Source organism: Pleurodeles waltl, chromosome 10, assembly GCF_031143425.1.
Source record: "Pleurodeles waltl isolate 20211129_DDA chromosome 10, aPleWal1.hap1.20221129, whole genome shotgun sequence".
Lineage (NCBI taxonomy): Eukaryota > Metazoa > Chordata > Amphibia > Caudata > Salamandridae > Pleurodeles > Pleurodeles waltl.
In genome coordinates this window covers 944956811-945028899 of record NC_090449.1, presented here as the reverse complement: position 1 = coordinate 945028899, position 72089 = coordinate 944956811, and positions in this window count along the sequence as shown.

The window sequence follows — 72089 nt, the reverse complement described above, 5'->3', positions numbered from 1 at the left end:
TCCTGGATCTCAGGGATCGTTTGCGGGGTGGTTCTCCATCTGCAGGGGGTGGGGTGCTGGTGTAGTGGTCCTGTGGCGGGGCGTCTTGTCCACTAGCGCCGGCGGAGGTGGTGGGCAGTTCATCGTCCATGCTAGTGTCAGGGGCCCCTTGGTGTGCCACATTGTCCCTCCTGGTGTTTAGTATCTCCTTCAGCACCCCTACGATGGTGCCCAGGGCAGAGCTGATGGTTCTGTGTTCCTCCCTGAACCCCAAATACTGTTCCTCCTGCAGCCGCTGGGTCTCCTGAAACTTGGCCAGTACCGTTGCCATTGTCTCCTGGGAGTGGTGGTATGCTCCCATGATGGAGGAGAGGGCCTCGTGGAGAGTGGGTTCCCTAGGCCTGTCCGCCCCATGTCGCACAGCAGCCCTCCCAGTTCCCCTGTGTTCCTGTGCCTCCGTCCCCTGGACCGTGTGCCCACTACCACTGCCCCCAGGTCCCTGTTGTTGTTGGGGTGGTGGGTTATCCTGGGTTCCCTGTAGTGGTGGACCCACAGCTGATTGACGTGTCCTGGGAACGGAGGTATGGGCCCGCTGGGTGGGTGCTGTGCTGGTATTACCAGAGGGTGGAAGGTCTGTGGTGGCCTGTGCCTGGGTGTGGGGAACCGACTTTCCCGAGGCCCACGATGGTCCGGGCTGGTCATCTGGATCCAGTTGGACAGAGCTGCTGTCATCACTGTGGGCCTCTTCTGTGGGTGGGGTGGAGATGTCTGGACCCTCCTGTCTGGTGACGTTGGGTAGTCGTCCTGCAGGGGTATAAAAGCATGATTATTGCATCTGTGTGTGTCATGGTGTGCAATGGGTGGGTGAGCGTGTACCCCAGTGCTAGCATTCCTGTGTGGGGGCTTGTGTGATGATGGTTGAGGGGGGTGTTATGGGTATGTGCAGTGGGCATGCTTTAGTGATGGTTGTCCATGCTTTGTTGTGTCATGCAGGGCTTGGTGTTGGGATGTGTGGTTTGTGTTATTAGTGCATTTGTGAGGAGTTAGAGTAATAGGGGGGGGTGAGGGTGGGGGTCTGTGATAGCATGCAGGTAGGGTGGGGGATATGATAGTTAAGATTTGACTTACCAGAGTCCATTCCTCCACCGACTCCTGCGAGGCCGTCAGGATGCAGAATAGTCAAGACCTGCTCCTCCCATGTTGTTAGTTGTGTGGGAGGAGGGGGGGGTCCGCCGCCAGTCCGCTGTACCGCGATGTTGTGTCTTGAGACCACGGAACGCACCTTCCCCCGTAGGTCGTTCCACCTCTTCCTGATGTCGTCCCGATTTCTTGGGTGCTGTCCCACTGCGTTGACCCTGTCGAAAATTCTTCACCATAGCTCCATCTTCCTAGCTATGAAGGTGTGCTGCACCTGTGCTCCAAATAGCTGTGGCTCTACCCGTACGATTTCCTCCACCATGACCCTGAGCTCCTCCTCAGAGAACCTGGGGTGTCTTTACCGTGCCATGGGGTGGTGTAGGTGATGTGTGGGGTGGTGTATGTGGTGATAAGTGTGGTGATATGTAGTGGTGTGTGGTTTTTTGTGCGTGGAAGTAGTGTGGGTGATGGTGTTGTGTGCCTGTGGCTGCTAGTTTGTGGATGGTGGTGTCTCTCTCTGGCTTTCTTTCTGAATTTTTTGTCGTAGGGGTTTGTGGGTGATGTGGGTGCGTGTTTTATATTGTATTGGGTGTGTGGGAGTGCTGTGTGTATGTGTATCAGGTGTGTGTATTTTGAATTGTCCAATGTGGTAGTGTTTTGTAAATGTGTGTATTTTGAGCGCGGCGGTGTGTAGCGCCAATGGAATACCGTGGTTGAAAGACCGCCGTGTGGATTCGTGGGTTGTGATAGCATTGGCGTATTTCTGTTGGCGTGTCGGTGTCGGTTTTGTTTTCGCCAGTTTATCACTGACCTTTGGTGTGGCGGACTTGTGTGGGTATCTGAATTTTGTTGGATTTCGGGATGTGGGTCGTAATAGCTGTGGTGGAATTTCACGGCCGCGGCGGTGTGTTGGCGGTCTTCTGCACGGTGGTAAGCAGCTTTTACCACCAATGTTTAATGACCCCCATTATGTGGCCATCAGCAAATTGTTATGTAGTGTGTGTGGCAACCTGAAGGGCAGAGTGAGTCAGGTTATGCCTTCCAGACAACAGTTTGTCAATGCCAGATGTGGGGTGAAAGATATGTGGTACTATACGCATTGCCTACAAGATCCGCAAATTACTCATACAAAATTCTTTCACAGCTCATGCTGTCTTCCACATAGATGTTGTCTAACATTTACAAACATCGTAAAGAAAAAGTTGTCATTGGACGGCAATAAATTCTCCTTACCTAGTTATGTGCATTCAACACAAGGAGGATCTAGGATCCCAAAAACCTCACACAACACAATGTGACTGAACTTAACACATAGTAGTGGCCACCAATACCTGCACCATGTATATCCCATTGATGCCACACAGACTGCAACAACAGGCACACAAGAAGTCTAACTGGCAGACAGGGGCACAGTGTAGCCAGTGAGGAGGGAAAGGATGGTGTCGAACAGTATCAATTGTGCCTATGAGATTCTTACCTGCTCCTCTGGTGAACCATAAACCTGTTCATACAGGGGTAGGACCTCATGAACAAGCCACTGCAGCTCCACTGGAGAGAAGGCAGGGGCCCTATCACCGGCTAGATGTGGCATGATTGCTCCCAGACACGGCACGCAGCAGCTCAGTTCGTGGAGGTGTTGCTGACAACAGTGTCAGGAGTCAAGTGAGTGAATGTGTAGAAAATGGTGATCATGTCCGCCACGTATGCGGTCGGCACCGCTGGTTGACACAGCTATTGGGCCATGTTCACCACAGGCAACAACTTTAGCCAGTGGCTGTGTCTGCCACAGTTATAACCGCCTACTACCATGACGGCTTCTGTCAGTGGTTGCAGGTGGTTCCTAATGTCCAGTGGAGTAGGTCAGTCATCCACCATTTTAGGGGCCTGAAATGCTGTATTAGGCTTCATAAACTGTGTCACACCTACAATTTATATATTGGTGCATCACAAACATCCTTATTACCTCATGTAGGTCCTCCTGCTCAACCACCATTGTAGCTTGTTGCAGGGCACATATGGCATTTAACAGCGGTGCACGGGCCACCATCGCTGATGGTCTTTTTGGCTTTCGTAGTATACAGTCACATTTTGAGGGGCAATTGTGTGGCACATCTTTGCGTTTTGTCCAAATACACAGGTTGAAAACCATGGATCTAACCCTTATGTAGTTGCCAGCTGTGATGTGTACTATGTGTAATGTCTAACCAGTCAGAAATGTTTGGTCATGTGATATTGTTGGTATGCATCATGTGTGTTGCTGTGGATACACTGACTAATGTTACAAATCATGTTTTATCACACATAGGTACCCCGAGGGAGGGAGGATGCGACAACCTCCTGTCTACCATCCACTGCCAGACTTCAGACCATGGAAGAACACCACATCATACAGCTCTAACGTCTGAATAGACAAACAATAGGGACATTTGCTGTCAGTTGGATCCAGATCTTATGCCAGCTATTAGTTATCGAACCAGCATACCACCCATTGTAGCAGTCATGTCAGTATTCCACTTCTTAGCCACAGGGTCCTCCCAACATAGAGTGGCCCTATCTGCTGGTATGTCCCAACCTATGTCCAGTCAGGTGTTGAGGGATGTTCTCTCAGCAATATTGAAACACACTGACAACTATATCAGGTTCCCATGAAGTGCAGATTTAGCAAATGTGAAAGCTGCCTTTTATGGTTTTGGTCACTTCCCACATGTGGTGGGGCCATTTATGGCACACATGTGATTTGGTACCACTGCAGACCACTGAACAAGTCTATTACAACAAAAAGAACTTCCATTCCATCAATGTGCAAGTTGTCTGTTTGGCTGATCTCTACATCTCACAGGTCTGTGCAAATTATCTGGGGTCAGCCCATGATTCCTTGATAATGTGGAATGGCATCATACCCCAGCTGATGTCACAACAGCACCCAGAGAGGGCCTGGCTGGTTCGCAAGTCATGTCTGTCCTGATTGTGCGTGTGCAATGTCAGGTGCTACTATTATGAAGTGAGGGACTCACTGTTGCACTTATGTTCCATTCCTTGACAGGAGACTCAGCATATCTAAACCATCCTTGGTTGTTGACGCTACTGAGCAATTCAACTACGTCAGGGGACGTCTGCTTCAATAATGCCAATGGAAGAACATGGAGGCCGGTGGAGGGGGCTTTTGGGCTGCTGAAGGACAGATTTCGCTTTCTTGACCGGACTGGTGGAACCCTCCTCTACTCACCCAGGAAAGTGTGTCAGATCACTGTGTGTCATGCTCCACAACATCACCCTGCAGAGGAATATACCGTACATCCCACAGGTGGGGCCCAGCCTGCAGTTCCACCAGGTGAGACTTCTGAAATGCCAAGTGAGGATGACAGTGGTGAAGAGAAAGGAGCTGACTTGCGGGATGATCTCATCAGCATCTACTTTTCATGAGTGTGAGTATCCCATGTGATGTCATGAATGTGGCTTTATGATGAACTGTAGTTGTGAGAATGTGTGGAGTTTCAAGCCTATACTCCTTGTTTTGTTCTTTGTACAGGTACCTTCACCATGGCATTATCATGTGGGCATTTCAGAGTTGTGGCATTGGCAGGCATCTCATGCTGTTCTGACATACACATTGGGCATGGACTGTTTCAGGTAATGTAGGTTGCAGAGTTTGGATGCATGAGATCTGTACAATGACAGTTTGCACAGTGTTTGGTACAGAAGTGGCCATTGCATTTGTTTGGTGTGTTATGGTATAACTGATGCAACATGTGTGTCATCATGTGGTCATGAAAAATATAGTCCTAGCTTTTGACAAAGTCACTTTTCCTTCACACTGGGTAAACACTCTTTTTGTATGACCTATATAAAGCTGAAGGTTTTTTTCATCATTGCAGGCCACAGTGCCTATGCCACAACACTATGTATGTGTCATATCACCAGATGCATGGGCACTGGATTATGTTGGGCCTGTGATCTGGGACTGTTGTACTGCCATCTGTCTGTATCTTGGATTATGTGATGTTGAATTACTTTGGTGTGGTATGTGATAATGCTCACACTGCTGACATCAACCACTATGACATTCGTCTATTCTACAGGACAATGTCTGACAAATCCCTTGCTTCTGGTCTTGGGTTCTGTACTTTTAAATATGTACTTTGACTTAGTATGAGTCTCACATTCTTGTTTCTAAAAGCCTAGACATATTGACAACTTATGTGCTGTATGGTTTGACCAGACACATGTACTAATGTGTTGGTGTGTAATAGTTGTAAGCCTGAGCTGGACACTGTGTACCTGTAACACGGTAATTCCCAACATGTGGGCTGGGGACCCCTGGGTGTCCACAAAGCTTCCTCAGGGGGTCCGCGACTGCTCAGAAAAATAAATAGTATTATCAGATTAGGTCCCCACCTTCCAGTAATGACTCAGTAGGGGGCCCTGGATTCCAAACATGATTCAGTGGGGGGTCCCCAGGTTCCAGTAATGATAAAGTTGAGGTCCACAGAAGTCAAACGGTTGGGAACCACTGCTGTAACATATCCCTGCTTGCACAAGTAGCTTGTGTCTTCATCGTATGGTTCACATGGTCTTACATCTCTACATAGTAAAATGTGAAAATAAGCAACAAGTTTGTGATGGGTGAATTGAATACAGTGTTAATGCGGAAAATACATTTTGGGCAGTAAGAAACAAAAGTGAAGGGGTCAGTCATGGTGAATAAAATCTTTGGATTAGATGCCACACTATTGACAGTTCAAGACCAGAGTACTCCTCCCATTGAAACTGGTAGGTGTTTGAGGTTCAGTCAACAGAGTGAATGTGTGGCACACAAAGGAGGTCCTTTAGGAAGAGGTCACTTGCTGGCAGTGGTGGGTGTATTGCCAGCTGCACATCTTAGATTATTTGCTGGACAGCCCCGCTTGTGGGGGAGCAGCTGCTAAAGAGGCAGGGGTATCTGGGGCTGGCTCTTCCTCTGGCAGGACCTCCCTTTCAGTGGCTGGCACTGATGTTGATGTGGCTGGTGTTGATGAGCCAAAGGAAGGAGTAGACAGTTATTCAAAAGCCCTGCTCAGAGTTGTGTGAATGTCCCCCAGTACCCCTGTTAGGGAAACCATGTTGGTATTGTGGCCCTCCATCTGTTCCCTCATGTCTCTGTGCATGTCCCTCAGTAGCTGCTTGATTTCCCGGAGTTCAGTGAACACTTTGCCCATCGTGCCTTGGGACTCCTGATAGACCCCTAAGACATGGCTAATGGTGCCCTGGCTGACAGCAGGCCAAGTGGCCTCATCCCACCTGGCCCACATCATCCCTCCCAGCATGCTATCCCTATGGGCCAGTCCTCTTGCCACAGGATACCCTCTCAAACTTGTTTCTTGACCCTCATTGTCCAAAGTGTTGCAAGGAACCGGGAGCCAGCTGACGTTGGGAGTTGTTTGTTCAACCAAGAAGCAAAAAGGTCGACATTGCAGGGGCCCCATTTGCGCATGAGGGATCTGAAGATCCTAGGGTGGAGTCTCCAATCGCTGGCATCCCTCAAATGATGAGAATGCCAATCTGCTACCACATTCCGTGACCCGGAAGGTATTCCGCTGCTACTAAAATGTGGTTCTGGAGGCAAAAAAGCCAGAAATCCTTGGCAATTTCTGTCAGTAATTTGAATCGGGTCCCTCCTAGCTTGTTCACATAGCGAACTGCCGAAATATTGTCCACACTGAGGAGGATGCAGCATTTCACCATGCCTTCTGCAAAATTGCGAATTGCAAAAGAACCCTCTAAGAGTTCCAGGCAATTGATATGAAGAGACAACTGCCTCCGGGACCAGCGACCCCCCAGTAGAAATCCAACCGCAATGGGCTCCCCAGCCCCAAAGGCTGGCAACTGCCTCTATAGTCATCTCCGGTGTTGAGGGAAAAATGTCCCTGCCGTTCCATGCCTCCATATGTGCTAGCCACCAGGAGATCGCTGTTCTCGCGTCTTCTGACAGGGGAATTTGCTGATTTGAAAGAAAGGCCCCTGTTCAGATGCATGATCTTCAAATGTTGGAGGGCTCTGTAATGCAGGGGGCCTGGGAGAATCGCTTAGATGGAGGAGCCCAGAAGTCCCACGAGTCGGGCTAGGGATCTCATTGATGTAGTCCTCTTGGATAAGGCTAACCTCAACTCTCTCTTGATGTTCTTTACCTTCGAGGAAGGGAGAACTAATTGGGCCGACTGGGATTTCACTAGGAACCCCAGGAATTCTAAAGATTGTGTGGGAATCAGAATGGTTTTTGGAACGTTGATAACAAATCCCAAATCCTGAAGAAGAGAAATCAACCATTCTAAGTGAAGAGCTGTTGTCTGAGGGGATTGGGACAAAATGATTATGTCGTCTAGGTATATAATAAGATGAACACCCCTGGACCTTAGTGATTCCACAATCAGCTTCATTAACTTTGTGAAGCACCACGAAGCTGAAGCTAGGCTGAAGAGAAGAACTTTAAACTCGTAAAACTTCCCGCTCCATAGAAACTGAAGAAAGCCTCTGTGCGGTGGGAATATCGGGATGGAAAGGTAGGCGTCCTTCAAATCTAAACACACCGTCCAATCTCCTGCTTGGAGAATGTCCCGTAACAAATGGATCCCCTCATATTGAAATTATATTAAAGGGTCCATTGGTTGAATTCTTTCAGGTTGAGGACTAATAGGAAGCTGCCTTCCTTCTTGTCAACCAGAAAAGTGGAACTTACGAACCCTCTGGATGAACATCTGATTCTTCTATTACATTATTTGAAAGAAGAGTTTGGATTTTGGCCTGAATGAAATCCCGACTAGTTGGGAAAAATGCACTGTGAGGGGAGGAGTCAACTGTAAGGGAGTCTGGAAAAACTCTATCTTAAAACCCCAACCAATTCAAGAGCCCAAGGATTGTTGGAAATCTTTTGCCAATTGTGAGAAAATAGTTGGGTACATTCCCCCAAAGAAACTTCTGCCCAAGGAATAATTCTCACTTGAGGGGTTAGAGTCCTGGATGGCAGCAGCAGCACCTCTATATCTTCCTTTACAGAAGTGCCTCCTGAAGGAAAATCTTGAGGGGTAAAAAGTGGATCCTATCTTAGTAACCACCTTTACCTCTGTGGCTTTGGAAGCTGTCCCCTGCCAAGCCTTGGTAACCGCGGCCGAACGCTTGCCCTCTGTAGCGTCCCGCCCTTCCAAAAAGTGGACACAGAGCTCTTTTATTAGAACCCTGGGACTTGTCCAGGTTGGAGTAGGTAGCAACGAATTTAGATAGTTCTTTAAGGAAAAGGGCCCCTAACAATAAGCCTTGCACCACTGGGTCAGCCTCAGAAAGAGCAAGATTTGTCAGTTTAGGATCTAGCTTGATAAAAATAGAGCGGTGTCTCTCATTGGAAATTGCACAGTTAGTATTGCCTAACTGGCAAATTGCTCATTGGGACCATCCCACTAGTATCTCGGTATCAACCGGAACATTAGATTCTTTAGCCCGATAAATTCGAGAATTTTAGTCAAGTGACCTGACATGTCCAGTAGCTTATCCCGGCAAGCTTTTCAAGCTCTATCAAGCCCTTTTTTCTGGTCTTTAGTATACTTCCTGAGATAAGCCACCATGGAGGGGTCTACCTCAGGAGTTTCTGCATTTTCCTTGACGTTCAGGTCTGGGGCACTCAGAGTGCAGGCAAGCTTGTACGTCTTTATCAAAGTGTTGCCTGATGTGGATTTTGATGTAGTCAACCACTTCTTGAGGGGGCGCCCATGCTGTTGACCTGGGATGGATGAGGCCCCCTGTTTCAAAAGTCAAGAGTTTGGGCTGCTTGAGGAGGTATAATGGGTTTTGGCCTTGCGCTTGCATGGACGCTGCATGTCCTCCAGCAAAGAGCTCTGCAAGGAAGTTGTGTCAGATTCCTCTGCAATTGCGTCAGTTCGGGGTGCTGACAGAATACTGTAGGGGTGTTCAGTATATAGAGAGGCTGCTAGTTACTCGAATGCCTAGTAAGAGGTTTTTTATTTTGCATGGTTGTAGGTTTGACTTTGGCCCTTTCTATCATGCCGGCGTAATAGCTTTGGCTAAGGCTTCATTAACGGTCTGGCGCACTCCTGCGTCCAGAGCCTGCACCAAATTTTGCTCAAATGAGCTTGTTTGCCCATCATCATAGTAATAACTCTCCTCACCTTCCTGATATTCGTCATACATGATCACACCTTCAAATTTATACATTTTGCAATGTAATGTGAGGATGTAAGGTACCAGAAGGGCTTCAACCAGGGTCAGGGAGCCCCACAGGGGAATGAAGGAGGAGCAAAGCAGGCCACACAAGATAAAAACCCAGTTCAGGTCAAGATGGAACAATGCACACATGGAGGGAAGACCTGAAACACAGCTCTGGGCAAGGCCTCTGATAATTTTACAATCCTGGCTGAACTCAGTCAACCAGGGCGTTCTCTGAAGCAGCAGAGCCTCGAGAGAGCCTCAGGCAGCACATGCAACTCAACGAGTGAGGGAAAAAAGCATACATCACTTGTCGGGTCGCGCGTGCGTGGGAACACGTTGGGAGGCCTAAAAATAGAAAGAGGACTGCGCGGCAAAAAGCCACGCGGTCCTTGTTTCCATATTTCCACTCCACAAACATGGGGCTGCATGCCGCTCCAAGCGCTGAAATATTCAACACAAGCAATGTCGAACAATGGCGCAAACGCGCTCGCATAGCGGCTCACAAATCAAACAGTAACAAGTAAGTCAATAATAATGAGGGAGGAGACTTAACTGGCTGCAGAGCAGCAAAGAAAGAAGTGTATTGTTATCCTCGGGCTTTATAGGGCATGGCTCCATGGTTAGTCACGTGATATTCATGGGTTGATGGGATATGTAGTATTTATGAAAGTCCTTTCTAATTGGCTGCTGTAAAAAAATAAAACAAAGAAAGAAAAGCATAATCGAAGCCTCCTATTCTGACATAGAATTATAGGTACTGCACTTAAAATTTCAGTGCTCCTATTACTGATATAAAAGTGTGGTTCTCTAGTCCCCCACAGCTCTTCTGAGTTAGCCACAATTCTGAGGTCACACGCATACAAACACTTTAAGCAAATAAGTGCGTTAGCACGCAAAGCTATCTCAGTGCCATTGCACTGGCAGTAATGTATTGGTAAATCTCTGTTTCACATCCCCTGAATCGCAATGACTAAGCTACGACTGATTGGAATATGGTATAAGTGCCATCTCCGAAGCCGTGGACTTTTTGTTAGCCATTTTATGGGGACATTGTACAGTGAAATATGCCACTCAGTTTGTTCTTTTCTCTGTGGTGATCCCCAATGCGAGGAGAAGCTGGGCTTGCCTTCTGCATCTCTGTCCATGTACTTATGCCAAGCCTCTTTTTGGAAAGTCGCCAGTGTCCCCGACTCTGTGACAGGCTCAACAGATAGTAAATTCAAAGCGAATCAAATATAAATTGGTTTCATTAAATTGTTGCAGCTAGTCTAAGCCGCTCACACTCACTTTCTCTTAATCTTTCTTGAAGCGTTTAGCAAACGTGACTATAGCTATGAAAAATACTGTTAGGCGCTTTACTCGCATCAGAATTACAATAGACAACCATTACAGCAATGGACTAAATATTAGAACTATTATTAGGTTTAGTCCTCATTTCAAGAGTTTCTTATATCAAAACTTTTGCTTGTCGGTTTCGAAGCATAATTACATCTGCATGAAAGACAACTGAAAAACAAAAATAGAGACCTGAAGCTGTTTGCTGCCATCGGCTGGGCACTTTGAAAAATACACTGTATTTCCTCAATAGTACTTTCTTTCAATACGGTACGAAGTAATGTATTTCGAAAGAAAGAAAACAACTTTTTTTAATGGGGTTGCTAAATATATATCAGTGTATGTTATACATGACAGTGGCTTCTTTGTTCTATTAATTACACAGGCATCTTAAAGCATTGAAGTAAAATAATAAAACTCAATTATTCCGAAAAAGGGAGAAGTTGCTCCTGGAAATTTGAAAGAAAAGAATGGAAGTTTGAAGTGAAATTAAAGTTAGATGAAAATGACGGTTTAAACATAAGGTTTTATACTATAAATACCTAAAAATACTGCAATTCACTGGTTATAATTATTTCAAGTAACTTTGACTCTGTTCCCTAAAGAAACTATGACGGTCATTACAACATTGGCGGTAAAAGACGCTCACCGCCGTGCAGAAGACCGCCAACACACCGCCGCGGCCGCGGAATTCCGACACAGCTATTATGACCCACATCTCGGAATCCGACAAAATTCAGACACCCACACAAGTCAGCCACACCAAAGGTCAGTGTTAAACTGGCGGAAACAAATCCTCCACCGTCACGGCAACAGAAATATGCCCACACTATCACAACACACAAATCCACGCGGCGATCTTTCAACCGTGGTATTCCATTGGCGGTACACACCGCCGCGCTCAAAATACACACACATCTGCAAAACACCACCACATTGGACAATTCGAAATACACACACCTGATACACATACACACACCACTCCCACACACCCCATACAATATAAAACACACACCCACATCACCCACAAACCCCTACGACCACAATTACAGAGAGAAGGCCAGAGAGAGACACCACCATCAACAAACTAGCATCCACAGGCACACAACACCATCACCCACACAACTTCCACGCACAAAACACCACACCCCACCCCACTACATATCACCACACACCACCCCACACATCACCTACACCACCCCATGGCACGGCAAAGACACCCCAGGTTCTCAGAGGAGGAGCTCAGGGTCATGGTGGAGGAAATCGTCTGGGTAGAGCCACAGCTATTTGGATCACAGGTGCAGAACACCTCAATTGCAAGGAAGATGGAGCTATGGCGAAGAATAGTAGACAGGGTCAACGCAGTGGGACAACACCCAAGAAATCAGGAGGACATCAGGAAGAGGTGGAATGACTTACGGGGGAAGGTGCGTTCCGTGGTCTCAAGACACCACCAGGCGGTTCAGCGGACTGGCGGCGGATCCCCACCTCCTCCCCCACAACTAACAACATGGGAGGTACAGGTCTTGGCGATTCTGCATCCTGAGGGCCTTGCAGGAGTCGGCGGAGGAATGGACTCTGGTAAGTCAAATCTTAACTATTACATCCCCCACCCTACCTGCATGCTATCACATACCCCCACCCTCGCCCCCACCCCTATCACTCCAACTCCTCACAAATGGACCAATATCACAAACCACACATCCCAACACCAAGCCCTGCATGCAGCAACAACGCATGGACACCCATCATTAAAGCATGCCCACTGCACATACCCATACACCCCCCTAAACCATCATCACACAAGCCCACACACAAGAATGCCAGCACTGGGGTACACGGTCACCCACCCATTGCACACATTGACACACACAGATGCAATAATCATGCCTTTCCACCCCTGCAGAACCATTACCAAACGTTACCAGACAGGAGGGTCCAGACATGTCCACTCCACCCACGGAAGAGGCCCACAGTGATGACAGCACCTCTGTCCACCTGGATCTAGATGACCAGCCCGGACCATCAGGGGCCTCAGGACAGTTGGTTCCCCTCACAGAGGCACAGGCCACCACAGACCTTCCCCCCTCAGGAAACACCAGCACAGCACCCACCCAGTGGGCCCATATCTCCGTCCCCAGGACACGTCAATCAGCTGTGTGTCCACCACTACAGGGAACCCAGGATAACCCACCACCCCAACAACAACAGGGACCTGGGGGCAGTGGCAGTGGGCACACGGTCCAGGGGACGGAGGCCCAGGAACACAGGGGAATTGGGAGGGCTGCTGTGCGACAGGGGGCGGACAGGCCAAGGGAACCCACTCTCCACGAGGCCCTCTCCTCCATCATGGGAGCATACCACCACTCCCAGGAGACGATGGCAACGGTACTGGCCAAGTTTCAGGGGACCCAGAGCATGCAGGAGGAACTCAGGGAGGAACTCCGAACCATCAGCTCCGCCCTGGGCACCATCGTAAGGGTGCTGAAGGAAGTATTCAACACCATGAGGGACACTGTGGCACTACAAGGGGCCCCTGACACTAGCATGGACGATGAACTGCCCGCCACCTCCGCCGGTGCTAGTGGACAGGAGGCACCGCCACAGGACCACCACACCAGCACCTCACCCCCTGCAGACGGAGAACCACCCCGCAAACGGTCCCTGAGATCCAGGAACAAGACAGAGCACGATGCCAAGACCCCCGCCAAGAAATGAGACCACCCTGATTGTCATCCCACTGTCCCACTTTGTCACCCTGTCCATATTGAAACTGCCCCAGCTCCACTTCCTATGCCCATATGGGCAATGCACCTGTGAGACTAATAGACTGGACTCTGCCATGGACACTCCTCCGCCATCACCCCTCACCATTTAACTTCCCCCTCCAATATTTTGTATTTAAATAAACACACCTAAAGCACCAAAAGATCTCGAGTCTGTCTGTGATTTTGAAATAGTGTATTTGCAATCACAGTGACAAAATGATCTTGAAATAGTAATGTCAACATACCTATGTCACACAGCTCTAGTCCATGAGGAATCTAAGCAGATGACACACGTTGGGACCCACACCTGTGAAACCGTAAGGGAAAGTGACAACTCAGTGACCATACACTGGGTGAAAACGACAGACAGGATAGAGGTAGAAGTGTAAAAGTACAAGTAGTAGTCAGGAATGTATTCTCACCTGTGTTTCACTGGAAATATTGCTGGATCACTGAGTCCCTGTTCTGTATGTCTTCTTCCTCTGCTTCCTCCTCATCACTGTCCACAGGCTCCACAGCTGCCACAACACCGCCATGTGGACCATCCTCCTGCAGAAAAGGCACCTGTCATCGCAAAGCCAAGTTGTGAAGCATACAGCAGGCCATGATGATCTGGCCCACCTTCTTTGGTGAGTAGAATAGGGATCCACCTGTCATATGCAGACACCTGAACCTGGCCTTCAGGAGGCCGAAGGTTCGCTCGATCACCCTCCTAGTTCGCCCATGGGCCTCATTGTAGCGTTCCTCTGCCCTTGTCCTGGGATTCCTCACTGGGGTCAGTAGCCATGACAGGTTGGGGTAACCAGAGTCACCTAATAGCCACACACGGTGCCTCTGGAGTAGACCCATCACATAAGGGATGCTGCTATTCCGCAGGATGTGGGCGTCATGCACTGAGCCAGGGAACATGGCATTCACATGGGAGATGTACTGGTCTGCCAAACATTCCATCTGTACATTCATGGAATGATAACTCTTCCGGTTCCTGTACACCTGTTCACTCCTGTGGGGGGGACCAAAGCCACATGGGTCCCATCAATGGCACCTATGATGTTGGGGATATGTCCAAGGGCATAGAAGTCACCTTTCACTGTAGGCAAATCCTCCACCTGAGGGAAAACGATGTAGCTAAGCATGTGTTTCAGCAGGGCAGACAACACTCTGGACAATACGTTGGAAAACATAGGCTGGGACATCCCTGATGCCATGGCCACAGTTGTTTGGAAAGACCCACTTGCAAGGAAATGGTGCACTGATAGCACCTGCACTTGAGGGGGGATTCCTGTGGGATGGCGGATTGCTGACATCAGGTCAGGCTCCAACTGGGTACACAGTTCCTGGATTGTGGCACGGTCAAACCTGTAGGTGACAATCAAATTTCTTTCCTCCATTGTCGACAGGTCCACCAGCGGTCGGTACACCGGAGGATTCTGCCATCTCCTCACATGTCCCAGCGGACGGTGCCTATGAAGGACAATAGCGAGCACAGAGTCAAACAACTCAGAAGTATGTACCCACAGTCTGCACAGAGCACCATTCACACACAAAATGTGGCCTGTATGTGTGTTGAGACTAGGCCTAGGTATGTGTGACGCAGTTGGTAATTAGGCCATGTGGGCCCCTGAAATGGCGGCTGCCTGACCTGTAAAGTGGGACAATGGGATGTGAGGTAACTGCGCTGGCATTGTTCACCGTTGCGGTAGGCGGTCGAAGACCGCGGCACAATGCTGCATTGGTTAACATTGGAATCTATGGGTCCCAGGAGCCAATGACGATGTACGCCGGCGGTGATGGTACGCACCGCCGCGGATGTGACCGCCGCGGACGTGACCGACACTTTCTATCTGTTGAATCACTCGATACCTGATCTTCGACAGGAGAGGACCTACACTGCAAGTGCTGCTGTGACCTCGGTCTGGAAGAGACAATGGCTCGTGCGTCTGGGGAAAGGGCCCCTGCCTTCACATTGGAGGAGTTGGAGAAGCTCGTCGATGGGGTCCTCCCCCAGTACACGCTACTCTACGGTCCTCCAGACCAAAAGGTAACTACACAGAGAGCATGTTGTATGGGCTATGCCTGTGTGGAGAGGGCTGGTTGAAAGAAGGAAGGGGGCAGAGTTCTGCGTGCATGAAAGATGGTGGGTGCATGTGCCACATGGCAAGGGTAGGGACGGGGCCACTCACTTTGACGGCGCAGTTGGTAATGACTTCTCTTCTTCCCCTGTACATTTCATGTAGGTCAGCGCCCACCAGAAGAAGGATATTTGGTGTGCCATCGACAAGGACGTCCGGACCCTGGGGGTCCATCACAGATGGAGCACCCACTGCCGGAAAAGATGGGAGGACATTCGCCGCTGGAGCAAGAAGACGGCGGTGGCTCAGCTGGGGATGGCCTCCCAACGTGGGAGGGGTGCCCGTCGAACCATGATACCCCTGATGTTCAGGATCCTGGGGGTGGCCTACCCTGAGATGGATGGGCGCTTGAGGGCATCACAGCAGACACAAGGGGGTGAGTACACTGTCATTCAGCTGACTTTGCGCGCAGTGGAGGTGTCTGGGTGGGGGAGGAGGGCTGTGGGTTTCCCTAGGCCAGGGTGAGTTCCGTAGGCTAGGCCCCTCCGTAAGGCAATGCCCTGTGGCCCCCCACCCCACCTCTTTAGAGTGCCAAGTACAACTATTCATGCACCTGTGTCATCTATGTGTGCAGATGTCGTCCATAGCCTTCTAGGCAATTTCCCAGGAATTGCACTGTAGAGCCCAACAGCGTGACGTAGTGCAGGGGGCTTCTGTGTCTGTCTTGTCCGCCAACGGTAGCGGTAACCCATGCACTCAACATGTCTTTCTTCTGTTCCCCCCTTTTTTTGTGGTTTCCCTGTTCTTGTGTCCATTAGCATCATCAGGCAGAGGAGCAGTGGCACAAGAGCACGAGGGAGCTGCATCCCACATGGCCATGGAGGGCCATACTACGGACTCAGAATACACCAGTGGGACGGAGGGCGAGGGGAGCACCATGGCAGGGACAGGAGCTGAAACCAGTGACACGGACTCGTCCTCCAATGGGAGCTCCCTTGTGGTGGCGGCAACATCAGTGCCCCCCGCATCTACAGGTACAGCTGCCACCCCCCTACCAGCACTGCCCTCCCAGCAGCCCCTCAGCCTTCGCCCCGTGCCCGCTCACCCAGGAGGGTGGCATCACCTTCCCCTCAGGCACCTCAGGCCCTGCCCCAGTCACCCCTGCTGCCCTCAGTGAAGAGGCCATTTACCTCCAACTTCCTCCACCCAGACCCAATCCCCTGTAACTCTGCCTATCCCAAGCACACCATCAGACCAGCCTGCACACACCTCACCACACAAGGGAAGCTCAGGCAAACATAAGCACTACACATCCCACAGGCACTCACGCAAGCATCACACACATGCAGACACACCAACATCCACTGCCTGCACTGTGTCCCCCTCCTCCTCATCTCCCTCCTCCCTCCCAGTCTCGTCTACACTCACACCTGCATGTACTACCTCTACAGCCACTACGTCCCTCACCAGCACACCCACCAGCACACCCCGCTTACGTGCAGTCACCACCCCACTACCATACACATGTCCCCTGTGTCCTCTCCCAGTGTGTCTGTGATGCCCTCTCCCAAGCTACACAAACGCAGGCACACACCCACCCAACAGCCATCCACCTCACGACAGCCTCCAGCGCATGGACCTGCACCCAAAGCCACTAAACGTACACCTCCTACAACCACCACCTCTTCCTCCATTCCCAAACCCCCTCCAGCTACCCATCCCAGTGTGTCCAAAAAACTTTTCCTGTCCAGCCTTGACCTATTTCCCACCACCTCGTCCAACTCATAGGTCCCGAAGTAGCCACAACATCTCCGGGACCAGTGGTTCCTGTTGTCACAGGTATGTGTAGTGCACCGGCCACCAGGACAGCCAGTGTGGCACGGAGCCACAGCACAGCCAGTCCCCCCCCCTGTGAAGCACCAGAAGTTGGCCAGTGCCTGGCGGGAGAGGGGGAAGACTCCAGCCACCCAAGCCGCTCCCAGGGGACCCGGTGGGAGTGTGGACTCAGCTGTGACTCCTCCCAAGGTGGGGAAGGGGCACAAGAAACCCAGCAAGTCTGGGAGGAGCAGCACGGTGGAGAAGCCCGCCATCATCCCCGCTGCCCAGGAGGGCCCCACCAGCCCCATCCTCGCTGTCCAGGAAGGCCCCGCCAGCCCCATCCTCGCTGCCCAGGAGGCCACCACCAGCCCCATCCTTGCTGCCCAGGAGGGCCCCGCCAGCCCCATCCTCGCTGCCCACTGCCTAGGAGTCCACCACCAGCCCCATCCTTGCTGCCCTGGAGGCCACTTCCAGCCCCTTCCTCGCTGCCCAGGAGGGCCCCGCCAGCCACAGCCCAGCTGCCCAGGAGAGCCCCGCCAACCACAGCCCAGATGCCCAGGAGAGCCCCGCCAGGCACAGACCAGCTGCCCAATGAAGGACCGCCAGCCCAAGCCCAGCTGGGCAATGAAGGACCGCCAAATCAAGCACTGCTGAACAGGGCCCCGCCAACTCAAGCACCACTGAACAGGGCACCACCAACTCAAGCACGGCTGAACAGGGCACCGCCAACTCAAGCACCGCTGAACAGGGCACCGCCAAATCAAGCACCGCTAGCCTATGAGCGGCAGGGGCACTGACGCAACTGGGACCGTCACGGGGTGAGTGATGCACTCTGGGCACCAGTCCCCCTCTAGAACCAGTGGAGACATGCATCCACTCCGTCTGTCCTTCACAGGGTGAAGCACTCTGGGCACCAGTCCCCCTCCAGAACCAGTGGAGACATGCATCCACTACCTCTGTGCTTCACAGGATGAAGCACTCTGGGCACAATGCCCCCTCCAGAACCAGTGGAGACTGTCATCCACTTGTGAGACTGTGGCTTTGCACTCCCCAGGATTGAACAGTGGGCAAACCACCCACTGTAGAGACTTGAGAGACTGTGGGTTTGCACTCCCCATGATTGAACAGTGGGCAAACCACCCACTGTAGAGACTTGAGAGACTGTGGCTCTGCACTCCCCAGGATTGAACAGTGAGCAAACCACCCACTGTAGAGACTTGAGAGACTGTGGCTTTGCACTCCCCAGGATTGCACAGTAGGCAACCCACCCACTGTAGAGACTTGAGAGACTGTGGCTTTGCACTCCCCAGGATTGAACAGTGGGCAAACCACCCACTGTAGAGACTTGAGAGACTGCAGCTTTGCACTCCCCAGGATTGAACAGTGGGCAAACCACCTACTGTAGAGACTTGAGAGACTGTGGCTTTGCACTCCCCAGGATACATCAATGGGCATGGAGCCCCCTCGTTGATCTGGCGTCGTGCACTCATCCGGCTGAGGTGCCCCCCCTTCCCTGCTCCCTGAGGTGCCTGTTGTATTTCTATCTGATGCCCCTGCAGTGTTCTCTCTGTTTTGATCTGGTATTGTGTGTGGGCCTCACCCATGCATTTTGGGCCTAGTGGTCCACGGACTATGAGTGGTGCAATACCTGGACTACTATTCTTGGTGTATATTTTGTTGATAGTGTATATATGTATGTTTTTGCGTACTGCATTTTGATATATTACAATGGTTACACTCATTTCCTTTTGTCTTTGCATTCTTCTGGGGGGGTTGGGGGGTGTAACTATAATGTATAGATATGTATTAGTGTGTGTGTTGTAGCGAATGGAGCCGGCGGTGTTGCAGGTGTGCGACGGGTGCAGTTGCACCCGTCACGCTTTTCACTGTCTGCTACGCAGACAGTGAAAAGCAGGCTGGGGCCCTGTTAGGGGGCCCCTGCACTGCCCATGCCAGTGGCATGGGCAGTGCAGGGGCCCCCAGGGGCACCAGGACACCCGTTCCCGCCAGCCTGTTCCTGGCGGTGAAAACCGCCAGAAACAGGCTGGCGGGAAGGGGGTCAGAATCCCAAGCAGCGCCGCCATGGAGGATTCGCCCAGCCGGGGGAAATCCGGCGGGAAACCGCCGGACCCGGTTTTCTGACCGCTGCTTTACCGCCGCGGTCGGAATGGGCTTTGAAGCACCGCCAGCCTGTTGGCGGTGCTTCAGTCATTCTGCGCCCTGGCGGTCAGAGACCGCCAGGGTCAGAATGACCCCCTTAATCTCTACAAGAAGGACTCCTTGTGTGGCAAAAATCGACACACAGCCTGCCAGAAACAACGCACAGCCTGCATCGCTGTGAAAAGTTCACCGCACGCTGAACCGGAATGACGCAGACTGACTTTGCCACAAGAAGATCGACGGAGCACCAGCATAGCGACCGGAAATGCAACGCATGGCCCAATGCATCAACACACAGCCGAGCCGGAACGAATCAGCCTGACTCCAGAGAATGATCGATGCAGCGCCTGCCGTGCAATAGAAATTTCCACGCAATGCCCACAGGATCGACACAGCCCCTGTGACTTCGTCCTGTCAGCACCGGAAATACACGCATCGTCCCTGGGGCACCCGAAAACCCCACAACCCAAAGAGGATCTTTGTGGAAATTTTGAACGCAAACCAGGTACTTTGTGCTTGAAAGAGACATTTATTGCTTTTAAAAGACTAAAGACACTTTATACCACTTTTACAGTGATATCTCAACATATACTTATTGCATTTTAATTGTTTTGACCTGCATCTTATCAGATAAATATTATATATTTTTCTAAACACTGTGTGGTGTATTTTTGCAGTGCTATACTGTGTTATTGTATGATTTATTGTACAAATACTTTACACATTGCCTTCTAAGTTAAGCCTGACTGCTCAGTGCCAAGCTACCAGTGGGTGGGTACAGGATAATTTGGATTGTGTGTGACTTACCCTGACTAGAGTGAGGGTCCTTGCTTGGACAGGGGGTAACCTGACTGCCAACCAAAAATCCCATTTCTAACATTAGATAATATGGGTAACAGGGAAATGGGCCTTAGATTTCATAAAGTGGAGAGATCTACTAGAGATTTTTTTCTAAAGGTTTTACAGCTGCCTAGTTTCCAGGCTGGGGAGGCTTCTGCTGTGGCTAATGAAGTACCCAACCTGCAGGAGAGAACAGTTTGATGTGTTTGTGTTAAAGAGATATCTTCAAATGCGGTCAAACTCACGTTGGTAGTATTGTGGGGGTTGCTTGCGGGGGAGAGCATAAAGAGTTGCACACAGGGGATGAGCTGAATCGCTGTTGTATGGCCTGGATGGATCTTTTCCTCCAAAAAGGCTGCGATCTGGTCACAGAGTACCTGTGATGGAATAATATCTCTTGAAAGGGTTTTAGGCTGACGGAAGATTTTAGAGATTTTGAAGGTATCTTCTGGGTCGTAATGTGCCTCTTCAGTTTTTGTGGTGAAATATGATTTTGTGGTTTTCTTGATCAATTTATGATTAGTTTTCTGGGCCATTCTAAAGAGGGACAGGCCATTAGCATTGTAGGCCTGGCACCTCTTGCATTCACACTGTTTACAATAGCGCTTTTGTTCTACGGGGGGGAAGAACCAAGGTAAGGATTGCTATGGCCGACATTCATTGGGGCAAATAGGATGTGCTAGTTCAATGGCTGTGTTGGTAATCCACGTATTAAAAGAATGAATGTCTTTGACCAACTTGTTGTTGAGAGTTGAGACAGTGGTGGACAGTCAGGTACTTAGAAATGGATTTCATTCCTCCCCATTTGCGCAGAGTGGGGGAAGAAGGATTTTTTGTGCAGGAAGTGAGGTTATGGGTCCTAATTAAGATTTTGAAGAGAACTAATCAGTGATCCGACCAGGGTTAAATAATAGGGGATCCAGGTAATGGGCCAAGATGGTTCATACAAATGCCATAAAGGGTGTGTCCCAATGAGTGGGTGGGAATATTTATCAATTGGGGGAGACCTATTATTTTTAAAGTGTCTTGAAGAATGGTAGCTTCAGAGTTGTCTGGGTTATCAAAATAAAAGTTGAAGTCACCCAAGCTGGTGTAATTGGCATAGCTAAGTAGTGAGGGGATGAGTACCTCCCTGACAGTGGTTAGGAAGCTAGATCCAGGACTCAGCGGTTGATAGAGTAGGCAATCAGTGAAGGATTGCGAGGCACTGATCTTAAGGCAGAAGCCAAGGCTTTCTGCACTTTGTAGGACATCAATATCAAAGAAGCCACATTGAAAACTGTCACTAAAGATAATGGCTACCCCACCACCTCGACCTTCTACTCTGTCCTGTACCACAACTGCAGATACAGGGGATATGACCGTGGCTATGTTGGTGTTACAAGTGTGGTTTATGGTTGGCCCTGCGCCCATACCCTGCAGGCACCCAACTCCTCCACTGCGCACAGCCAGACCCTGCCCCCAAACCCCAACAGGTGCCCTACCCCCACAGCACACTGCACCACACATGGAATAGGGTTGAGTGCAGGGCCTGACCTGTGTATATATATACATCCCCTGACCCCAATGCTCATTTGCTCCAGACTGCTCTTGAGGAAATGTTTTAAATTCAGCAGTCCTATTCAAACAAAGTTTTGTTGAGGAGTGCCTGTTTTTTGCCTTCAATACAAAATGTTAGCATTCTAGTTGCTCATTAGAACTGGATGACTAAAGCGTTAACTGACAAACTGATGTGGTGTTGGAAGTACATGGTTGACTCTGTATCCCACAATGTTTTACTGAAATGGTTGAGGAAAATATGTGAGAACTCGCAGACATTATTACCTCATTTTAGCTTTCTAGAACACTAACCATAATGTCTAAACAAAGAAGCCCCCATTTTCTCATTTACTACAGTATTTTCCATGGGAAACGATTTCAGTTTTACAACTTTCATTCCAACAAAAGGGCATTGAGGTGTCAGTAGGATATTGGTTAAATATGCGTCCTTATTTGAGCTTTCTGAAGCCCTAACCATGAATTGTCTGACAAATGAGTAATAAAATATTGTGTTAATTTCTAAAAGAAATGAATTCGTTTTACAGCTTTAATACCATCGAGATGGCTTTAGCTATGTCACACTTTTGTCAAAAATACTGAATGTTTGCGCTATAATTATTTATTAGACCACTGTGGGAAACTACAGTTGATTATTAGGGAGTTAATTGGCAAACTTCTACTGGTGTTGGAAGTGCGTTTCATTCAGAATATCTGACTTTGTTCTCACACGGCTGAGGAAACTAGTGTGAACTCATAGAGAATATGCTCTCATTTTAGCTTCTGCAGCCCCGCCCATAAACTCAATGAAAAAATCATTAGACAAAAAGGTTTTATTTAAAACCTGGTCCATCAAATCCCACCAGCGAGTCAGTGTGATTCACTGAAAATCACCTTAGACCTTAAATTGGTATGCACCATGAACAAAATATTTATATTGTGACTAAAATCTGTTATAAACCTTTACATGTGCACCTTTTTGTGACTCTCATACCCTGTATTAAATACAATGCAGTTCAATGGGGACTATGTCCCTGAGTCCTGTAATGACTCCCACAACATGTTGGCTATGTTGTGGCCTGCCAATCAAAGAAAAGTGTTGCGTCCTTCGGCCCGCCACACATGCCTTTTTGGCTCAGGGTGTGCTCACCATGCCCCTTTAATAATGTATTTTTTTAATTCATTTTCGGGAACCAGGGATCATGTCATTTACTCATGTAATGGCAGGCACAGCTTGTTTAGGTTGTGGCTAGGAAAGAGCAGAGATGGATAAACCTTATGAACTTTTTTGGGGAAAGTTTCTTGAAGATTCGTCAAAAGGCAGTAAAACAAAAAAAAACACTCAGAGCAAAGAGCCCTGCAATGGGCAATGGCATCACCCACATTGCAACACAATGGAAAGACAATAGCATGCTCAATAGTCTGAGAGACAAATATGCAAACCTCACTCTGCAAACATTACCTGCACCATAGCAATGCGGGCATCAGGAACACTCAGGGAAGGAGACTGCCCTGGGACAAATATAACTTTGCAAATGCCGCTTAAACAACATTTGTACAGGAACTGGCCCTTCAGGTATCTCTGGGACAAACAACCTTGGACCCAAATGGCATTCCTATCTGCATAATGTGTGAGGGCAAGTCAACAAAGCCCATACAACTCCAGCTGCATGGGCTGTAACTCTACATGAACTAGGTGCAAGGTACAGACAGCTAAATGGACACATGCACAGTCAAATGCAAACAAAGGTAGCACAATTCAACACACTCCGTGCCTGCACATGGAAAACTCAAGCTGCCACACATTAGATGAATACATAATCCATATCACACCCACATATCCAGACAGTCAACATATACCCTTGTGTTTGGGGACACCAGCACTGACCACAAAGTCAGATACTGCAAACAACAGCAAATGGATCAGCAAGCAGGCTGAAACACACACATCTGTAGGCAGACAATATAAGTCACTCAGGAACCACATAAAGGTAGAAAAGGAATTGCAGGACAAATAGCCAAAAAAAAACTGTTTGGGTTTATTACATGTAACGTTTACAAAGCCCAAGGCCATTGGCCATCCCAAATGTCTGTATACAGGCACATCATTTGCCAACACTTGACTCCAAACTGCCAGGGAACCTCCACAGGAAGGGGCATCAAGTAGGCAGGCAGGTACCTCAGGGATCCTCCTGGGGTAGGGGATAAGATTTGTGAGGGGTGGGTGTGGGAGGGGTAGACTGCTTCTTGGGAGGGGTGGGCTGCTTCTTGAGGGGGGAGGGCCATGGGTGCTTGCAGGCGTGGCATGTGTGACAGGAGAGGACTTAGAGGTCAAAGGGAGAGTTTTGGAGGTGGGTCAGAGCCTCTTGGGATTGGAACAGGGATGGAGGGAATAGAGAAAAGGGCAAGGTCAAACAAAAAATATTTCTTAGGTACACGGGGATGGTCAGCAGAAAGGGGTGGGGATTTGGAGGTCGAGGGAGTGATTGAGTGATTGTCTGATGTGTCGGTATGGATGTCATGGGTGTGTGTGTGGGAGGTATGCTTGTGTTTGGGTGGTGACTGTTGCATGGGTGAGTGTGTTTGTTTGTGTGTCTTGGGGGGCTGGGAGGTAGAGGTGCTGGGGGATGGAGTGGTGGATGTGTGTGTGTGTCTGTTAGGGTGGTGTCTGTGGGTATGCTGGATGTATGTATGCCTGGGAAGTGTATGTGGGTATGAAGGTTGTGGTGGATGTCTGTGAGTGTGTTGGGTGTGGTTTCTGTGTCACTGACGGTTGTGATGGTGCCTGTGGGTATGTGTGGGATGGTGGGGATGGTGGGGGGGTCTGGGTAAGTAGTGACTGATGTTGTATTTGTGGGTGTCTGTTGATTGCTTGCATGCCAGTGTTTTGTGGTGCTTGTGTCTGCATGTGCTGCTCTTGTGTGTTGAGATGTATGTGTGTGGATCGGTCTGTAGGCTTGGGGTAGGTAAGTAAATGGGGGATTTGGATTGGGAAGAATCTCATGATGAAGATAATGTTCTGGTCTCCCCTGTGGCACTCCCCTCGACTCTCCGGGCCCCTGGGTCCCTCTGTATCTGTGGTGTCTTGACCCGAGGTCCCTTGCCAACATGCATCCCACTCAGCTGTGCCCTGTCTCCTTCTCTTCCTGGTGCTGATACTACAAATACAAAGAGAAATAGGGTCATAACATGTCCATGATCACAATTAAACAACAGCACTGATTAGAAAACATTACCATGACGTTAAGTAGGCCCCGGCAAAAACTCCACCAAAGTGGCTCATACATGTGCCATACCATATGCATGCATGCCATATGAACTGTCCATAGTTGCCCACAGGAAAATCATGATCTCAGACAACTACAATTGCATGGCTGAAGTATCACAGTAACCATTTAAATAGTAGGAGAACTCATCACCCCAAAGCTTTGCCCCATGGATCAGACCTCAGTTAACTGTTGCCATTGAATAGTAGGCCAATGCCAACTGCATTACTACAGATCCCACACAAGGTTATGCACACATCTAGTTGGCAAATACATAATGACCCAACAATAGGAAATGATGCTCCAAAATCGTGCCATGTTGCTGACAAATGTACAATAGCCTGCAGAATTCAACATGGAAATACTAATGTCACACTGGAAGCAGTTCTACAATGCACACATCACTAAGTCATATTTGTTCCAATGGAGTCATGGAGGTAGTACTGATGTTGCTCAGGTAGGCCACATATTTGGCTTGGCAATGAACATGGAGACATCATGTGCAACATGTCAGGAAGATATGTCTCTAAACTCCACAACACAATGAATCAGCAAAACCCAGGAAAATCACCACTAATGTCTGGCACCCTTTACAATGACATACGTGGAGTGCATCAGTAGGCGCCATTAGTCCCTTTGTTGTTGGAGAGGCCCAGAGATTTGCAAGTACCTCTTGAAGGCCATCAACATGTAGCCCAATTGGAAGCTCTATCCTTGTCTCTGTTATGACCATGTAAACCCAAATATCTGTGGATAAATGTTTGTACCCAAAACACATATGATTTCAGAATAACTGCAAGTCATTCCAAGATAAATACATGATTCTATGTCAATGACATAGACATGCACATTGCAGCTAAAAACTCTAGGCTTGCCTAGCATGTCCCTCATTGCTACTGCAGTTGTACATGCCAAATGACATGTTATGATGCCTGAGGGTGTGTGGCAGCCAAGAAACAATGGTGACACACTCCTGTATGTGGCATAAAGTGAAATCTATCCCATTGTAAGTGCCTCATTCCACAAATGTGTTGCCAAGTACATATATGTGAGGTGATACAGATATCACCCCATCTACACAGGTAGACAGTGCATGAAACAGCAGCTTACAAATGTTTTGTCAAAGAGAAAGGGATATATGCTGCATGTAAGCACAAGGAATGTTGGCAACAGTGATGGCACATAAAGCATCTCAATGGCCATTCCCCACTTAAAAAGAAAAGTTTTGATCTGTAGCTGCAGCCAAAGGACAATGTATGCTCTGTTACATTTATGATGTCCATCTTCACATTACAGACTGTAGTGAGGCACCAGCACCTGTCATAAGATGAAGACAATTAGCCTCTTGGTGTCAGATACCTTCATGCTAACTTCACCAGACACATGACTGAGGACAATAATCCATGACTTCCTTACCTTTGGCCTGTAACACTGAGGAACAGTGGTCAGCTGCATAGAATTTATACACACTACAACAAACAGTACTAGATTTATCACTATACACAGCCATAAATCGTCCCTGGAGAGCAGGTTGTTTGTGGATTATACACAGTTGTGTCATAGGTCCCTGGGCCAATAGGGAAGGCATATCAGTACACAACACAGGACATGTCTACACAAACAATCACTCATCTACTGTGTTACACATGGCTCATTCCCTAATTGCCAGGTGGAGCTGTTAGAAACTAACATATGCGCATGGAAATGTGACAGGCAGGAACATGCCCTGTGCTCACCCCCTTGTGGCTGCTGTGCTTTCCTCAAAACCCTCATCAAGGTCTGGGTAAGCCACTTCCAGAATGCAGGCCATTGGGGGGGTTCATTGTCCAACAGGCACCATGCTTTGTCTCTTCGATCTTCTGGGCCCAGCATCTCAGGTCTTCCCACCTCTTCTGACAGTGGGTGCTCTGCTGGTTGGGGACCCCCAGGGTCCGCACTCACTTGGCAATGGCTCTCCATAGTCCCTTTTTCTGATGGGCATTGACCTACATGGATGCAAAAGACAAATCAAGAGGTTACAATCACAAGTTTCATCACAAATAGTGGAGTCACATTCATGTCAGTAACACCAAGCTAGAACTTTCATATTTGTTAATACTCCCAAACTGTGAAACATACAAGCCAATAAGTACAGAGAACTAACTAAACACATATGTATTTGCTTACTGACATCAGGTAGCCCCTGCTCTAGCAACCTGTACAGTGATGTGAGCCACAGTGAAAAACTATGTGGCTTCTGAAGGGTAAACTCCTTAGGCACATTCACACTCTGTGGGAATGACTCACTGCATACAGTCCCTATTGGCAACTGAGTACAAACATCAACATTACACATGAGTACCAATCAAGGGGCTGCTTTTGTGGGTACACAACGTGTCTTACTTGTCCATTTGTGAACATGTGGAATGACAAATGCGGACTCATGCAACTTCAGGGGGTGGGGCTCTGTGGTATGTACCTGTACCACAGAACACTCCTTTGGATATATGTGTCTATCCTATAGAGATGGCATCCAACACGCTAAGGCATGCATTGTATAGTTTCTGCTATGTGACCAAGTTACTGAGTCACATATCATGGCCTCCCATCAATCATACACTGTCTGAGCTGTGGGATTGTCAGTAATGCAATACGCCTGTACAGGACTAATATGACCTGTGTAAAGGTGGTAACAGAGCTGTGGGAGTACGGGACGTGTCATTTGTCTGAGACACACGTTGACAATGATGCAAAATGCACACTTGGACTAGATTAATGGGTTACTTCTGTACCCATCCCTGATCTAGTCAAAGGAATGAGGCAGTTAGGGCAGATTTTGCCACCAGAGCATCATATTGGCCACATGACAGGAACTACTGGGGTACATTGAGTGGACACAATGCTACAGTTGCATAGCCACAGTGACTCTACCACAGCCTAGACAAGGTCAAATACTGGAAGATACATCTGACAGGCCCAGGTCTCTGCAGGATGAGCAGACCTAAACTACACGAGACTCCATTCCAATCACTTCGATGCATGACAGTACATCATGTAGCCAACAACAATTTGCCATGTGATGTGTGTGGAAACCTGAAGGGAAGGGTGACTCATGACATGTCTTACACACAGCAGTTTAGCAAGTTCAGATGTGGCTTGTAAGATCTGTGCTCACATGACTCTCAAGTGACCCATACAACAAGCATACACCGCTCATGCTGTCATGGTCATTCGTGTTGTCTGAGATTTACATCAATCATGAGGAAAGAGATGTCAGTGGATGGCAGTAATGTCACCTTACCTTGTTATGTTCATCCAACATCAGGATGATCTAGGACTCCAAAAACTTCACACAACACAATATGACTGAACTTAACATATGGTACTGCCCACCAATCCCTGCACATTTTACATTGGTGCAACACAGACTGCAACTAAAGACACATAAGAAGTTTAACTGGCGCACAGAGGCACATTGTAGCCTGGAAGAGGGAAAGGTTGGTGAAGTATAGAGAAAATTGTGCACGAGTGACTAACCTGCTCCTATGGTGAGCCATAGAATTGTCCACACAGGAGTAGGACCTCAGGCACCAGCCTCTCCAGCTTCTTTGGTGAGAAGGCAGGGGCCCTATCACCTGCAGGATGTGGCATGACTGCTCCCAGAGGAGGCACACAACACCGTAGGTCATGGAGGTGTTGCTGGCAGCAGTGTCACTAGTCAAGTGAATGAATCTACTGAACATGGCGTTCACGTCAGCCATGTACGCGGCCATCACTTTTGACGGACACAGCCATTAGCCTGTGTCTGCCACTGGCAACAACGCTAGCCTATGGCTGTGTCCATCGTGGTTGCAAACACCTACAGCCATGACAACTTCTACCGGCGGTCGTGGGTGGTTCCTAATGTCCAGTGGAGTAGGTCAAGCATAAGTCATTTTGGTGGCCTGGATTGCTCTATAGGGCTTTTGTAACTGTGTGACACAAGCAAAAAAGGATTTTTGACCTCACACACATCCTTATTCTGTCTAGTCTTGTAGGTCCTACTATTCCAAACACCAATATAGTATGTTGCAGGGCACAGATGGCATTGAACAATGGGGCACAATCCACCACCGCTGACGGTCATTTTGGCGGTCAGGATTAACAGTCACATTTCAAGGGGGCAATGTGTTGCATGTTTTTGAGTTTGGTCCATATCCATGCCGAGGACACATGTGTGGTAAACCATGGGGGCCACATGTGTTATTTGCAGCTGAGGTGTTTAATGGGTGCTATGTCTATCCAATCTGAAATGCTTTGTCACATGATATCTTTGACATGCATCATGTATTTTGCTGTGGACACACTGACTAATGTTAAAAATCATGTCTTGTGATACATATGTACCTACGGAGAGGGAGGATGCGACAACATACTGTCTACCATCCACTGCCAGACCTTCAGCCCATGGAAGAATGCTACATCATACTGCTCTCAGGTCTGAATGAGCAAACAATAGTAGACTCAGTTGGAGCCAGATCTGATGAAAGCTATTAGTTATCCAACCAGCATACCACCCATTGTAATCAATGAAGGGACTTGTTGAGTGCAAGCTTGTCACCTCGCGGTGCCTCCAGGCACTGGAGGGATGCTGCGGTCCTTTTCTGGCTGACAATGGTGTTCAAATAGTCAAGTCTTGAGCTGCTTTCTGAAGTCCTTCAGAGAAGAGGAGGAGCACAGGTGAGGGGGAGGTAATTCCAGGACCTGGCAGCAAGGTGGATGAAGGAGCAACCATTGAAGCGATCATGGCGGATCGGGGAGATGTGGGCTTGGGTGAAGGAGGCTGAGAGGAGTACTCTGATTGGTTGGTGGAATGTGAGGTGGTTGTTGATGTAGGTGGGTCTGGCATTGTGGAGGGCCTTGTATGCATGAGACAGGAGCTTAAAGATGCATATTTGCTGGATAGGGAGGCAGTGGAGGGTCCTGAGGTGGGGAGTGATGCTGATTCTTCTGGGGAGGTTGAGGACAAGTCTTGCTGCTGCGTTTTGGATGATCTGGAGGTAGTTAATGAGCTGTTTCTTTGTTCCAGCACAGAAAGCGTTGCCATAGTCGAGTCGACTGGAGATGAGGGCCTAGGTGACCGTTTTCCTGGTGGAAATGGGTATCCATCAGAAAATCTTGTGGGGCATGCGAAGGATGTGGAAGTACAAGTCATGTCAGTTGCACTTCCTAGCCACAGGGACCTTCCAACATACTGTGGCCCTGTCTGTTGGTATGTCCCAGCCTATGTTCAGTCTGGTGTTGAAGGATGTCCTCTCAGCAATGTTGAAATACCTAGACAGCTATATCCAGTTTCCCAGACGTGAGGATTTAGCCCATGTGAAGCAGTTGTGTAACAAAGGTCCCCGCAGCCCCTGCGGTGCAGGGGGGCCCCTGAGCTCCAGGGGCCCCACTCAGTGCACTGTGCACAGGTGGTAGGCCCCTGACTGGGCCTTGGGGAGGGGCCCCCCTCCAAGTACTTTGCAGAGGGCCCCTCTGAAGTTTTGTTACTTCACTGATGTGAAGGTTGACTTTTATGGATTTGCACGCATCCCACATCTGGTGGGGCCATTGATGGCACACATGTTGTCTTGGTCCCACTGCAGGCCATTGAACAAGTATATTGTGACCCAAAGAACTTCCATTCCATCAACGTGCAAGTTGTCTGTTTGGCAGATCTCTACATTTCACATGTTAGTGCCCATTATCTGGGTTCAGTCCACAATTCCTTCATAATACATAACAGCAGCATACCCCAGATGATGTCACAACTGTACCTAGAGAGGGCCTTGCTGGTTGTTAAGTCAAATCTGTCCTGTTTGTGTGTGTGCAATGTCTGGTGCTACAATCATGAAGTGAGTGACTCATTGTTGCAGATATATCCCATTCCTTAACTGGAGACTCCGCGTATCCGAATCATCTTTGGTTGCTGACGCCAGTGAGGAATTCAACTATACTGGGGGTGGTCAGCTTCAGTGAGGCCCATGTAAGAACAAGGGAGGTAGTGGAGCGGGCTTTTGGGCTCCTGAAGACCAAATTTAGGTGTTGTGACCAGATTTTGTGGAGCCTTCCTCTACTCACCCGGAAAAATGTGTCCGATCACTGTGGCATGCTGCATGCTCCACAATGTCGCCCTGCTGAGGAACATCCCATACATCCCAGAGGAGCGGGAGCCTGCAGTGCCACCGGGTGAAAATCCTGAAATGTCACGTGAGGATGACAGTGATGAAGAGGAAGGAGCTGAGTTGCAGGAAGATCTCATCAACAGCTATGTCTCATGAGTGTAAGTATGTCTTGTGATGTAACGACTGTGACTGTACAATGAACTATAGTTGTGAGAATGTGTGGGGCTGAGTGTTTTTTAGCAACAACTAGGGAGCTGTTACTCTACAATATTCAGTCAAAGGCTGTCTGAGAGTTAGCCTTTGACATATCCCACCTTGATGATCTTGCTTTGTTTGTGTCAGTTTCATTGCAATGTAATTACATTTCTAGCAGCTTGCTATGTGATTTCTGTAACTGTTATGTTTACGAGGTACCTACACCATGACATCCTCATGTGCTGTTCTGACGTGCAAAGTGGACATGGATTGTTCCAGATAATGTTTGTCACAGATTTGGGGTGTATTAGACCTGTGCCAAGGCAGCTTGCACAGTGTTTGGGTGGAAGGTCTGAAGTGCAGGTTGGACTTGTTTTGTGTGCTGTGTTGGGCCGATTGCATCATATGTGTCATCATGTGGGCATGAAATACGTAGTCATATATTGTGAGCAAGTCATTCACCCTTCACATTGGCTAAACACTCTTCTTGTATGACCTATATGTAGCTGTAGATGTGTTTCATCATTGCAGGCCACAGTGCCTGTGCCACAACACTGACATATGTTTGTGTTATACCACCAAGTGCATGGTCATTGGATTATGATGGCCCCGTGATCAGGGACTGTTGTACTGCCATCTGTCTGTATCACTGAGTATGTGATGTTGGATTATTTTGGTGTTGTATGTGATAAGGCTGAAGCTGCTGACATCATCCACTTCAATGTTTGCCTGTTCTACAGGACAAAGTCTGACAAATCCCTCTATTCCATGGTCTGGGGGGCTGTACCCTGGAATATGTACTTTGACTCAGTATGGGTCACATATTCTTATGTCACAAAGGTCCAGACATTTGCACAGACTATGTGCTGTACACTTGAATAAAATGTTCGGTGGTGTGATCAGACACTGTATGTATGTGTTTGTGTGTACTGGTTATAATTCTGAGCAGGAAACTTTGCACCTGTAACATATCCCTCCATGCACAAGGAAGTTGTCTTCATCATATGATTCACATGGTCTTACATCTCTACATAGCAAAATGTTGGAATTAAGCAAGCAGACAATGAGTTTGTGATGTGTGAATTTATTACAGTGCTGATGCAGTACATTTAAATTTGACAGAAAAGAAGAAAAATAATAAAGTGAGGGTGTCAGTCATGGTGAATGAAATCATTGGAATAGATTCCACACCATTGGGAGATCAAAGTCCAAAGTACTCCTCCCATTGGAACTGGTGGGTAGTTCAGGATCAGTCCACAGAGTGAATGTGTGGCACACAAGGGAATTCCTTTAGGAAGACGTCACTTCCTGGCAGAAGTGGGTGTCTTGCCATCTGCACCTCCTGGATTCTTTGTCAGACGTCCCCGCTACGTGGTGGCAGGGAATCTGCTGCTACAGAGGCAGGGGTGTCCGTGCCTTGTTCCTCTGGCAGGGCCTCCATTTCAGTGGCTGCCACCGATGAAGAAGAGACTTACGTTGATATGGCAAAGGAAGGGATAGAGTGGTGTTGTAGAACACTGCTCAGGGTGGTGTTGATGTCCCTCTTCACCTGTGTAAGGGAGGCCGTGTTGATATTGTGCCCCTCCCACTGTTCACGCATATCCCTATGGATGTCCCTTTGTAGCTGCTCTATTTCCCAGAGTTCGGTCAAGACCTGGCCCATCTTACCTTGGGACTCCCGATAGAACCCCAAGACTTGTCTGATGGCGTCCTTGGCAGGAGCAGTCCCAGTGGCCTCACCCAACTGACCCACAGCATCCATCCCATGCACCCTGCCCCCACAGTCCTGTCTCCTTTCTACTAGGTTGCCCTCTCCTGCTGGTTCCTGGACCATCATTGCTGGAAGTATTGCGCTGCAACTAAGGATCCTGGACTGGGGGGCACAAGATGGTAGACACTGTACTCAGAACACAGTTTGAGGGGGTAAATGGTTACCCGTAATGTTGAGGCAACCGGACTGGGAGTGATTGATGAGGGAACAGGGAGACTCACTGTTGTTTTCTGACCAGGTTCCACTTCCAGTGTTCCTGGAGTTTCTTCTTCACTGAGGGCTCCATCCAAGGAGGTAGTGGCAGTCTGTGCCCAGTGGCAGCTCGACCTGTTGATGTGAAAGATACTATGTTACTGGTTGTATTGTGACATCTACCTCCAACAATTTAGTGTTACATTAAGCACAGACCCAGGATATTGGTTATATTGACCAGATAGTTGTGAAGCATGTCAATTCCATCTGAGTAAAGCAGCTGCTCAAATGTGCACATCATTAGCCCATTGGAGGATGGCATGAGAATGCCATCTTGCCACCAGTGCAGGCAAAACAGTGGCTAGGCAAGATGTGGATTTGCCAATTTTGAGGCCAAGTTTGATAGTTATGCAGGCAGACTCAGGAGTTTGTTGTATAGGTGACTGGAGCCATCATGTGCCTAGTGCAGTGTGAATATGCCTTTTGCCAATACCATTCTGGTGATGCATTTCGAGGCTTTTTGTATCATTGTTTCACACACTGTGTAGGCTGTCCTTCCTGTCTTCAATAGTTAAGCATGATCTGTATCTTGGTCCCTTCCTGGAGAATAAACTCCAATTGAGAGTTAACAGGCAAGGGTATTTGAACAATTGACCACTGTTCTGGTGTTTGGAGTAACTTAAATAGTGCCTCCTAGTTGCAGTCATGTCACTGTCCATACTACACACACACTTGACAAATGTTATCCTCCCAGATGAGTGAACTTCATTTGAGAGTTACAACACAGGGGTATTTTGGCATGAGAACACTGGGCTCGTGTTCTGGATTTGAAGAGACAGAGCCTCCTGGACTTAGCAGTTATGTCACTCCCTCTACTTCATACACTTGATAAATATCATCCCTACAGGTGAGTACACTTCATTTGTGAGTTTAGAAAGAGGGGTATTTAGAGAACTGGACACTGGATTGGTGTTTTGAGTTAGTGAAACAGAGCTTACTGTCCTTAGCAGTCATGTAACTTAATGTACTACGCACACTATACAAGTATCATCCTCCCTTGTGAGTACACTTCAATAGAGAGTTAAGACACAGGGTTCTTTGAACAAGAGAACACTGTCCTGGTGTTTGGAGTTACAGAAACATGTTCCTCCTGGGGACTGCAGTCATGTCACTGTCACTACTCCCCAGTACTTGACAAATTATATTCCCCCAGGTGAGTAAAATTCATTTGGGGTTAAGTTGCCAAACAGGGATTTTGACCAAGAGTGTGGTGGTGGTTGGAGTTACAGAAACTGTGCCTGCTGGGAGTTGTAGTCATTTTAGTCCCTGTACCACACACACAATACAAATGGTATCCTCCCAGGTAAGTGCACTTCAATCGAGACGTCAAACACAGGGTTCCTTGGACAAGAGTACACTGTGCTGGTGTGTGGAGTTATAGATAGAGTGCCTGCTGGGAGTCACAGTCATGCAACTCTCTCTAGTGCATACACTATACAAATATTATTCTCCCAGGTGAGTACACTTCATGAGTGAGTTACCAAACAGGAGACTTTGGATAACAGGACACTGTGCTGGTGGTTAGAGTGACAATAACGGAGCCTCCTGAGAGTTCAAGTCATGTAACTCCCTGTACTACACACACCATACAAATGTTGTCCTCCCAGGTGGGTACACTTCAATTGAGAGTAACCAAACAACGACATTTGGACAAGAGAACACTGGGCTGGTGGTTGGTTTTACAGACTCGGGGCCTTCCTCGCCTTAGTAGTCATGTCACTCCCTTTACTTCCCACATTTGACCAATGCTATCCTCCCAAATGACTAAACTTAAATTGTGAGTTGTCAGATAGTGGACTTTTTGACAAGTGACCACTGCTCTGGTGTTTGGAGTTGTTGAAATAGTGCCTCCTGGGAGTTGCAGTCATGTCACTCTTTCAAATACCCACACTTGAGCAATGTTCTCCCCCAGGTGAATATATGTCAATTGAGAGTTCACTAACAGATGTATTGTAGCATGTGACCACTGTGATAATGTTTGTAGTTAGAGGACCAGTGCCTGCTGGGAGTTGTATTATGTCAGTCCAAGTACTACACACATTATACACGTCATCTCCCCAAGTGGGAACACTTCAAATGTGATTTGCCAACTACAGGTCTTTGGACAGGTGATGAGGTTTTGGGAGATGGCAGTACACAACTTTTCCAACTGACATTGGGCTGGTGAGTGGAGTGACAGTAAAAGTGGCAAAAGGTGAGCTGTGAGCATGCATGACTTTTAATTTTTGTGACATTTTCAGTGCTGTATCTTACCAGACCCCACTCCCTCAGGTATTTCGGTCAAGCCCTTATGGTGCAGGAGGACCAAGACCTTCTCCTCTATGGAAAGAGATGTAATGTGGCTCTGGGAGGGCCACCACCAATCTTCTTGGCCTGCAGTTGGTACCTGGAAACCAGGGATCAGACCTTTCCCCTGAGGTTCTTCCACCTCTTCCTAATGTTCTCCCTTGTATGAAGGGTGGTACCTACAGCATTCACTCTGTCGACTATCCTGTCCCACATTTCCCTTTTTCTACTGAGAGGACTGGACTTATGCTCCAAAAACGTATGGCTCTACTCTTATGATCTTATCTACCATGACTCTTAACTCATCTTCTGAGAAACAGGGATTTTTTAAATGTGCGATGGAGGGAAAAAATTAAAAAATTAATGACAGTGACTTACTAAAGAGAGGAAGTGCAAAAGGGGTGACTGGACAAACGTGTTTGCAGGGTGTTGTATGGGAAGGTGAAAAAAAGTGGTGCCTAGTATCTGCACTGTGAGGAAAATAATTTTCTCTGGCTTCTGTGTGTTGCAGTGTAAGTGCAAAGGAGTGTGGCAATGTGCGTCAGCCGTGGTGTTTTCAGATTCATTCAATACGCAGTTGTGTATTACTTTGGTGACCGCAAACTGCTTTGGTTCGGACCACCATTGGCTGACCGCCATGAGTGTCCACCATGGTGACTGTGTGCTTGTAATACATTCAGTGGTTGGTCGCTGTTCTGTCGGTGTTGAGGTTGGATGGCCTAGTTCCAGGCTGCCGCACCTCTGGAGTCTGCCTTTTTTGGTTGGCAGTTGGTGGCCCTGTCTGTATGACTCGTAATAGGGCAGTCTGAAAAACTGCCAACATGGCGGACTGGCGGTCTAGCCACCAAACTCGTAATGAGGCCCAAAGTCAAATTACCCTGACTGGTAAATTTGATAAAAAATGGAGCCATCATTTGCTTGCAGGAAACCGGGATGCACGCTGTTGCTTATATAAATGATTTCCACGTTTTTTGGGAGCCAGCTTTGGTTTTTATTCCCTTTTCAAAAGTGTCCAAGATTTGGTCTTCTCCTTAATTTTTAAGGTATTTTATTGTCTGGTTGTGGTGACTTTGACATTTTGGTGGTCAATTCTTTTTATAACAACTTTAAGGACACTAACAAGCTTATTGACTATTTAGATAACTTTGTGATGTCTTTTCTTTCAAAGTCGAAATGTAAAACAATGCTGCTCTGGGCTGGGGATTTTAACATAAGGTTGTGCAGGTTAAATTCAAAATGGGTTTGCAATTTAACAAGCGGATGAAAATCTCACCCATTTCACACATTCCTCATATGGGGATGCCCTAAATAGTCTTATCTTAGGACTTTCTCTACTCCCAGCAAGATTTAGTAGATGGGGCAAGGGAAAGAACTTTATCCTCCACATTTACGGGTTGCAATGCTGATTTGGCCACCCACTTTCCCAACTTTACAGTTCAATCTAATTGCCTGAGTGACCAAAACCCACTAGTCTTATCCTTGGACCTTGAGGCAAAAGTTGCTAATATAGACAAGCAAAGCAGTGAGATAGTTGCAAGTTGAGGGGGCTTAAAATTGAAATGGGGTAAGGTAAACCCTGAATTATTTTTAAAGAAGTTGGTTTCTGAACATGCATCTCTTATTTTCATGTGCCTTGCAGAGGATTCTCCAGGTCAGGCCTTACAATTGCGAATTGAAAATTTGTGTACTGCCATATCCCAAACCTCAACACGGACATACCTAATAGGGAAAACCCACATGCAGGTGGTTTAATGCTGAATGTTCAGCAGTCCACAAAAACTAAAAAAGCATTTGCAAACTCCCACCTGCCCAGTAGAACAGGTTAGGCTGGCCTGACAATTATACAAACAGAGGCTTAAAGATAGGAAATGGGAGATCAGGGTACAAGTATGGGATGACCCACAAAACACATCCTCATGAAGAGATAACAGGCTCTTTTAGAATATTGTAAATATGCCTTATGTAACTGATGACAGTTCTCTGAAAACAAAAGTAGCAATCCAACAGACAAATGGGTGGCAACGTTTCTGGCTATTTACCATTCAGTGGCTCTTTCTTCTGCCCCTATTCCTTCAAATATTGCCATAAAAGTACAGAAGAGAAATTACATCAGGATCATTATGTGGTGATGTTAAGGAAGTGGAGACAGCATTTTAAAAAAGCACACCGGGGAAAGCTCAAGGGTCCCAGAATATGTTTAAAAGTCAAATACAAATCTGTGGGCCCCATTATTAGCAAATGTCTTTAGGAACATGGCAGAGGGATTCCACCTAAGCATCATGGAAATTTGCCATAACCTTCTGAATCACAAAAAAGATGATAGTTTCTCCCTGACATGCTATTGACCTATTTCATTAATTGATTCAAGCATGAATATTCTGGGCTGGGCAGAGTGTTATTGGAGCACCTGGAACAATGGGCATCAGAAACATATATATTGTCAAATGTACAATTTGGCTTTAGGCCGGGGGTCAGTACAAATGACCAGTACCTAAATATGTAGTTAATATCTGGTCAATACATTCTAGTTAAAAAGGAGTCACTTCACATGGCCTTTATTGATTTATCAATCACATTTGATGTGGCAAATCATCATAAACTTTGGGCCCTGATGGAGGAAATGGGAGTATAGCCAGAACTTTTAGTGTTCATAAATCGCTTACACCAGGATTTGATGTTGAAAGTGAACTTTGGGCCTCAGGGTGAACTGACTCCTCCCATAAAAGCCACATGTGGAATCAGACAAGGATGCATCATTGCACTCTTTCTATTCTTGCTATTTCTAAATGGAATTGCCAAGCACTTGGTCAAACTTGGGAAATAAATCTATCTCATGGAGGGTTTATTGTAGGCTGATGATGCCATGCTAGTAGCTTGCATGGCTAGTGGCCTGCAAATATCACTGGATGGTTTCTCAAATGAAATGATCATGCTGGATCTTAAAATTCATTATGGCAAATCCTTTGTCATGATGTGTGGACCTCGTAACACGAAGACCAAAACTTTCAAGATGGGGAGCACAGTACTAGAGAAGGTGCATCATTTTAATGATTTAGGGATTTTGTATAGCTCCTCCATGGCCTGGAATTATCTTTTAACTGTTAGAACAAATTATCTTAAAAGCAATGCTTAGATTTGCCCAGAAATTAGGTCAAAAACGTGTTAAAGAGCTAATACATTTGTATAAAATGAAATGTATCTCAACAGGCTCATATGGGGCAGGCATATGGGGTCATACACATGTAGAAGGTCTACAAAAAGTTGAACATTTGTTTCTTAAGAGGTATCACCGTAAAGACAAAAGATATAGTAAAAGAATATTTTTTAAATTACCATTCTAATATCATGAAAGCCCAAAGCATGCCGGCATTGGTAAGATACATTCCATTGTCAACAACAGAGGGCATGGAACCTTATTTAACCTGAGTGATGAATCCTCTCTTTCACCTATATTTATCTCTTTTTAGATTTTCCATGATTCATCCCACTCAATATTGTTGGACCCACAACTTACCATCGTGCAGGTGCGACTAATACTCTGGGCAAAATACATGCCATTTTTTGCTGTTCTGCTCCCTGTATGAGGCTCCAAGACATAAGTTATTAATACCTATAGTGTGGAGAGCAAATATTAGAGCTCATTTGGATGGTTTACACTACTTGCAGAGGTTGGGAAATGAAGATGTTTGCTGGGCAGTTCAGAACTTTCTAAGAAAATCCGTGCCACTTAGAAAGAGATACAAACAGGTTTCTCTGGGTTAATATACCAGGGGAGCACAAAGTATTTTCCCCTCATAAGCTGTAGCCAATGAACGTAACTCTGATAACATACCCCAAATTGCCAACAATTCTCCCTCAAAGTATATGTTTCCGCTTATGCATGATTTTAATCTATTTATTTATTTTACTTGCTTATTTATTACACCTATGCAGTGATGTTGATGACATGTGATACTGTTTTTAATGTTATCCTTTTATGGATTATTGCAAATCCGAATAAAGGTTTTATGACTATGACACAAAAAAAGGTGGCAGTGACGTTATAGTTAGGTTCAGATTTTGAACACAAAAAACAATAGAAATTCAGCAGTTATAGTTATCCTTATCTCTGCCCTAACGTAACTATAACTTGTGCCCCCACTGTGCACAGTGCACAGTTTTTGCACCAATAATTTTATTGCAGATGTTGCAGTGATATGATCTATGATGTCACAGAGGGAGTCATGACTATGTAATATGAGGGGTAATAAGCAGTGCACAGCAAGGGCGCAAGTTATAGTTACCTTAGGGTTCAAGTTATAGTTTGTTAGATAAGTATAGCTATAACTGCTGAATTTCTATGGTTTTGTGTGTGTAAAATCTGAACCTAACTATAATGTCCCTGTAACCTTTGGTATACAGTGAAATTCTAAGGTTTTTTAAATTTTACTTCCTAACCATAACACCCTGTAACATTTGTTTTTTTTCAGTAAATTTCATTTTTTTTTTTTAAGTAACGTAATATTTAATTACCATACATTGACTGAGAGGTTTTGTGGGTTTGTGTGGGTGTATAAGTGTGTGTGTGTGTGTGTGAATCTGTGGTGGATCCATGTCTTTAGATATAAATATATCTGTTTTCTTTAATAACTTCAAAACTACTCAACAAGTGTTCAAAACATTACAAAGCACATTCTTTCCAGACAATGATATAGCAGTTTACCAAATTTGGTGTATTTTTGTCCAGCGGTTTGGAATATAGTCGTGTCTAAATCCCTAGGGGAATTTTTATGTGCTCTTGCTTGACAAATCATCCCAACACTTTACACACAGAAGTTGAAGTGAGTGGCAAACTAGTTTTGAAAATGTCATAAGAAGTCATGAAACAGCACCAAAGTTATAAAAAAAAAAAACTGTTTTCCTATGGAAACTAGGTCCTAACTATAACTAGCTATAAATACCTACTAGCAATCGCTGGTAGGTATTATATATATATATATATATATATATACATATATATATATATATATATATATATTTCAATCAAAACAAAACCCTATATATGTCATGAGTGATGTCATATGTGAGGTCATAAGTAGTGCATGGTGAGGGTGCAACTTATAATTAGCAGTGCAAACTATAAATGGCAAATTTCTGTGTTTTTTTTGTTCAAAACGTTAACATTGTCACTAAGTAGTTAACCTAACTATAACTTTACTTTATTCCTTGTTTTTGTCAGTGAATTTCTAACATTTTTCTTAAATGAAAACAGATATTTTTATTACATCTAACTATACTGTTACTTTAATCTTTTTAACCTTTGTTTTTTTTCAGCAAATTTCTAGGGGTATTTTTTTAATAAAAATATATTTATAAATACTTAGAAACTTAGGGGGTCATTACAACCCTGGCGGTCCAAGACCGCCAGGGCTGTTTCGACGGAAGCACTGCCAACAGGCTGGCGGTGCTTCCTGGGAAATTACGACCGCGGCGGTAGTGCCGCGGTCGCACTGCCGGGGCCGGCGGTTTCCTGCCGTTTTATCCCCGGCGGTTTCCCGCCGTTTTATCCCCGGCGGTGATAATCCGCCAGGGCAGCGCTGCAAGCAGCGCTGCCCTGGGGATTATCACACCCCTACCGCCAGCCTGTTTCTGGCGGTTTGCACCGCCAGGAAGAGGCTGGCGGTAAGGGGTGTCCTGGGGCCCCTGGGGGCCCCTGCACTGCCCATGCCAATGGCATGGGCAGTGCAGGGACCCCCTAACAGGGCCCCGGCCAGCTTTTCACTGTCTGCATAGCAGACAGTGAAAAGCGCGACGGGTGCAACTGCACCCATCGCACGGCCGCAACTCCGTCGGCTCCATTAGGAGCCGGCTCCTATGTTGCGGACTCATCCCCGCTGGGCCGCCGGCCCAGCGGGAATGTCATAATGGGGGCCGCGTGAGTGCGGTCGCATTAGCGGCTGCACGGCGGTTACCGCCTGGCGGGCGGCGGCGGTAGCCAAGGTCGTAATGACCCCCTTACTACTCCAACAATGTTTCTGGTGATAAGTAATCTTCTCAATTATTGTAAATGATATATTCAGAAATATTCCCAGCATACTTTTCATAGTCTGTACATAAACATCATATTTATATTTCAAAAAGTCAATGATAATTTTTTCATATACTGTAAACTATGTGTTTTCACTATGTACATCCATTTTTAGGGTTGAGACCGTGAGTGCATGTGCTTGCACATGCATCTTGTATGAGAGACACTGTTGTGTTCAATAAAGGGCGTGGAACCCGCCTGTCACTCAACATTAGATGATTTGCATGACACTCTTCTTACAGCCTCATAATTTGTCAAGGCACACCTGGCATAATTTCTGTTCCTCTGTGAGGAGAAGGGATCAAGCACTAATTGATGCAACTTAATTAGTGCCCATCAGCTGCTCCTGATGTGATCGATGTGCTATCTGTTGTTTTTAACTTCGAGTGCCCCGCAAACAGAACTGACTGGCAAAAAAATGCCCAGCAGGCACAAAATTGCAAAGTTTTATTTTTTTAAAGCTAACTCTATTTTATTTTGCCACGTCGTCTTTTCGCAGTTTCTTCTCATGTTTTCTTTAGTTTTTGCTTTGCGCCGCTGTCGTCAAAAGATGACAATTAACTTGTTCAAAATATTCAAGACCCATTGTATTGCAAATTCTTGTTATAATGTGTGATTGCTCTCTTGGGAGGCTTGCAGGTGTCTCACTGGAAACTCGTGAGTTTGTAGTTTTATAAATTTCATTCTAATCTGTTATACATAGTTCTTTTTCATCTTGTCAGTTATTATTAAATGCTAATATTTAATGATAAAGTCAAAAAAGTCAAAAAATCAAAAAATGGAAAGTTACATACTGATCACTAATTGATAACAACGACACATCACTACACTCACTGAAGATTTCTACATTTTTCACCGACAATCACATATCTATATGTACTGCACCACTAACTTCATGTTTCTTTCTGTTAACAACTCCACAACTTCAAACACTACATTTGTTTTCACAATAAACTCATAACATGCCTTCAAACTTGGTTCCATCACAATTTGTAAAGCAATACATTCCTCTTTACGCACCTTTCCTAGCAGTGAGCGTAGTGTTTTACTCTGGAAATGGCAATATCTCCACTCAAACACCTCATAAAGTAAAATATATGCACAGTAATGTTCATAAAAACTCCAAGCCTTCTATTAACAGATTGCAGATTCATTGGTTTATAATTTTAGAAACACTACCTCTTTTACGTACTACTACATACAAATTGAATATTTTATTTTTTAACACAACATTCAATACTTGGTAATATCTCTCCACAGTCTAAAGGCTACATATCAAAACCTATGTTAATAAACATGCACCTCTACAAACAGCTTTTACCACACTAAGTCGTGTATATAATAAATTTACCAACAATAGTGCACTTACTGACACTTCTCAACAAAGTTCATAAAGTATATTTCTAATTTCCTGAATATATAACCAGTTTCTGATATGTAGCTGAAAACATCAGTCTGTCTGAGTTCGTAAGTCAGTCACTTCTGCTAAGCACAACTCCAAAAGGCTTCCTTCTCCTTCAAATCACCAAGAACACCCTGGTTCAATGCCCAATCACATCAAAGCATTTTTTCAATCATGCAATAAGAATGGAAATTATTAGTTGAGCCTTGGCACTTTTTTTCCTACTTCCCCCATACGATATTGCAAGACTCTCACAGAATCGGAAAACACCTCATGGTAGGCTCAGTAATGTTTCATGAGGGTTTCCGGAGAGCCTCTTATGATCATAAAATACCTTGTGGCAGGCCCTATCATTTCTCCTTGGGTGTCACAAGCCTTTTGCGAGATCACCTGTGTCCATGCAGCAAGCTTGCCTCCATTGAAGCTTGTGAGTTACTCTCATGAGAGTCTAGCGGAATCACAACAAAATTGTATAGAAATAGTAGTATGTAGGACAGAGTATCCTCTCCACTGAGATCTCTCTTACATGCCAGGTGTGGGGAGAGACTGACACTTCCACACAGACCTCTGTCTCAGATGGCACATGCATGCAGTAGTGCATAGGGAGGGACTGGCCTCTCCAGTTAGACCCCTCCCTTGGATTATCGGTGTGGGTAGTACCATGTGAGGAAAGACTGGCCTAATCCCTCAGACCGCTCTCTTACATGAAAAGTGTGCACAGTAGGGTGTCTGCATGCAATGCCCTCTCTTTTCACACCTTTTCCTCAGATAATGGGAGTGTGTACATGGACTGCCTCTCTCTCACTTGACAGGTTGGAATAGTGCAGTGTAGGGAGAGAAAATGCCTCTTCCCTAAGTCCTTTCTCTTAGATGATGCTGTGCAGAGCAGGGTGTGTACATGGACTACCCTCTACTTCCAGACCTCTCTCTCAAATGATAGGTGTGCATCGTAGGGTGCATGGAGAAAAACTGGCCTCTCCAGGGAGACCTCTGTCTCAGATGATGATTGTGGTTTGTAGGGTATTTACACGGACTACCCTCTTGTGCCAGACCTCTGTCTCAGATGATGGCTGTGCATAGTAGGGCATGTTCATGGACTAGCCTCTCCTGTCAGACCTCTCTCTCAGACACGTCTGGGTATTAGGCTGTGTAAATGAATGATGGATTAAACCCAGATCTCTGAGTGGAGAGTTTGCATTGTTCAGCACTCCGTTCATCATACTTTTGTGTTGCTAAAGTTGCCCTAAGTGGAAAGGGTATGCCCAGACGTGGGTCCCTTGCTCACTGTGCCACTGGATTCAAGCTAGCCTGGCTGGTGAAGGGTGACAACCTGAAACCAGTATCAGGATGCTTGTTTCCGGTCCAGGGAGGACCTGGCATTTCGGGCTGGACTGTTCCAGTCTTGACCCTGACCCTGAGGAACAGGGTCAAGACTGATTTGCATACGCTGGGTCCAAACCGGGGTGGCCTGGTGAGCGAAAGAATGATGGATTAAACCCAGATCTGTGACTGCTGGTGAGTGTTTGCATTTTTCAGCACTCTGTCCATCATCCTTTTGTGTTGCTCTTCTGTTGCAACTCTGCCTCATATGACAGGTGTGCGTCGTAGAGTGTGTGGAGAGAGACTGGCCTCTCCGCTGAGGCCTCTCACTTGGATGGCAGGTGTGTATATTGTGCTCTGCCCAGGGACTGTCCTTCCTGCTATTTCCCCTATCTCTGATAATGGATGTGCATAGTAGGGTGTGGGAAGAGACTATACCCTACTCATAACTCTCTCAGAGCACATGGGCTTAAATAGAACACTGTGACAAACACCATTTCCAGTAATACTCCTTTCTTCAGTAGCAAGTCTGCATACTTCAGTGTATTCAAAGATCACCTACTCCTTTATATTGTTCACAAAGTTGCAATAGTCTCTCAAGATTGTCACTTTTTTATTAAACATCTACTCATCCCAGTAGTTATCTCTTACACACTTCCTCTCAAAAACAATGCCCACAATATGCATTTCTACTGATGATGTGTGTTCAGAACTCAAATACCCCTTTTTAATATTCACGATCCCACGAAAGTCCTGTGATATTATACAAATTAGTTAAAAACAATATACATTTATTTTTAAAACAGTAATTATCCTTTAGACACCTCCTCTCGAAATCTAGTGGGACAGCAGGCCTTTCGGCTGCCCCCGTATTTAGTCTTTTCATTTAGTATTAAAAAACACCTCCAGTTTTTCACAGTGAACAGTAATGGCTGCCATTTAATTTCTAACATTCTAACAGCCACCTAATAAGATTGCTTGCGAGACTTGCGGGAGCCTCTCGCTCCCATGAAAGCATGGAGGATTACATAGCATCTCAACCAATCTTATGCCTCTTTTTTTTAATTCACGCTCTCATGGGACTCCCATGGGACTCTTGTGAGCCCAACCATCCAAATATACAACTATATTTGACTCCTAATTTCTCAAAAACTACGGAACAGATTTACATAAATTCACAAAAAGCACAATCTGTGGACCAAGGTCTAGCTTGCTGTTGAATGTGGTGTTATTCTGTTCAGCAGTTTTTGCCGCAGCCATGTCTAAAGAAGTCTATGGGCAATGCATGGGGATTTTACATTTAGGGACCCATTTTTTTTCTCAGCCCCTGCTTGACGGATCACCCTGAAACTTTCCACAAAGGAGCTGAGGTAGATGAACTTCTTTTTTGGAAAGATTCATCAAATGAGGGCCAAAGTTATTAGCAAGCCAAAACCAAACCAAAAAAAACATCCTTCTATGGAAAAACAGACCTAACTATAACTACCCACTAGCTCCAACCACATATATCTACATCTAGCTATATATCTATAGATATATATCTATATATATTTATATCAACATAGATATCTATATCTACATTTATATATCTATATATATTATATATCTATATAAATATTATATATATCAATATATATATATATATATATATATAGTTGTATGTATCTTTCTGGTTGGCAGTGGTATGCACCCTGTCCAAGCAGGAACCATAAAACTAGAAAAACTGTGAAAACACTACACAAAAACATACCGCACCGGGTTAGAACAATAGATCTTAATTTAATGAACAAAACAAGACAAAAATCCAATAGGTAGATGTTGAAATGTGAATTTTTTAAGAATACACTAGTTGTAGTGCTTAGAAGCATAAATTGTCAACCGGGGCTATCTGGTTGTGCCAGACCTGGTCAAATCTGAAAAAAACAGGACGACCGCAATAGAGTGTAGGTCAGATACAGGGACCAGTTTTGTCCCACTGGAAACAGTACCTTGGTTCAGAGTTGCTTCAATGTCGAGAACAAGAAGGAGGAGCAAAGGGGAGATGCACTGGCATTGACCCTGCAGATGTAGGTGTTGCGTCAACTCCTAGCATTGCAAATATGGAGATGCGTCAGGAATGGAGGCAATGCATCACGCAATTGGCAATGCGGTGCTCCCGATGCTCGCAGCAGCAAACAAGAGCCAGGTTCAATGGCAATGCAATTTCTTTGATCCTCGCAGCAGCGGTGATGGGTTGATATTGATGGAGATGCGCCAGTTCTAATCGACACAATGTCAACGATGTGCAGGTTCTGACAGTTGCAGCTCTTTATAACCACTTCCAAGGGACCAGGACTGGATTTGTCACAGCTTGGCAGGGCAAGACTTGCAAACAGCAAAGTCCAGGTGCTGTTGCAACATGAATAGAAGTATTTTATGTCCCTGAGACTTCCGAAGAACAGGAGGCAAGCCAGCAAGCCCTTGGTGTCACTTTGGTTCTGTGTTGGAGGGAGTCAGGTCCAGTCCTTCTGTCTGCCAGGCAAGGAGGGCAGCAGGCAGCAGGTCAGCATAGCAGAGCAGGAGTCCAGCAGAGTCCGCCAAAGAGAAAGTCCTTTCAGCAGCACAGCAGTCCTTTTTCCTAGAGTATCCACAAGTCCAGATGTGTACTGAGTTTGTAGGGCCAGAGGTCCAGTTCTGATACCAGGTGGTGCCTTTGGAATTGGGAGGGACTTTAGAGAGAGGCCTTTAAAGTGTGAAGAGTCCCTGCCCTGGCTCCAGACTCACTCCTTGGGGGGTATGCAACCCTTTGTGTAGAGACAGGCACAGCCCATTCAGGTGTGTCAGCTCCTCGTTCCCATCCTTCCAAGAAAGGCCCAACAGGATGTTAAAGGTCAATCAGTCACACCTAAGCTCCCTTTGTGTGTGGCTGTCTGAAGGGAATGCACAAGTCCACATTTTGCCCCACCCCAGGCATGTATTGGAGCAGGCAGACTGCACCAGATGGTTAAAGTAAGAAAATGCCAACTTTCTAAAAGTGGCATTTTCATAATTACAACTTAAAATCATACTTCACCATAAGTTGTGATTTTAAATTGTGATTCCAGAGACACCACCCTTGACGGTTCCATCGCTCTCCAATTTGAAGTCACACTTATAAGATATAATAAGGTAATTCCCAATCTTATCCTATGCGAGAGATGGGCCTTGCATTTTTGCATTTTTTGTTTTGCTAATAACTTTGGTGCTGTTTGATGAATCTTCATGAAATTTTCTAAATAAGTGTAGCACTCACTTCAGCTACTGTCTGGGAAGTTTCCGGGTGATTCGTCAAGTGGGGGCCGACAAAAAGGGTGTCCCAAAATGTGTTTTCTCTATGGAATTTCAAATAGGGATTTTGAACACAACTACAGCTTGAATGGCTGAACGGAATTTCACCAGTTTTGGCTGCAAGCTAGATCTTGGTTAAGAAAGAGTGCTTTTTGTAATTTGGTATAAATCAGTTCAGGAGCTTTGGAGTTTAAAAAACAAAAAAAAATGATGTATATCTAGGGAAGCAGAGACTCCATGGATCCCGCAGATCTCATGTTGAGGTCTTAATGGCTGCCACCACTTCAGGCAGGAACTTGTGCCAGCCATCTTGGGACTCAGGACTCAGCCTGAGTCCTGAAAAAAACACAAAAAAACAAAAGAGGGTAGGAATACCTTGACCCCCTAGGCCTGGTTGTGGGGTACCCCAGGACCCCCACCTGGTTCCAAAACCCTTTTTTTTTATTTTACAGCAAGTTTGAAGCAGCGGTAAAAAATGTTTAAAAAAAAGAAGCACAGGCTCTGTTGCTTGTTTTGTTTATTCCCTCTGGGTGGTCCAGAATCGGAGGGATAAAGGTATAAATATAATTGGGTTAGAGGGGTGCATGTGGCCCCCCTTCCCAGGCTGATTTCGGCCCCAGAGCCCCAATCCCCCATGGCCCAGCCGAATACAAGATGGGGACAGGGCATGTGGCCCCCTCATGGGCTGATTTTGACACTGGGGACCCCTTCCCTTGTGGCCCAGCCTCACAAATCAAGTAGGATGAGGGCACGAGGCCTCCCATCCTTTGTCGACTTTGGCCCAGGGACACCATCCTCCCGGGCCAAGGCCTTAATATAAAATGGAGGGGGCACAATGCCTTCTCCTGTGCTGATCTTGGCCCCGGGAACCCCATTCCCAGGAGTCCGGTCATCTTACTAATAGGATAGGGAGTTGCATACCCCCTCTCCCCAGGCTGATTTCCCATCCCCTGGGGCCTTCCCACAAAAGCAATTGGGAGGCATGCATCATGGATCCATCCACCATGGCCGGCTCCAGCTATGTCCCAGGGTGCCCACCCCCAGGACATAGCAGTTTTTCTGCCCACAATGGCATGGGAAGGGAAACCTGTGTTTGCTCTCACTTGGCAGAAGCAATTTCAAATGTCCTGCCAAGCCAGCGCAAACATGAAGTCCGCTTCCAGCTGGTGGGAGCTTTATAAATGCTCCCGCCCGTTGAGAGCAGACCTCACATCTGTTTCCCTGCCCACAGTGACGCAGGCAGAGAAACAGATCTGAATAATGCTCCTGCCCATAGGGAGCAGCATTTTAGCTACTCCCTGCATTTGGGACCAATGCCAGCACCTGCTGAGATGGAGAACTGGCTGGGGCTGCAAGGGCATTGGTGCTCCCCTGTGGCCTCCAACAAGGCGATGGTGGGTGCCCTGGGTGGGCACCAAGGTACTCACCCTTTACCGACTGGGCTCCAACCCCCTCCGCCAATAATTATTTGACTGGGCCTGAGAGGATGGAGTCCCTGGGCCGGAAATCAGCCGTGGAAGGATACCAGTGTGCCACCTCTCACCTTTGATCATTGACTGGTCCCTGGGGGATGGGGTCCCTGGGTCAGAAATTGGCCCAGGAAAGGGGGCACATGCCCCATGTTAGAAATGGGGTCTCTAAAGAGCAGAAGTATGCACCCTTGTCCAAGTAGGGACACAATCCAAATCATCCTGTACCAACCCTCTGGTAGCTTGCCACTGAGCAGTCAGGCTTAACTTAGAAGGCAATGTGTAAAGTATTTGTGCAATAAATCATACAGTAACACAGTGATAACACCACAAAAATACACCACACAGGTTTAGAAAAATAGTTGATATTTATCTGAATAAAATAAGGTCAAAACGATAAAGATTCAATAAGTACAAGTTGAAATATATTTTTTTGCATGTTTAAAAAGAGTCTAAAATCTTAGAAATCAACAGTTGTCTCTTGATTAAACAAAGTACCTGGTTTGCATCAAAAATAACATGCACGGAGACCGCAGAGGAGGAGATGCGTGGAAAATAAGGTGTGCGTCGGATTTTTTGATGCAGTAGAGACGATGCGTTATTTCTTTCCATGCTGCAAGGGATTTGTGTTATTTTTTGGGGTGCAGTCTTGGTTCCTCACTCCGATGTGGGGATCTTTTCAACACCTAGGTACGATGTGGAGAAATCCTGGACGTGCTGGAAGAAGTCACAGGTGTTGTGTCGATTGGGTAGGGCGATGTGTCAAATTTTCTGTCGCACGGCAGGTGCTGCATCAATTTTCAACTCAGGGAATCAGCTGCATCTCTCGGGTTTGGCTGTGCGTCGATCCGGTAGAGCTGTGCATTGAATTTTCTGTTGCAAGGCAGGCGCTTCGCCGAATTTCTACTCAGGAAGTCGGGCTGCATCGGTCCGGTTCGGCTATGCAGAAATTTCTCAGTAGGAAGGCAGGCTTTGCTTCGTTTCCTGCAAGATGTGCATCGATTTTTGGCACACAAGGAGGTTCCTGAAGAGATTACCGGGGTTATTATGACCCTGGAGGTAGGTGATAATGTGCCGGTAGTACCACCAACAGGCTGGCGGTACATACCACCACATTATGACATTGGCGGGTTGGCTGCAGCCAACCTGCCAATTTACCATGCCTACTGCCATGGCGGTAGCAGCTGCCAGGCCCGAGATAACAATCTCCAGCCCAGCAGTGCTATTGTACCGCCGGTAGCATTTTGAACCTGCCTACTGCCATTGTTTTCGTAGCGTTCGCAGCACCACAAAAACCATGGCAGTAGGTCCTACCAGTGACAGGGAATTCCTTCCCTGTCACTGGTAGGAGGCTCACCTACTCCCACAAACACTCCCCCGATGCCCCCCATTCCCCCCTTCATCCACGCCCACCCCTTCCGATCCCCCACCCCCCATACACGCACACACTCGCAGACACGTACCACGATTATACACACTCACTCACACTGGCATATACACATTCATTCATGCATGCATCCATTCATTCTCGCACACATCCGTACACACATTCACACTGACATGCAGACACGCATTCACATTTCCATTTGTACACTCATTCTCACACATGCATACACCCACGCAAACAACACTACACACACAGTTGCATTCACGCACATACTCACACATTCATGCGCGCAACCCCCCCCACACACACACACAACACCCCCCATCCCCCTCCCCTGTCAGAAGCCCAACTTACCTGCATCCAGGGGGTGTTCCGTCAGGGAAGGGGATGGGCGCTGCTACTGCCAGCAGCGCCCGCCAGCAGAACACCGCCAGGCCGTATCATGTGTCGTGATACTGCTGGTGGCAGTCTACTGCCGTGGCGGTGCTGGTGGTAGCAGTGCCACCTTACCACCATCCGCCATTATGGCAACAGCCGAATTTCTGCCCTTCTTGTGGTGGAAGTACAGCTGTGGTCATAATCTGGCGAACGGATGGGAGCCAAGGTGATGGTCTTTTGGCAGCTGTCACCGCAGCGGTAGGCAGCTTATACCCCATTGTCATAAAGTGGACCTAAGCTTTTTTGGCCCTGAGACTTCAGAAAACAGGAGGCAAGCTCAATCCAAGCCCTTGGAGAGCTCTTCTCAGCAAAGTCAGAGGTCAGCAGAGCAACAGCAGAACAGCAGCCCTTCTCAGCAAAGCAGTCCAGGTGAGTCCTTTGGCAGCCAGGCAATTCCTCTTGACAGGTTGCAGGTTCAGGTACAGAAGTGTCTGAGTTGGTAGGGTTAGAGACCCAGTTTATATACCTAAAATTCCTTTGAAGTGGGGGAGACTTCAAAGAGTGGTTTTGAAGTGCACACGTTCCCCTTTCAGTACAGGTCTGTCCGCCAGGGTCCCAGTTAGGGGTTTGGCAGTCCATTGTGTGAGGGCAGGACACTAGCCTTTGAAATGTAATTGTCAGGCCCTCCACCCATCCAGCCCAGGAGGACCCATTCAGTATGCAGATGAATGCAGGTGTGACTGAGTGTCCTGTGTTTGTGTTTGTCTAGGTGAAATGCACAAGGAAGCTGTCAACCAGCCCAGCCCAGACATTGATTGGAGACAAGCTGTAATGCACAGATGGATTTTAGGTGCTGAGAAATGCTCACTTTCTAAAAGTGGCATTTCTAAAATAGTAATATAAAATCCAACCTCACCAATAAGCAGGATTTTCTATTACCATTCCGGCCATATTAAATATGACCTGGTTACCGTTTTCTGACCAGAATCTACCACTCAAACAGTATATGAGGGTAGTCCTAATGCTATCCTATGAAAGGAGATGGCCTCCCAGTAGTGAAAAACAAATTTAGGAGTGTTCCACTACCAGGAGATATAAAACACACAAGTACATGTCCTGCCTTTTACCTACATAGCATCGTGCCCTATGGGTTTCCTATGACCTACCTTAGAAATTCTATATTTAGAAAAAGGGGACTTTAAGGCTTGGCAAGTACTTTTAAATGCCAAGTCGAAGTGGCAGTGAAACTGCACACACAAGCCTTGCAATGGCAGGTCTGAGACATGGTTAAGGGGCTACTTATGTGGGTGGCATAATCAGTACCGCGGGCCCACTAGTAGCATTCAATTTACAGGCCCTGGGCACATATGGGTGGTCATTATGACATTGGCGGTGAGTGATAAAGTGGTGGTAATAGCACCAACAGGCTGGCGGTAAGTACCACCAAATTATTATCATGGCAGTGATACCTCCCATAGAGAGCTAATGTACCACACCAACTGCCAGGGCATCAACAACACTGACCACAGCAGTAGCCATCAACAGCCAGGCGGAAGCCAAGTTACCGCCAAACATATTATGGCATAGCAAACCGCCATGATTTCTGGGGCAGTACCAACACCATCAAAAGCCCGGCAGAAACATAACACAGAAAAGGAAAGACTCACCAACAGGTACACAGAGGACTCCGCTGCAGTCCTGGAACCGGAACTTCAAGTCTTCCTCCATGCTATTCTATTCCATGGCCCTCATGGAACACCAACGCTGACAAAGAAGATGACGGTGAGTATAGCCACCTAGCACACAAGGGAGGGAGGGAGGAAAAGGAGAGTGACACACATGAACAACACATAGCATTCACACACACACCATACACAGAACCAGCAGCAGAGTTAAACTAATGTCACAGGACACACGTTAAAATAAAACAAGGACCACTGTGAGAATCAGAAAACACTGTAACTTGATGCCAACAGCCACCATATTGTCCATTCGAATCCAAATGCAAGCGACAATGTTCAGAATGGGCCAATGGCCAGTTCAAAGTACAAAATGGCCACATGGCCACAGGGCACAGTCCAAGGTCTAACTTAACTCCTGACAACTTCCGGAATCCACTGTGCAGGGGCATCATGTTGGAAATGGGCAGGCACCTGAAGGGAGGGGTGGTGGGACACCTCAGCTGAAGTTTGGAACTTTCCCGCTGGTTCTGGAGGGGGATCCAGGCCCATTTGTCTTTGCTGGTGAGTGCAAGGCCACAGTCTGTGAAGTGGGGAACTTGCCCACTGGTTCTGGAGGGGGCTCCATGCCCATTTGTCTTTGCTGGGGGGTGTAAGGCCACAGTCTATGAAGTGGGGAACTTGCCCACTGGTTCTAGAGGGGGCTCCATGCCCATTTGTCTTTGCTGGGGAGTACAAGACCACAATCTATGAAGTTGGGAACTTGCCCACTGGTTCTGGAGGGGGATCCATGCCCATTTGTCTTTGCTGGTGAGTGCAAGGCCACAGTCTCTGAAGTTGGGAACTTGCCCACCTGTTCTAGAGGGGGCTTTATGCCCATTTGTCTTTGCTGGAGAGTGCAAGACCACAGTCTCTGAAGTGGGGAACTTGCCAACTGGTTCAGGAGGGGGCTCTTTGTACAACAGTCCCTAAAGGGTGGCATTCGTGCCCTCTGCTGGAGGTGAGGGCTGCTTTGTCTCTGCTGGAGATAAGGGCTGCTGTGCGTTTGCTGGAGGTGGGGGCTCCTTGCCCACTGCTGGAGGTGAGGGCTGCTGTGCCTGTGCTGGAGGTGGGTTCTCCTTGCCCTCTGCTGGAGGTGAGGGCTGCTGTGTCTCTGCTGGAGGTGAAGGCTGCTGTGATTGTGCTGGAGGTGGGGGCTCCTTGCCCTCTGCTGGAGGTGAGGGCTGCTGTGCGTGTGCAGGAGGTGGGGGCTCCTTGTCCTCTGCTGGAGGTGAGGGCTGCTGTGTCTCTGCTGGAGTTGAGGGCTGCTGTGCCTGTGCTGGAGGTGGGGGCTACTTGCCCTCTGCTGGTGAGGTGGGCCTCTTGCCTTTCATTGGTGATTGAGTGGGAACCTTCCCTTTCAATGGTGGTTGAGTGGGAACCTTCCCTTTCTTTGCTGGTGGAGTGAGAACCTTCACTTTCTTTGCTGGTGGAGGGGGGATCCATGTGTCCCCTCTTGTGATGGGTTCCCATGGCCTTTGACATGTCACTTTTGTCCTTGCCTCCAGGACTAGGAGGTGCCTCCACTGTCCCCGTCTCCTGTCCCTTGCTTTTCACCACCCTAGTCCTCGCTTTCTGAGCCAGAGGTGTGCCCTCAGTAGGATTGGCAGCTGTCACACTCTGGGGCCCCTTTGTGCCAGCAGCTCATGATTTAATGGGAGAAGTGGCAGACTGTTTGGCTGAGGTGCAGGGCTGGAATGTTGTGACCCTGCTGTTACGGACAGGACGGGGGTGGAGGGGAAGGGAAGAGGTCAAGTTGGGCAAGGAAAAGCTTCTTACAGACGTTGGGACGGGATGTGGGAGGAGGGATGGGAGTGGAGGTTGAGGGAGTGATTGTCGGAGGTGTACGTCTGCTGGACTTGGGTGAAGGTGCATGTACAGTGTGCATGTGTGAGGTGGATGGCTGTTGGGTGTTTGAGTGCATGCGTTTGTGTCTCTTGGGGGGCAGGCGGGGTGGGAGAGGACAAAGGAGACACCTGGATGGATGTTGTGGCAGTGTCTGCAAGTCAGCTGTGTGTGCTGCTTGATCTGGTGATGGTGGTGGTGGCTGTTGATGCAGTACATGCAGGTGTGAGTGCAGATGTGACTGTGAGGGAGGAGGAGGGGAGGCAGTGGAGGCAGTGGATGTGGTTGTTTGTGCAACTGTCTGTGGTTTGTGTGAGTGCTTGTGGCCTGAAGTGTGCTGCCTGTGTTTGACTGTGCTACTCTTGTGTGATGTTTTGTGTGCATGCTTGTCTGTATCTCTGCCTGGGGTGGGTTGGAGTTGAGGGGACTGGGACTAGGAAGTCGTAGTTGGAGGCAGGACAGTAGGAACAGGGACACTGGCTGCCATCAGAGAGGAGGCCAGACCCTGAAACAGTCTCTGTAAGACCACCAACCCACCATGGATGCCCTCCAGGTATGCATTGCTTTGCTGCATCTGGGATGCCAGCCCCTGGATTGCATTCACAATGGTTGGCTGCCTTATCAAGATGGATCTCAGGAGGTCAATAGCCTGCTCACTGAGGGCAGCAGGGCTGACTGGGGCAGTGCTTGAGGTGCCTGGGGAGTGCAAACACACCCCTCCCAGCTCTGCATGCATACCCACCACCAATGCATGGACATCATGGAGAACTACCAATCCCACAATACATCACCATACACTACCAATGGTGGGAGGACAAAACCATTATCATTGGGAAAGCTAGGAATGTGGAACATGTCACAGACAATTACCCTAGGACATCACTTACATCTCCAAAGGTGACTCAGCCAATATCAGTAGCGAGGTGCCACGGCAACCCACTCCCCCACCAGAAGATGCCCTCAGTGATGACAGCAACTCTGGAGGTCTCGATCTGGAGGAACTCCCTGGCCCATCTGGGACCACTGGCCAGTCGGTTACCACATCCCAAAGCCAGTCCACCACAGGGCCCTGCCTTCAGATTCAAACACCACAGCAGCCAGCCAACACCCCCATACCTCTGTCACCAGGACACATCAAACAGTAGTGTGCCCACCTATACAGGGACCCGAGTCCACACCACACAGGCAAGACGATGAGTGTCCTGGTATAAGTGGGAGTGGGCACACCATTCAGGGGACGCGGGCACAGGGAGCCAGGGACAGTCGGAGGACAGCTGTGCGCCCGGGAGAAGACAGGACCAGGGAACAGACTGCCCAGGAGGCACTCACAAATGTCCTGTGGCATACCAACAATCCCAAGACAGGATGGGTCAGGTGCCCAACAACATGCAGGAGAACCAGCGGCTGCAGGGGGAACACCACCAGGAGGTCATGCAACAATTGCAGGTCTTGAATACCACCATGGCCTCCATGGCAGGGGAGCTGTGTGACATAGCGAACATTATGGGGACTACACAGCACACCAGCGGGCCCCTACCACTAGCCAGTGTACTGACCAGCCCGCCACATCTGCTGCAGCTAGTGGACAGGAGGTCCTGCCACAGGCCTCACAGGCCACCAGCACCCCTCCCCCTGCAGAGGGTGAACCACCCCTAAATGTTCCCTGCGAACCAGACAGACACCAGAAACAGTTGCCAAGACCAAGACCACTGCCAGGAAATGAGCCCTTCCAGAATGTCCCCTTTGTGTGCCACTGAATCACCTTGTTCACTTTAGACTTCCATTGCTCCTCTTCCTATGGGCCCATGGACACTGGACCTGTAATACAAACAGACTAGGCCACTACACTGGAATTTTCCCAACCATCACCTCACTCTATTGCACTTTCCATTTATTTATTATTTTGTTATACAGATAAACACCCTTGAACACAACTTAAATAATAGCGCTTTATCAGAAAGAAATGTGCAATTTATTGAACTGTGTTGAACTGCATGATCCTGTGCAAATGTCCTGTAATGTGTGAATCCATCCAACAAATGTGTATCAGCAGTCTGTAGTCATTACATCAGTACACTGTTGTAACCACACCAACATCTACAATAAGGGAAGGCATAGGTGATAATCAATTGGGATGCAAAGGTAGTGAGTGGCATAATACTACAGCCACACAGCACATCACTTAAATGTAGACATTTATAGATCAACGGTCTTACCTGAGTGTCATTGGAAGTACTGCTGAATGATATGCGTCCTGTTGTCCACATCCTCCTCTTCTTTCTCATCCTCACTGTCCTCAGGGACCACTGCTGCCACAGGTACATTGTCACCCCCCTCTGCCTGCAGATAGGGCACATGGCGTCTGAGGGCTAAATTGTGCAGCATGCACCCCACCACCACAATCTTGCAGACCTTCTCAGGGGAGTAGCATAGGGATCCATCTGTCAAATGGAGGCACCTAAACCTGGCTTTCAGGAGACTGAAGGTACATTCAAAAATCCTCTTGGTACGCCCATGAGCATCATTGTACCTATTCTCAGCCCCTGTTCTCAGATTTCTAACAGGGGTCAACAGCCAGGACAGGTTTGGGTAGCTGGAGTCACCTAGAAGAAGTGAGGGACACACAATAGCCATGCACAATGGCATGGGGTATGACTCTAGTAGGCATACACTGACATACGTTGGGTGGGGACTCAAGCTCATCTATAAGCCACACTCTGTGCCTCTGTAGTCGTGCCATCACCTGTGGGAGGCTGCTATTCCTCAAAACAAAGGCATCATGCACAGAGCCAGGATATCTGGCAGTGACGTGGGAGATGTATTGGTCAGCAAGGCACACCATCTGGACACTGAGAGAGTAGAAACTCTTCCTATTCCTGTAAACCTATTCATTTCCCCTGGGAGGAACCAAGGCAATATGGGTCCCGTCAATGGCCCTGTCACGTGTGGTATGTGTCTCATGGTGTAGAATCCAGCCTTCACAGTGGGCAAATCATCAACCTGGGGGAATGCGATGTAGCTGCGCATGTGTTTGAGCAATGCAGCCAAAACCCTTCCAAGCACATTCAAGAACATTGGCTGTGACACTCCTGCAGCCAAGCCCACAGACACCTGGAAGGAACCATTTGCCAGGAAATGGAGCGCTGATAGTACCTGCACAAAAGGGGGAATCACTGTGGTGCAACGGATAGCAAATAGCAGATCAGGCTCCAATTGTGCACACAGGTCTTTGATTGTGGCCCTGTCCAGACGATAGGTGAGTATGATGTTCCTGTCCTCCAGTGTAGCCAAGTCTACAAGGGGTCTGTACACGGGTGCTTGCCTCCTCCACCAATTCCTCCACAGTGGTTGGTATCTAAATGAGCCAAAAGTAAAATGGTTGTGACAACAGGACTTATGGACACACAACATCAGAGTACACAGGGCATGTATGTATATAGGACACTAGAATTGTCTAGGTGTGTACAGTCAACACCAATGATGCACATTTTAATTCAATACATGAATATTAGCAGTAGAAAATGGCAACTGCCTGTCCTGTATGCAGGGACAGGTGGATGTGACCTCACTCCACCGGCGTTAGGCACCACTGTGGAATTCCTCATTGGCTAACATGGGGCTCTATGGAGTTCAGGAACCATTGATGATCAACGCCGGTTGTGACGGTGTTCACCGCCGCAGCCATGACCGCCATTTTCTTCCTATCACTTCACTTGATTCCTGACTTTCCACTCAACAACATCTCCATTGTGTGTTCTGCTGTGACCTGGGTCTGGTACCTGCCATGGCCCGTGCAACAGAGGAAAGGGAACCAGCCTTCACATTGGAGGAGTTGCAGAGCCTCGTGGATGGGGTCCTACCATTGTATGGGCAGTGGTATGGGCCTCCAGACCAACATGTGAGTACATCATGGGTACGTTGCATGCAACATTATTGCATGGAGGAGAATGTGTGTGCTAGCAGTGTGTCATTTGGGGGGTATGGCTGCTGGCAATGTGAATGCAGAAGTACAGGTCATATGCTTGATGAGTGGCAAATGCAGTATGTAGGCCACTTGTTTGACAGGCTGGATTGTATGGTTCATGGTGTCCTTCTGTCTGTGTTTCCTTTGTAGGTCAGCGCCCTTCAGAAGAAGGGGTTGTGGCCCTGTGAGTCCATAGCCGGCAGAGCACCCACTGCAGGAAATGGTGGTAGGACCTGGGACATTGGGCCCGGAAGACTCTGGAGGCCCAGCTGGGGATGGCCTCCCAACGAGGGAGGGGTGCCCGTTGGAGGCTGACCACCCTAATGGCCTGCATACTGGCGGTGGCCAATCCTGAGATGGATGGGCGCTTCAGAGCCGTACAGCAGCCACAAGGGGGTGAGTACAGACTGGTACAGACTGTGTGGTATTCATTATTTGTTGCCTGGCGTGGTATTTGAGTGCACAGTTCTAGTCAGTGCATGCCCCAATATGCAGGTTTTGTCAGGAATCCCAAAGGTGCCTCCTGCATTATCTGTGAGCAGCCCCAGGGATTAGGGTAAAATCATATCTCTGTTCTTGATTAAACCTTCATGTTTCTAAGTAAACAGCTGTGTTACACACTTGGTTTTATCAATGCTTGCTTTACCAATGCTTGTTTGCTAATATGAGCAGGTGTAGACATGTGCATCTAATTGGGTCTGGTGACTCATCCACAGGTGGAAACTCAACTGCTTTCCTGATTAGCTATAAATAGCAGAGTGAAGCATGCCTCCCTGCTTGGCCTTCTTTTGCTTCCTGATCTCAGCATCTGACTTGGCAGTCCAGCTCCTGCTGTCATCCTCGTATTCAGGACTTTTGAACCAATTATTTTCTTCATTCCTGTACCAGCTGACACCAGGCATTCGTCCAGCACTCCGGAAAAGACTGCAGCTAAGTGACTAGTATTCTCCAGGGAATTTGTTCTTTGAGCGCCGCGCTTTCCTAGAACAGCTGGTGCATTTCAGACCTCGTATTTTTGCAGAGTGCTTATCTTGAAGAGACAAATGCATTTCTGAACATTCTATATCATTATTGTAGTTACTTGCCTAAATGTGCTTCAGGAAATCTGCTTGAGCTCAAGTACTACAAAAAGTGACAGTGCAATTTTAAAAGAGCATTTATGTGACTTTTCTTTCTCTAATAGCATAACTCTTGGATTTAAATTGTGTCATTCATGCCTGTGTTTCAGGTTTGAGGAATTTGCTTTTTGAAGGGATTTTCACATACACAGTGAAACCAAACCAAACTGTGCCACCTTAACTGTTTGAACCCAGAGTGGACATTTGTATTTCTTGGATTATTTTTGTTCCTTTTAGTTTAACCCTATGCATGCAGTTAAGGTATATGTGATAGAATTAATGCCCTTGTTTGTCTTTCTTGTGCATGATTAGTACACCCACAGTTCTAATTGTAGTGTGCAACAGTGAATCTCTGTGAAGCCAGCCCGGGTGTCGCAGAACTTATTTATATGATACTCAGGCCCGTATTTATACTTTTTTAGCGCCGCATTTGCGCCGCTTTTTGACGCAAAAGCAACGCAAACTTACAAAATCCAATTGTATTTTGTTAGTTTGCGCCACTTTTGCGTCAAAAAGCGGCGCAAACGCGGCGCTAAAAAAGTATAAATACGGGCCTCAGTTTGGGTTTTTGGTAATGCAGTGTTAGTAATCCTGCCAATAGTTATTATTATTCATGAAAAGAGCTGGAGCATCCCGGTGTTCTTCTACCGCTCACGTGCCCATATCAGAAAGAGAGATTCAGTTTCAAGAAAGTTTAGTGCACTAACTCTACTATCACTCTGTCAACAATTACCTTCCCCCCAAAGATACAGGGTGCCTGGCTGGACCAGCAAGACGTGGCAGTGTTTTGTCTCTTTCTCCTCCAGTCCCCCTTTCCTTTTGGGACACCTGCTGGGGTTTCTTTGTCCACCAGGAAGTGCCGAGAGGTGTTCCAGGAGGTCAGGGCATACTATTGCCCCTCAGGTGAGTGGCACAGTTGTGACAGGTTTAGACATTCCTGCCTGGTCTTGCTTAGCTATATAGGGTTGCATGCATGTTTGGTATTGCTAGGTAGATAGCTTGCCATGGCAGACAGAGCTTACTTTGTCCCAGTAGGTGTGCAGATGATAGTGTTTGGGGTCCTAACTGCTTTAGTACCTAGGCAATGGTTTGTCACTGTGGTCCATTCTGCCCATTCTTATTCCCAGGGAGTGATTGTGATGTGTATGCCATCTGTGCTGTTGGTGCTGTAATTGACCCTGTGCTCCCTTTTTTTCTCCCCCACTCCTTTTGTCATCCTGTCCATGTGTGCATTAGCATCATCTGACGAGGGAGCACGTGCACCAGCAAGTGAGGGAGCTGCAACCAATGGGACGCAGGAGGCAGAGTTCACCAACGCCGAGGGGACCAGTGGGACGTAGAGCGAGGAGAGCACCACAGGGGAGACTGGAGCTGATACAACTGACTCTGAATCCTCCTCCGATGGAAGCTCCCTGGTGGTGGCGGACCCCTCTGGGACCACACCAGGTACAGGATCTTCTGCCACACCTGTACCAGCACCGCCCTCCCAGTAGCCCACACCCAGTTGCCTGTGTCTGCGCACCCAGGAGGGTGGGTGTCTCCTTTGTCCCAGGCACCTTAGGCCCTGCCTCAGTCAGCCCTGCTGCCCTCAGTGAGGAGGCTATTGACCTTCTGAGATCCATCTCTGTAGGGCAGTCAACCGAAGTGAATGCCATCCAGGGGCTGGCATCCCAGATGCAGCAATGCAATGCCTTCTTGGAAGGCATTCATGGTGGCTTGGCAGCCCTACAGAGATCATTTCAGGCTCTGGCCTCCTCTCTGACGGCAGCCAGTGTCCCTGTTTTTCCATCCTCCATTCAACTACCTCTTCACAAATCCCCGTTTCCTCTCCCCAACCCATCCCACGCACACATTCTGACAAGCATGCACCCAAAACGACAGGACTCACACAGACAAACACGGGCACCACACTTCACTACACAAGCACATACACAGCCAACACATTGTTGCAGACTCAACAACAGCCACTGCCTCCATTGTCTCCCCCTCCACCTCCTCCCTCACAGTCACATCAGCACTCACACCTGCCTGCACAGCATCAACAATCCCTGATACTGCCACCTGACACCCTTGCCCATAGTCACCACAACAGCAGACCCGCAGACATGCACCCCACACACCACATGCTCAGTCACCACCACCGCCACCTCATGCAGCACTCTCACCTCACTTGCAGACACCACCACAGCATCCATCCACAAATCCTGTTTGTCCTCCCTACCCTGTCTGTTCCCCTTCAAAGACACACAAACACTCCCACTCAGACCCCCAACCGCCATCCACCTCACACAGGCACACTGTTCATGTGCCTGCACCCAAGTCCAGCACACCACCTCCAACAGCCACTCCCAGTACCTCCATTCCCATACCTCCTCTCACACCCTGCCCCATTGGTCCTAAGAAGCTTTTCGTTTCCTACCTTGAACTCTTTCCCATCCTGCTTGTAAGAGAAAAGTCCCCAGCCCAGTACATCAGCTCCAAATCAAATCCTGTTCTTCCCCCTAAGTGTACTCCTGCCACTAACGAGAAAAAGGGTGGCACTCTGGCCCCCCCGTCCCAAGGCCACTCCTCCACCTCCAAGACAGCAGGGCATGGACCGGCCCCCTCCCAAACCTAAGCCCAAGGACCCCCCTCCCAAGAAGAAAGGCCCCCACACCCCCACATCCCCGCCCCCTGAGGTGCCTGCCTACCATCTCCATGATGCCCCTGCCCAGTGGAGTGACTGGGCTGTCAGGAATCAAGGTGGGCCTTGGACGTTGCCCTGTGGCTAATGGCTGACATTGGACTGGCCAATGGCCCTTTGTATATATTTGCCTCAGTTGTTGTGGGCGCAGGTCCAGCGAAATACAGAGCTTGGACCTAAGGTATATGTCCTGGAATTCTTTACTTCGCCCTGACGTTGCTGTTGTTTACTCTGCAGATTGTTCTGGGTGTGTGTGTATGGTGTGTGTTGTGTGTGTGTGTGTGTGTGTGACTCTCCCCTTCCTCCCTTGTGTGCTAGGCGGCTGACTCACCATCCTCGTCTTCGTCGACATTGGTGCTCCTGGACAGCCATGGCGTGATATAGCATCAGGAGGACTTCCAGTTCTGGTTCCATGGCGGGCGCGGACTCCTCTGTGTCCCTGGAGGTGAGTGTCTCCTTTTATATGATGTGTTTCTGCCAGCCGTTTGGTGGCATAGCTAACACCCTGGAAATTCTGGCGGTCTGCTATGCCATAATATGGTGGGCGGATCCTTGTCTTTCGCCTGCCTGGAGAGGGCTACCGCGGTGTGCAGTGGTCATACCGCACTGGCAGTTGGGGTGGTACATTGGCTGTCTATGGGAGGGTTCACTGCCATGGTAATTATTTGGCTGTCATTACCACTGGCCTGGCGACAGTACTACCGCCATCGCCAGTGTGGTGGTCAGCTGACCACCAATGTCATAATGACCACCATAGTCATTTGGCTACCAATGCAGTGTGGCCTGATCAAGATTTACAGGAACATGGGTTCCTGGTAGTTGTAGTCATGTCACCCTCCCCACTCCATTCAGTACAGATATGTTTGTTTGTCTTACATTTCATTTGCCAGACAGTATTTAGGTTGGTACACACATCTGACAGTTGACTCATGCAAGTAGTTCTGGGTTGAACTTGTGGACTTTACCTTTACAACCCTCATTGCAATCTTTCACATTTGTTAGAAATAGCTACATGTGGTGTGATGTGGCACACTGTACATTTATGTGATGACATGTCTGCTAGCCTGCCTATTGCATCATGGTGATATGATTGGACCACACAGCAACAAAAGGTGAAGTGTGGACATGCAGGTAATGATGCATTCTTCACATTATTTGTGTTGGGACTTACCAGACTGCACTCCTCTGAGTATTCCTGTCATTCCCTCAGGATGCAGGATGGCCAGTACCTTTTCCTCTCAGGGTAAGAATTTTGCTTGGGGCGTGGGAGGGTCACCACCAGTCCTCTGGGCATCCATGTGTTGCCTGCTGGCCAGGAAACATACTTTTGTCCTGAGGTCATTCCACCTCTTCGTAATATCTTCCTTTGTGCACATGATGTAGCCTACGCGTTTACCCTATCAACTATCCATTGCCACATTTCCATTTTCCTACTTAGAGGAGTGCGGTGGACTTGCGCTCCAAACAATTGTGGCTCTACTCTGAAGATTTCATCTACCATGACTTTTAGTTAATGTTCGGAAAAACAGGGGTTTTTGGGTCCTGACATAGTGTAGATACAAAAGGGAGGAGGTGCTGATGTGTGGGAAAAATGCATGGTGTGAAGGTAAACCTGGATAAACGGTGTAGTGTGTGGGGGTTGATATGTGACTGTATTTACATGAATGTATGAAGTGTAAAAGTGCAATGTCAGTGTGTCTGTAGCTCTGCTGCTATTGGGATGGCAAAAGACCCAACTTTTGGATCTGGTCTGGTTTTGGATGTGTTTTATAGTGTGCTGCTCAGGTGTTTCCACTGGCCCAATATGGGTAAGCTGTGTTATTTTTTTAACTATCCAATGGGCAGTTTTCTTCTGATTTCCTAACTGCATGCTGCCACGATCGACTGCCATTACCTAACTGCTGCGGTCGGCCGCAATTACCTAACTGCCGCACTCTGCTGCCATTGGTTGACCATTACGGTCGACCACCATTGGTTGACTGCAGTGGTCAACAGCCATTGGTTCACTGCCACTGGGAGTTCGCCTCTTGCACTGTGTCATCGTTATATTGTCAGAGGTTCACCAAGGTCTGTGGCAGTTTCGGAGCACTGCACGCCACGGTTTTCTGTCCTGCGTTGCGGTTCTTTGACAGTCTGACCATGAAAGTTGTAATAAGGCCCTAAAGCCTGCTCAGAAAAGGTTAGAGTTTTGAATAGCACCAGTATCTGTCTTCCAGCCCCATCTCCTATGCAACTGAGATAATATAAGTACAACATTTGAGTCAATCATATGGAGAATGCATTTCTTTTATTTCTTCAATGTCTTTCGGTTTGTGGATGTCTTAGCTATGCTTTACTGATCTTATACAATCCTGCCATCAACCAGATGCAGAGATCCATATCATTTACATCTGAGTTTTGTAACCTACATGTTCTTGCATTTTCAGTGACAGGTTTTATTCTCTATCGCAGTACCTCTCTAGAGAGATTATACATGTTGTTACAGCAATGCAAGAAATTGATACAATTTGTTCACCAGGTTTCTATGAGTTCCATGATGTGTTTGATTAAAAAGAAGGCTGCAACTTTACGACCATAGAGATCATTTGATTTAGATATAGATTGCGTTCAAAAATTTAATTTTCATGTACTCGGATTTATACCCACTCCATAGCAGAGCAGAAAAGGATCACCTAAAGAAATATCTGTAACTTAGACAATAGAAAGTGTTCATTAGATCATCTGCCTCCCAAGCAGGATCTCTTTTGTTCTATGTGCCAAACCCAATGGCCATTGGTGAACTAAGGATCTGCATAGATTTTCCAGCTTTAAATAAGGTAGCAGTCATCACGCCCTCTTCCATTGATCTTTGTTTTCCTGAATCCCATGAATTTGGCTCATATTGAATAACATACCATGGTGCCAAAACATCATCTGTAAACCATCAAAGGAATAGTGAACATTGGTTCAGAGCACCAGACTGAAAGTGTGGCATCGGATAGTGTATTTAAGCACTAAGCAATGCCATTATTTTAGCATAACACTCTGTTTATGTTTCAGTCCTGTCCTGCAGTTTGTGAGTTAGTGGTTATTAACAAATTAATTAGTGGCTCTCATACATCTACCACAAAAACTGTTAGGATAATCGAGTGTCTGAAAAATGTTATTAAAAAATTATGAAGGTGGAATCCCTGATATCAAGGGTATTGTCTTTGTCTCCCGTAAAATACATTTCCAGCAGATATATTTCCTGTACAATTCTTCAAGGAGACCAACACATTGTCATGTGTGTGAAATATTGCAAAGTGCGCATTTTAGTGGAGAGGAGCAGAAGCTACTCTTAAAAATCTACCACAGATTTGGGAAGTGGCCAGCCTTCTCCTTCGCAACGCACCATCAAAGAAATGACTGTTGGTGTTTACTCATATGGTCCTAGATAAATTGCAGCATTCCCTTCACTATTTTGTTGGGGGCCATCACTGGTATGAAACAAATATATATATATATATGTATATTCACTGAAAAAAATCAAAGGTTACAGGAACGTTATAGTTAGGTTCTGAATCTACTTGCACAAAACCATATAAATTCAGAAGTTATAGTTATGGTTAACTCAAGTAACCATAACTCGCACCCTAAGGTAACTATAACTTGCACCCCTGCCATGCACAGTTTTCTCATCAATAATTTTAGTCCAAATGTTTAATTGATAATATCAATAATGCCATAGAAGGTGTCATCAATGTTGTGATATGTGGGGTAATTAGCTGTGCATGGCGAGGGCGTGAGTTATAGTTACCGTATGGTGCAAGCTTTAGTTACTTGACTCAACCATAACTGTAATTGCTAAATTCCTATGGTTTTGTGCAAGTAAATTCAGAACCTAACTAATATGTTCCTGTAACTTTTGTTTTTTTCAGTGAATTTCTATGGCTTTTTTAGCACACGTTAATATAACCAGGGCCGAACATATCCTTTGGCCGTGTGTGGTGGGGGTTGGCCTTAGGGCCAGGGCTACAGCTGTTCAGGCTGTAGCTGTGTCTAAAGAATACAAAATCCCCAAAGACACAGAATGAGGAAACATTTGGGACCCCCATTTATCTTAGCCCCGATTTTACGAATCACCCAGAAACTTTCCATGCAGAACTAGGCAAAGTAGGACACTTTTTGGGGGGAAAATTTGGTGAAGATTCATCATACATACCAAAGTTATTATTAACAAACCAAAAAACCCTTTGTATATAGGAAAAGTTGGTCCTAACTATAATTTTTAGACATATATAACCTACTGGTGATCATCACTAGGTAGTTATAAATAGGACCTAGCTTCCAAAGGAAAAGCTTGTTTTTTTTCCGTTTTTTTTCAGTTCATATATCACTGAAAAAAACAACAAAGATTACAGGGACTTTACAGTTAGGAATCAGCATTTTAAAAACCTTAAATATTTATGATAATGAAAATTCACTAAAAACAGAGGTTACAGGGACGTTATAATTAGATTAAGATTTTACACGCACAAATCCATAGAAATTCAGCTGTTAGAGTTATTTTTCAATGCAGAGGGGCTTTGCCGCAGGTCCTGGCCAGGCCCTGCGGACAACCCATTGTGTGCATCCAACCTCCCATGCATGGCGGGGTATGGCCGCAGGCCATGGAACCAACCCCCTGTACATCCAGCCCCACGCCACAAGGGAAAAGCTAGGAGAAGGCACTCAAAAATGGGGGAAAAGCAAGGAGAAAGCATTGAAAACTACGTAAAAGCAAAGAGAAGGCACACAAAAAATGAGGGAAAAGCAAGAAGAAAGCAGTGAAAATGAAGGAAAAGCTAGGGAAAAATACCAGCCGTATTACGAGTCCATTATATCCTATGGAACTCGTAATACGGCTGGTGGTATATCCGTCACTTTTCCGTCACTTTTGGGACGGATTAACACTCCTCCAAAGTTAGAATAACCCCCCTAATGTTTTAGTTTATTTGCAGTTTTATATAGCGCATACTTGACCTGAAGATACAGTAGTGTTTTACATGCACATCAGTTATATTAAACAAGGACACATTCCTTTGCTTCCTTTGGCATGGGGGAATTAAGTGATCTGACCAGAATCACAGGATGTTGAGCTGACACAGAAACTTGTACCTGGTTCTTTAGTTGCAAAGTTTGTAGCTCTGGCTGTAATGCCACATTCTCTTCCCTAAGTGTAACATATAATCAAGTGATCAACTGGATTAAAAAACATCAAGATAGCAAGTAATTTAAAAGTGATTTGTCGCTATTTCATAACTCAGAAAATATTTCCTCATTTTAGTTTTTTAGAGGACTAACCATAATTTCTATGGGAATGAGACCCTCTAATTTTTATAATGTCTAAAGTAAATGTTTTAGTTACTACAGTTTTGATGACATCAAGATGACGTCAAGAGTGCCACGCTTTTGTAGTCAATGTAGAATGTTAGCAATCTAGTTGTTCATTAGAATACTGTGGGGAGGCCAAGGTCAGTGGCACAGACTGAGATAATTGAGGGCAGAGCTCAGAAGCAACAGGTTGACCATGCTGGACAGATGGGAGAGGCAGTGTCAGCATAATGGACCATGGAATGCAGGGGGAAGTGAGGCAAGGGCAACAAACCAACCATGCAGGACAGGTAAGAGAGGTTGTGGCAGTATAACAGACCATTAAGGGAAGAAGGAACAGGTAGTGGCAGAAGACTCCCAATGTTTTAAAGCCCAAAAGGGCTTTATTTTATCTGTCTCCTCTCTACAATCTCCTCTTGTTCAATATATGTCAATAGGGAAAATCAATTCCCTGTTTTTTATTTCCAAATCTCCCTATCACCAAGTTCAAAATGCTGGCAAGTATGGCACATTGGATCACTGAAGGCAGGGGGAAATGGGGTAGGGACATGTACTTGATGACAGAGGGCAGGAGGAAGATGGGAAAGGGAACCAAACTGACCTTAAAGAACAGGCGTCTGGGGTTGCAGCACAACAGGCCATGGGAAGAAATAGGGAGGGGACAGGGCCATGCACATGGACAACAAAGAGCAGAGGGGAAAGAGGCAAGGGCAGCAAACTGACCATACCGGACAGACAGGAGGGGCAGTTACAGCATAACGGACCACTGAGGGGGAGGGTGGAGGGGGCAAGAGCATGACAGCAGACCAGACAAAGCATGAGGGAGGGGATAGGGCATGCACTTGGAAAACTGAATGCAGGGGGTATGGGGGCAGAGCTGGAGCAGCAAGTTGACCATGGAGGGCAGGCAGGATGGGCACTGGAAGCACAACACACTATGGAGGGCAACAGTGAGAGTATAATCGCATATACACAGACAAAGGAGGGAAGGTGGGATTGGGTCATGGGCAACAAGCTGATGACACAGGGCAGGTATGAGGGGCTGTGGCAGCACAGAAGGTAGTGAATGGCATGTGGCAGGCATAGTGTAAGCACAAAGGCCATGATGGGTAAGAGGGAGGAGGCAGGGGAACGCAGAAAGGTCCATAGAGGACAGAAGGGATGGGTAGGGGCTGTACACAGACAAGAGAGGGCAGGGGAAGTGGTTTCCCAACAGACCAGGTGGGATAGGCAGGAGGAGCAGTTGCAGCACCACACAGCATGGAGGGCAGAAGGGAGTAGCAACAAAATGGACCATGGACAGCAGGAGAGAGGGGATAGGTGCATGGAACTTAAAAGGCAAGGGTGGAGTTGGCAGGGACAGGCGGCAGTTATCTGACTATGCAAGGCAGGTGGGAGAAGCACTGGCAGCTTAACAGAACTCTCAGAAGAGATAGGAGGGACAGTGGCAGGTCCCTGGAACATGGTGGGCAAAAAGGAGGGAGCAGAGCAAACACAGAGACATCGGTGGGCAGGGGGAAGGAGAGTAGGGCAGCAAGCTAAGTATGGAGGCCAAGCAGGAGGGCAATGATGGCACATAGCATTGGCCAATGGAGGGCAGGAGGAGCGGTCAGGGACATCAAGCTAAATGGAGGGCAGAGGCAGGAGATCAGACCATGCAGGGCAGGAGGGAGTGGACTGGTGCATGGACTCGGACAACAAAGGGTAGGAGGGTAGGGAGGAGGTGGATGGGCAGCAAGCTAACTGTTCGGGGCAGGTGGGAGGGCAGTGACAGAACAGCAACCACACAGGGCTGTAATAAGGGTGGAGGGGCATGGACTTGGACAATGGATGGCAACAACGAGGGGACAGGAGCAGCAAGCTTGGTTGGAGGCAGCACAATGCCAGGCCAGACCCTGCATCCAACCCCCCCCCCCCTCACTGTGCATTGCAATGGGAATTTTACATAACGTTAAAAAAACTCTAGAAATTCAGTAAAAAAACAAAAGTTACAGGGATGTTATAGTTAGGAGAGATTTTTTTTTTTTTTAATTCACTAAAATACCAAAGGTTACAGAGATGTTTTACACACATAAGACGATATAAATTCAGCTGTTACAGTTCTTTTAAGTAACTATAACTTGTGCCCTAAGGTAACTATAACTTATGCCCTAGCCATGCAATGCTAATTACACAAGCTATTACATCACTCATGACATCTTCTTTGACATCATTGATAATATCACAGTAACATTTGCAGTGAAATTATTGATTAGAAAACTGTGCATGGCGAGGGCAGGTAACTATAACCCATGCCCTAAGGTAACTATAACTTGGGTCCCTACAATACACAGTGTTTTCCTCAAACAGTTAACTGCAAATATTACTTTGCAATTATCAATGATGTTCTCAAAGATGTCATGAGTGCTGTAATATGTCAGGTAATTAGCAGTGCATGGCAAGGGTGGAAGTTATAGTTACCTTAGGGCACAAGGTATAGTTACTCGAAATAACGCTAACTATAACAGCTGAATTTATTGGTTTTGCATGTTTAAAATATGAAAAGAAAAGTTGATGCACGGAATGCAGAACAAATCAAACATTCACCCCTAGTCACAGATCTGGGTTTAATCCATCAGGTTTTTTGCTCACCATGCGATTCCAGTTTGGACCCAGCAACTTGCAAATCAGTCTTGACCTTGTTCCCCCTGGGAAGAGTCGAGCCCGAACTGCCAGACCAGGTCCTCCCTGGGCCAGAAACAAGCATCCTGGGACCAGTTTTGGGGTACCACCCCTATTCAGACAGGCTAGCTTGAATGTGGTGGCATAGTGAGCACGGGACCCACATCTGGGCATACCCTTCCACTTGGGGCGACAAATGAAAAAATAACAGTTGATGGACGGAATGCAGAAAAAATCAAACATTCACCCTCAGTCACAGATTCCAGTTTAATCCATCAGTTTTTTTGCTCACTATGCTCTTCCAGTTTGGACCCAGCCATATGCAAATAAGTCTTGACCCTGTTCCCCATGAGAACAGTCCAGCCCGAACTGCCAGACCAGGTCCTCCCTGGGCCAGAAACAAGCATCCTGGGACCGGTTTCGGGGTACCACCCCTATTCAGACAGGCTAGCTTGAATGTGGTGGCATAGTGAGCACGGGACCCACATCTGGGCATACCCTTCCACTTGGGGCGACAAATGAAAAAATAACAGTTGATGGACGGAATGCAGAACAAATCAAACATTCACCCCAGTCACAGATTTCAGTTTAATCCATCAGTTTTTTTGCTCACTAAGCTATTCCAGTTTGGACCCAGCCATATGCAAATCAGTCTTGACCCTGTTCCCCATGAGAACAGTCCAGCCCGAACTGCCAGACCAGGTCCTCCCTGGACCAGAAACAAGCATCCTGGGACCGGTTTCGGGGTATCACCCCTATTCAGACAGGCTAGCTTGAATCTGGTGGAATGTTTAAAATGTGAACCTAACTATAACGTCTCTGTAACCTTTGGTGTTTTAAGTCAATTTGCATGTTTTTTTAAATTACATTTCCAAACTATAATGTCCCAGTAGCATTCATTTTCTTCAGCAAATGTCTATGTTTTTTTTAAATATAAAGTCATTTGAATTACTCTACATTAATCCAACCACTGCTACACACAGCTATCTGCAATGTGCAGTGGAGGTTGGACGCAGGGATCGACTTTTGGCTGGACCCTGTGCCAACCCGCTATAACCACCCATGCTTGTGCCTCGCATGGCTATCTGCCATGCGTGGCTGTAGTTTGCCACACAGCCTGGCCCTTAGCCAGCTCTTGTGGCCAATCCCCTATAGTTACCCAACCATCTGCCATGCACCACCTCCCCCTGGCTACCTAAGAAAAAGTTGCCGGGGTCTGGGTGGACTTTCCCGGATCCCGGGATCACCACCTCCCCATGGCTACTTAATAAAAAATATAAGAGGGCCACACGGGGCACCAGAGGCCATGGGGACCCCCCCGGGCTACCAATTAAAAACTATTTGGGGGCCACCTAGACCCACCTAGCCCCTGGGGACCATCCCCTCCCAGGGGCTACCTAAAAAAATTGTTGGGGGGGCCAGGTGAACCCCAACCGGGTCCCGGGGACCACTGCCTCAGTGGGACAAGAAATTAAAAATAGTTAGGGGAGCTGCGCGGACCTCCCTGGGCTCTTGGGACCATCACCTCCCTAGGGTTACGTACTAAAAATATTTGTGGGCCCACATGGACCCCTGGGCCCAGGGATCTCCACCTCCCCCAGGCTACATTGAATAAATATTTGGAGGGCTGTGCTGACCCACATGGGCCCCCAGATACAATCACCTCCCCTGGGGCTACTTACTAAAAATATTGTGGGAGCCCCCCCC